Source organism: Zingiber officinale, chromosome 2A (assembly GCF_018446385.1).
Source record: "Zingiber officinale cultivar Zhangliang chromosome 2A, Zo_v1.1, whole genome shotgun sequence".
In the NCBI taxonomy this organism is placed as follows: Eukaryota; Viridiplantae; Streptophyta; class Magnoliopsida; order Zingiberales; family Zingiberaceae; genus Zingiber; species Zingiber officinale.
Genome location: NC_055988.1, coordinates 89,773,589 through 89,842,578, shown reverse-complemented (window position 1 = coordinate 89,842,578; position 68,990 = coordinate 89,773,589). Strand labels below are relative to the sequence as shown.

The 68,990-nt window shown below is 41.4% G+C and overlaps 8 protein-coding genes across 8 annotated transcripts; 1 reads left to right on the top strand and 7 right to left on the bottom strand.

The window, feature by feature from the left end:
* Positions 1-2,004: 2,004 nt before the first annotated feature.
* LOC122041493 (trans-resveratrol di-O-methyltransferase-like) lies at positions 2,005-3,971 on the bottom strand. The gene is made up of 3 exons (XM_042601191.1): positions 3,833-3,971; positions 2,558-3,376; positions 2,005-2,476 (listed from the first exon to the last, which is right to left on the bottom strand). Exons 2-3 carry the CDS (start codon positions 3,359-3,361, stop codon positions 2,159-2,161), a joined length of 1,122 nt encoding a protein of 373 aa, XP_042457125.1. The 5' UTR covers positions 3,362-3,376; positions 3,833-3,971; the 3' UTR covers positions 2,005-2,158.
* LOC122041494 (prostaglandin E synthase 2-like) lies at positions 3,677-6,999 on the bottom strand. Its single transcript, XM_042601192.1, has 6 exons — positions 6,534-6,999; positions 5,654-5,788; positions 5,445-5,520; positions 5,148-5,242; positions 4,104-4,271; positions 3,677-4,030 (listed from the first exon to the last, which is right to left on the bottom strand). Exons 1-6 carry the CDS (start codon positions 6,883-6,885, stop codon positions 3,870-3,872), a joined length of 987 nt encoding a protein of 328 aa, XP_042457126.1. The 5' UTR covers positions 6,886-6,999; the 3' UTR covers positions 3,677-3,869.
* A 5,012-nt stretch (positions 7,000-12,011) lies between these two features.
* LOC122041492 (probable aquaporin PIP2-6) lies at positions 12,012-13,426 on the top strand. Its single transcript, XM_042601190.1, has 4 exons — positions 12,012-12,415; positions 12,482-12,777; positions 12,877-13,017; positions 13,100-13,426. Exons 1-4 carry the CDS (start codon positions 12,118-12,120, stop codon positions 13,217-13,219), a joined length of 855 nt encoding a protein of 284 aa, XP_042457124.1. The 5' UTR covers positions 12,012-12,117; the 3' UTR covers positions 13,220-13,426.
* A 478-nt stretch (positions 13,427-13,904) lies between these two features.
* Positions 13,905-16,948, bottom strand: LOC122041490 (probable cinnamyl alcohol dehydrogenase 6). The gene is made up of 6 exons (XM_042601189.1): positions 16,774-16,948; positions 16,582-16,695; positions 15,002-15,229; positions 14,591-14,876; positions 14,368-14,521; positions 13,905-14,287 (listed from the first exon to the last, which is right to left on the bottom strand). Exons 1-6 carry the CDS (start codon positions 16,866-16,868, stop codon positions 14,088-14,090), a joined length of 1,077 nt encoding a protein of 358 aa, XP_042457123.1. The 5' UTR covers positions 16,869-16,948; the 3' UTR covers positions 13,905-14,087.
* A 17,163-nt stretch (positions 16,949-34,111) lies between these two features.
* LOC122041489 lies at positions 34,112-35,897 on the bottom strand. The gene is made up of 2 exons (XM_042601188.1): positions 35,493-35,897; positions 34,112-35,422 (listed from the first exon to the last, which is right to left on the bottom strand). The coding sequence occupies exons 1-2, from the start codon at positions 35,819-35,821 to the stop codon at positions 34,768-34,770; spliced, it is 984 nt and encodes a 327-aa protein (XP_042457122.1). The 5' UTR covers positions 35,822-35,897; the 3' UTR covers positions 34,112-34,767.
* A 525-nt stretch (positions 35,898-36,422) lies between these two features.
* LOC122041488 (CSC1-like protein At4g35870) lies at positions 36,423-39,604 on the bottom strand. The gene is made up of 2 exons (XM_042601187.1): positions 37,047-39,604; positions 36,423-36,618 (listed from the first exon to the last, which is right to left on the bottom strand). Exon 1 carries the CDS (start codon positions 39,466-39,468, stop codon positions 37,057-37,059), a length of 2,412 nt encoding a protein of 803 aa, XP_042457121.1. The 5' UTR covers positions 39,469-39,604; the 3' UTR covers positions 36,423-36,618; positions 37,047-37,056.
* Positions 39,605-44,294: 4,690 nt separating this feature from the next.
* On the bottom strand, positions 44,295-45,312 carry LOC122039781 (NEP1-interacting protein 2-like). Its single transcript, XM_042599227.1, has 3 exons — positions 45,171-45,312; positions 44,922-45,100; positions 44,295-44,832 (listed from the first exon to the last, which is right to left on the bottom strand). The coding sequence occupies exons 1-3, from the start codon at positions 45,310-45,312 to the stop codon at positions 44,452-44,454; spliced, it is 702 nt and encodes a 233-aa protein (XP_042455161.1). The 3' UTR covers positions 44,295-44,451.
* A 1,362-nt stretch (positions 45,313-46,674) lies between these two features.
* LOC122041487 (calcium-dependent protein kinase 12-like) lies at positions 46,675-49,139 on the bottom strand. Its single transcript, XM_042601186.1, has 7 exons — positions 48,115-49,139; positions 47,895-48,047; positions 47,702-47,817; positions 47,447-47,614; positions 47,222-47,349; positions 47,047-47,146; positions 46,675-46,947 (listed from the first exon to the last, which is right to left on the bottom strand). The coding sequence occupies exons 1-7, from the start codon at positions 48,890-48,892 to the stop codon at positions 46,891-46,893; spliced, it is 1,500 nt and encodes a 499-aa protein (XP_042457120.1). The 5' UTR covers positions 48,893-49,139; the 3' UTR covers positions 46,675-46,890.
* Between the last annotated feature and the right edge of the window lie 19,851 nt (positions 49,140-68,990).

The window sequence follows — 68,990 nt, the reverse complement described above, 5'->3', positions numbered from 1 at the left end:
TAGGTTTCGTGCAATAATCCATTAAGAAATCTTTTTTGTACCCTAGATGTACCTCTTTTGTCGTTTGTGACTCATATTCCTGATGAAGTATGCATAAGAACACGTCACTATAACTGAAGAAATTTCTAGAGAATATTTCTGGTCAAATTTGCCAAGTTGTCATGCACTTACTGTTGCTACTCACGGCTTTCTCTCTCTCTCTCCCTCTCTTATATATATATATATAGATATATATATATATATATATATATATATATATATATATATATATATATATATATATATATATATATATATATATATATATATATATATATACAGAGAGAGAGAGAGAGAGAATATCTTTATAAGCATGTTTCAATCGATCTTTATAATTGAATACCCTTACACTCGTTAAGCTTTACGATAAATCATTCAAGCAGGTTGCATATATAATGAGAATATCCTCTGTTAAGCATGTTCTGGCCGGTCATTCAAGTCGGTCGCATATATAATGAGAATATCCTCTGTTAAGCATGTTCTAGCCGGGAATGTACTATAAGCTTTATAAGACTAAGCACCTTTACGCTCTATCGAGCTTTGTCCGACCAAGCGCATATAAGCATATTGGTGCTCTCTCAGCTTTCACTTGGCCAGTAATATACTTAAAGTTGTATAAGGCTAAGTGCCTTTATGCTCGACCGGCCTTTGTCCGGCTGAGCACATGTAAGCACATTGGTATTCACTTGGTCTTCACTCGGTCGATAATATACTAAAAGCTTTGTAAGGCTAAGTGCCTTTATGCTCGGTTGGGCTTTGTCCAGCTGAGCACGTGTAAGCACATTGGTGCTCGCTCGGCCTTCACTCGGACGATAAATATAATAAAATCTTTGTAAGGCCAAGTGCCTTTATACTCAATCGGGTTTTGTCCGGCTGAGCACGTGTAAGCACATCGGTGCTCACTCGGCGTTCATTCGGTTGATAATATAATAAAAGTTTTGTAAGGCTAAGTTCATTTATGCTCAGTTAGAGTTAGTGCTCAACACTTATAGTTAGAGTCGATCTAGGATTTTAGATTTAGGGGGTGATGAAATAATTATTAAACGTATTATATAATAATTACTTTTCTAAATTTTTAAAATGCACAAGGTATATTTAGTTCGAATGTGAAAAATAAATGAGAAAAAAATTTGAAATTTAATCCTTGAAGATTCAAACTCAAACGGTGTGTTAAAAAAAATCAAAACTTAACATTAGACAAACTATATATATCCTTTTCACGAGGGGTCGAATGGTATATATACGAATAAATAAAATAATTTTTTATATAAAAATAATATTATTAAAAAATTTAGGGGTCATGGCCCCCTCAGGTCCTTTGGTAGATCCGCCCTTGCTCACAGTATTTAGAGGACCAAATTAATTGGTTTTACAGCATGGTATGCCATTGTTCTTTGTTTAAATGATTTAGTAAATTTTATCGATGTGGTGTTAGATAATTTTCTTCTTGGGTTATTATCATCTGAAATTATTTTAAATTAGAGGTCGAGTTTTTTCAATCTGGAGCGATTGATAGCAGAGGATCCAAAGAATTTTATTATTATTTTTAATAACTTTTATTTTTTTATTTTTTACAGTATTTTTGATATTTAGAGTACATTTTTGTTTTGTATTTTTATATTTTGAGTTTGTTTAGGAATTTTAGTATTATGAATATGTTATGACCTTTTTATATTTGCTAGGATTTATTTTCTTCGTTTACCAGTTAGAAATTTCTGGTCTATAACATATGTTTAAATGTTCAGGGAATTATCCATGATGTATTACATAATCAAATTTTCTTTGTTGTTTTTGGAAAACCTTGAGAACTCTGCTTTTCCTTTGTTTTCGGCAATTTCTCTGCATCTTGCCTTTTCTTCAAGAAGTCAGATTATCCTCCTTCTACCCAGCCTGCCGGATAACACTATCCTATCCATGTCCCTTTTACAGAGATTGTTCTACATATGATTTATTAATGAGCAAAGGAAGGAACACATGTAAATACGTATATAGGAAGGCACACATGCAGTAATAGGTACACATGAATTGGCACACATACATGTAGCTAGCTTCTTCATGCTATGTCCTTTAATCTCATCACACTACTAATTGTATATAGTAATCTTAATTAACAATATAATCAATAGAAGAGCTGGATGAGAGAACGCAATCCCAAGATTGGTGTGATGGTGTAGCTTGAGAAACCAGCAGCTATAAAAATACTCTTCCATTCTGCTTCACTCCTCTGCTTTCCTGGCACAGGCGTCATTATGTACACATCAAAAAGAAGCTGCGTCTCTGCGGTTTCATCATGAATACTTCCATCCTTCTCCTTCTCCAATTTCATCACCATTTCGATAATTATCACCTTCCCTCCTTCCTCTTTCGGAGGAATCGCCTTCTTGCAATTTCGTAGTATCCTCACGCAGTCTTCGTCGTTCCAGTCATGCAATACCCACTGCATTATATAGAAAATCGATGATTGATTATTAATTATAAGAAAATTAAATGGAAGAAGAAAATTAATTAATGATATTGCCTTGAGAATCACTGCGTCTGCAGGGGGGACAAACTCGAACATGTCGCCGGCGATGGCGGCCACCGTTGGGTTTCCCTGCAGCAAAGCCACCACGTGCGGGAGATCGAACACGGCGCACTTGGTCTGCGGGAAGGCGTCGGCGATGGCGGTGGCGAGCACGCCGCTCCCTCCTCCGACGTCCACCAGCGATTGCAGGCCTCGGAAGACGTCGCCGCCGCACTGTTCGAGGATCAATTTCGCCACGAAGCTGGAATCGGCGGCCAAAGCCCGGTTGAAACTTACGTTGAACTCGGGGTTGTTTCCGGTCAACTCGAACAATGACTTCCCGTGGAATAGGTCAAAGGCGGCAGGGGGTTCGTCGGCAGCGGTGAACCACCTGCTCAAGCAGTGCCAGGGGTCGACCATGACCGGGTCGAGCACGGCGAACACGAGCGGGGACATGTTCTCTGCTTTGCTGGTCACGAGAAAGGAGGCAGAGATGGGTGTGAGGGCGTAGGCCTCTTCTTCCTCGTCTCCGGCGGTCGAGCTCGTGAAGAGGCCGGAGTGTACGAGCAGGCGCATGAGGCGGCGGAAGGAGTCGGTTCTTGAGGGGAGAATAGAGAGCTCGGTGAGCAGAACAGAGAGAGGAAGAGGCTGGCCATGGCGGTAGATTACGTCGGCGATGCCGAGCTCTGCGGCGCACTTGAGGGCCATGGAGTTGACGTAGTTGAAGATGATGTTCCAGAGTTGGCCGTGGCCTCGCATTAGCTCAGCCTTGGCAACTTCATGATCCCCTGGAATACCATTCTTATTCATGGATTCCATTTCTCAACTATGGATCTGTAAATTTATGGATTATAGCAATCATGCTTCGTGATGTATAAATAATACTCAAACGCCTTTAGAAGATTAAACCATCAAATTGAAAATTAAATTAACAGGCAATTAAAGTGTTTATATAAACATAAACGATTTGCACGCAGGTATATTTAAAGCAGTCACAAGTTATGAGGAGGTGAAAACGATTTGAATAAACACGTGCGCATAAACATGAACGATTTGCACGCAGGTATTCAACTTATGTCCATAAACATAATCGATTTGCACGCAGGAACTATACTAAGTATGAACCGAAAACGATTTAAGGGAAAGAACAGGCAATTGAAATTGCCGAGTATGATTTTGTAAAATAAACGTCATACAAATAATTATTCCTTTTCAACAAGGACAAAAGATGAAAAATCATGTTGTATTGTTTGGTTATCCCTACGGATAAAATTTGAACAAAATGGGCACCTATTTCTTGAAGAAATAAGCTGGAAGTATTTGCAAGCTACATCGATATCCTTGATGATTCTCCGACTGCAGTTTCCATTCTCCTGTACCAGTCATTAATGTTAGTGTTCTCCACCATATCTTTGCCGGCGCTTAGGTACCGTATCGGTCTCAGAACACCAAAAACAGCAAGGTCAGCTAAGTTAGGCTTCGCGCCACCTAGTCAAAAGAAATCCACTTTAGCAGCAAGAAACCAAGAAAACTAAAGGAATCTAAACTGAGGAAGGGATACCAAGAAAATCTCTGCCCCCGAGAGCCGCTGTCCATGTTTGTGCAGCTTCATACAATGAAGCACGTTCATCAGTGATGTTGTATTTCTTCTTCAGTTTCTTGGACACCATGTACATGATTGCCGCTCCAGCGTACTTCACAGTCAATCTCTCTGTAAAACTAAAGTTCCCTGGCACAACATCAATTTTTTATATGAGGCTAAGGTCCAGCTTGAAATTGACGAACGACCCCAAAACAAGTTTCAGGCTACAGATTAATAGGCAGTCTGATACATGAGAAATGATTCAGAAAAACTACCAGTGACAAAAACAGTCATTCATCCAAAGTAGAATAGCCAAAATCATCAATATAAGATTAATTTAAAATCATGTCATTCTGACTGGAATGTCTGAGATTACTGTTCCCACTCTGGGAATGTAGCATATAGTCAAAATCAGTAAAATAGTCTTAAAAGAAAGGGTTAATATAAAAACCTCATGTCAGGCCCACAGGCTCAACCACCAAGATTTACTGTTCCACTCTCACAATAAGATGCAGAACAAAGGATTTCCTCATGTGGAGCAAGGGTTCTCCCTGCTCATGATATTTCCTCAACTCGAGACAATCACTAACCAAGAGACTCTCTACACAGGGATCCGACCTCAATCCTTGCTCTGTCCATCTTTCCACCAGATAAGTGAACCTGAAAGAGGAAACCTTCCCTCGATGCTCCAAGTCGCTCCCTCATCATTAACTATGCATCTATCCGCCTAATCTACCCCTCTCCGCTGCTTCAATGACCAATGGATGAACGCTGATGTTTATCTGACTGAGAATGATTGAGGCAGATAGACCAATACCCTGAGCTGGAATGAGACTTTAAAGCTTCCTTGAAAGAAAATTTCAACTATGTTTGTGCAGAAGTGATTCAACTAATATTGACACACTATTGTTACATATATAATGCTTCAAAACACTGTTGGTTTACAAGACAAACTTTTTAAGAAAGGTGAGAGCATTGCCCTAAGCATCATCTATGAACATTCACTAAATAAGATTAGCATACCATGCTTAGCTATGTAGTCAAAAGATTCCAGCGCTTCTGAAGTAGTTCTGTATATATTTGGTGACAACATATGGACAAGGTGATCATCAACCCACCTACAAAGAGAAAAGTGCTAATAAACAAATTATGGAAAAATAATAGACTACTAAATCAAGGCTATGAAATCCTGCATGGGTTCAGGTATCAGTATATAAAATAATTTTAAAATAATCTTCCACTTTTTCTGAACATGAGAAACCATAAAAATCAGAAATGTAATATATATACTTATGGCAAAAATTAATGGACAAACTATACCTAAGCCATTTGGCCTCTTCCTCATCAATGACAGCGTGCTCAGGATGCAACCTTTCATCTAAATTTTTTACAATATCTGCAAAAAAAAAAAAAAAGTTACATTGATTAACCTTGTAAAGATTTTTTGAACGCTAACCAACAACAAAGATACCCTCATATAACAAAATCAAGTTTTTGTTTGCAGAATTTAATAAGAAAATCAAATTAACCTGACGAATTAACCAGCTGCTCTCCATCCACAACCAGGATAGGAACCTTCTTATAATCAGACCACTTGATCTCCTTCTTACTTATAGGATTCACCTCCACGACTTTGTATGGTATGTCATGGTAATCCAAATATGCTGTAAATAGCAGCAAAGTGATATTTTAGAAGAAAAAAATATAGACACACTGCAATAGAAAGAACAATGTCATATCTAACTAAAGGTCTAGACCAGAAATCTAGGGTACAATTTAGAGTGCTTGATTAACTGAACCAAAAACAAGAAATTATGGTTGTGTGGATAAGGTTAAGATATCAGAACAATTTAGAATGATTTGCATTGTATAATACCATTTACTATTTCAGTAAATTGATCCATGGTGTTTATACTTGCATTGGAAAATAATTTACTAGAGTTATCTGAAACCAGTACATAGAATGACAGAAATATAAAGCTCATAGACAATACAGCGAATGGCAGGCTCATTCTAGACTCCACTTTAGATTAATATACTAATACCGACACAAGATCAGGCCATTTTCTCATTCTATTTACGAAAGGACTAAGACAGATTCTCACAATTTCAGTTGATTTAGAGTTCCATAAAAAACTGCGTGCCTTGCTAACAATGGCCAACTACTCGTTGAAATATTTTATGCGCAATACATGTCTAGGTGAAGCGCTCACCTTTGCCATCTCACTTATTATCCATACAAAACGACTATTGCCACGAGCAAACAACTGACTTTCCATCAAATCTACATAAACGGACACAGAAGTTGCATATGGCTCTACTGGGAATTTATAAGCAATAGACGATTTGCACCAGATCATCAGTAGATAAGTGTTGGAGAAAAATACGCAGAAAAAAAAAAGGAATTACCTTTGACCTTGTTGCAGAAAGGGCACGCCTCGTACTGGTAGAGGACGACATCCTTGGGGATCCGCTCTGGGGAGGGCGGCTCCTTGGCCTCCGCCACGGTGACTAGGGTCATCGAGAAAGACAACGCCCCTGCAAAGCCGACGGGGACGATCCTCGAGGAAATGGCAGGAGGAGGGGAAGGCCACCGTCTCGACCGGGGTAACGTCACGACATCAGAGGCAGTGGTGCCAAGGGCGGTGGTTGGCACGGTCCTCTGGGAGGCAGCGGCGGAGGATAGTGGAGTACGAGCGGCGGTGGAACGGAGGAGTGACTGAGAAACAAGGCGGTGAGCGGCCCTTCTCGTCGCCTGCATCTCGATCGATCGATCGATGAAAACTTCGAATCAATCACGAGCAGATCTCGCTTTGCTATGGCGACTGTATCGAGTATAGGAATTAGAAAGGGTTTCCGTTGCCCAGGGAGTAGCGCATACGGGGGCGCATGACAGCCAGGGGTCGCGATTGAGTTGGACTGGGCCGTTTCTATTGGACCGAGCCCCTAAGCTCAATTCTCTTTTTTTTTTTAAATTATTTGATTATTTTTTTTATCTCACTGATCCAATATAATTTAATTGTAACAATTTGGGCTTCCACGTCAAACTAATTTTTTTATTTATAGTAAGTAAAAAGGAAATAATTTTTAAAACATGTACTTTCTTTAAAAAAAATAAATAAAATTAAAATATTTTATATTAATAAATATCACTCCTTTTCAAAACTTTTTTTCATTATCATAAACCCCTTCAACAATTTTTTTTAATGACCTCATTATTAATGTACTTATTTTTATTTATATTTTTCACTTATTTTTATTTATATTTTCATTTACTATATATAATATTAATTAATATTTTAATTTAATATTTATAATTATATTAGCATTTTAAATTTTATACATTTATTTATGTAAAAATAAGAATTTGATAAAAATAAGAATTTCATACTGATATAGGAGTAATACATTATGTGAGCTAATGGATTGAGGGCATCAAATGGGCCAAGCAAATTGAGTGTGCCATTAAATAAGTTCAGTTAGGTTAGGTGAACCGATCAAACTAAACCAGATTAGTCGATAGACGATGAGATCATACAAGGCTAAAGACGTTTAATTTTATTTCCATTAAGTCCTTATCGATCATTTATAGCATCTCTATCCTTGATTTAGAAAACGTGTTCTTTCTTATTTCACCGTCTTAACTATTTTATTCCTATCATTTTCATTTTCAATTTTTTTTTCTTTTCCATTCTGCGGATCAAAATCGTCCGCGGTAGATTTGAACAAAAATGCCACTGTTGAGTGTTGACATCCCAACAAAAGAGACGGATAGAAAAACGAGGCTACGAATGGCTGCTACACTTCCATTGCTATCCTAATTATTCTCATATACTTTGTCTAGATAAATAAAACAAAAATTCTTGTTCACAAAAAAAAAAAAAAAACTCTAATCATAGTATCCGGAATTTCATGAAATAAGTTTATATACGTTCGTATCATTGTCCTGATTGTAATTATGTGCACATAAATATTTTTGATCAAATATATTGATTGTTGGAATTTTTTATCCTAATTTGACCTAATTTGATTTAAAAATTTGAATCACTCAAAATATTAATTCAAAATTATGGATGATGATATATTTATGATCAGGACAACAATACGAAAGCATAGAAATTTGCTTCATGAAATTCCGATGTCTCTATGTCCATATATAAGCCTTCCGTATTTTCTCCTTTTTTAAAAAATATTTTCAATTCTGGGACGAATCCATGATTCATCCCAGATTTGGGGACGAATCCTGGATTCGTCCCACAATTTGGGACAAATAGATGGATTCGTCCCAAAATTAAAAAAATAAATAAATAATCGGAAGGCTTATAAAAAATTTTTAAAAAAATTATAAAATCGAAATGCTTACATATGGACCTAAAGACATCGGAATTTCATGAAACAAGTTTCTATGTGTTCGTATCGTTGTCGTATTCATAATTATGTCCACATATTTTTTTTACCAAATATATTGATTGTTGAGGATTTTTAATCTGATCTTTACCTAATGCGAGTTAAAAAATTGAATCACTCAGAGTATTACTCCAAAATTATATATGGATGATGATATATTTACGATCAGAGCAACGACATGAATGTATAGAAACTTGTTTCATAAAATCCTGATGTCTCTAGATCCATATGTATGACTTTCAAATTTTTTTCTTTTATTTTAAAAATGAATTTAGCGATGAAATTTTTGTCTGTTGCGAAATTGAAACGAAATATTTTTGTTGCAGATTTCATTGATAATTTGGGTCGATATTTATTTTTGTCGTTAAATTTATTTCAATTTTGGGACAAATTCTTTTCGTTCCAGAATTTTATCCCTAAATTAATGTTCTTTGTAGTGATGGCTTGTAGTTTAAGAGCGATAGTTAAATTCTAAATCTTAAGGAAGCTTTTTTTTTTATGGAGAGATAGATTTTTACGTTTTTGACGTGACATCACTAAGAAAACGCCGCTAAGGAAGGAATATTCTATTGATATTCTAATGTTAATCAAATCTAATAATAAAATAATGATTGAATTTGAGACATCGTAAAAACATGGATCGTAGACAGATATTCCGATAGAATACAAATTCCGTAGGAATTTTCTGATTGAAGGTTATTTTTATAGAAGATTTTACCTAAGGAATTTAAATTTATAAGTAAAGTCATTATGAATAATATGGATAGAATCATGTATTCCGTTGGAATTGTATCTATTACCAAATTCTTAATCTTGAAGTTCTTCTATTTTGTTATTTTCCTTGATTCCATGATAATTTAAACATCAGAGGGGTTTGTCGAATGACATCCAACAAATCTTCTATTTTAAGGACGGATCCCAAAATTAAAAGTGCATTAGGCTTTAGATGTGGAAAGGGTGGGTTCAGCACCGAAATAAAATGAACACATCAATTCTCTTTAGCGCCAAATTATAAACTATAAATATCTATTTAAGTTTTTTATTGGATTAAAGTCTAGGATTTAGGGTTTAGCTATTGGACAACCCTATCTGATCCTCCTTTGCACTACTACTTCCAACAAATCTCTGAGAAAGTTTGGTCATTAATCTTCGATGTGGTATAGTAATAGATTTCCGGCACATCAAATATGACTCTTGATATCTTCTCCCTCCTTTTTCATTTTTGTTAGGCTTAAGAAACCAGAAACTAAAACTTTGAAAATGACTACAATTAATATTTTATCAGGCTTTCCAGTGTTAAATTCAAATTTGCATAATAATTAAAGCGCTGTACGTCTCTTAAACGATTCTGCTAATGCCAGCAAAGCACAATGAATGAACCAGAGAAATAAGAGCGCTTTGATTAACAGAATTGTTCATCATTACCGTTCATTTTTGGCATTTCAAACCTCACCCAACTTCTCAGAAATCTAATCGATTCACATCAAAGTGCAGCCGGATGCGTTTGTTCATCACCTAAAACGATACAACCCTCAGCAGATTTTCCTGTGGGCATGCACAGCTTGGTTTTTGTCGTAACTGAGCTTTCATTTTCATACACAAGGCATGATGCTGATATATGCTCCTGCTGTGCTCGGTAAATACTGCCTTCACTAATCTTCTTCCTTATTTTCAGAAATATGCTCGACCTGGATATATTCCAATTAAAAATACACCATAATAATAATTCATTTGGCTCTGCCGACCACATCTGAAATGCCTTTCTGTCTTCCAATGATTTTGATCAATGCCGCCAAACGCAAAACACATGCAGGAACTGCAGCAGCCATATGCACATTCATACTCCTCTCGTTGCATGACAGAATTAAGAACAAGAGAGGAAGAGTCTCGAGAGAAGTAGAGTCAGAATCAGAAGATATGTTCTTAGATTTGAGCCTGTATTTCAATCCTAGTACTGTTGCCAACGTGAAGATATCAGGGAGTGTAAGCCTTGGAATTGCTTGAAGCTTCTCGCAGCTGCATCAATGATTGTTCAGAGTAGTTTTTGTTTGATCAAACATTATTTACCACCCTTTGTTTTTCCTGAGCAAAATTAAGCAGGGAAAGAAAGGAAGGTAAGACAGATAGATGGACAGGACAGTGGTGCAGATAATTTCAGCTTATTTTCTGTTTTAAAAATCAAGGAAAAAAAAGAACGATTAATGGATCATTTAACTTAAGAAAAATAGGTTTAGGTTTGATTTTGTGAGGCGTAAATGATGGATTGGTAAGAAAACAATGTTTAATGATCTTCTATCGGCTTACATCGATTTCAATTCATTAATTATTCATAAATTTCGCATTTTTCTAATTAGTTCGTTTAATTTATCTTCGAAATCTTATCAATTAATTCATATAGATAAAATAGTATTATTGTTTACATATTTTCTTCTATTTTATTTCATGATATATTAAAAATAGTATACGGTATCTATCATGTAATAATTATATCATGATTTTTTTTATCTTGTTGCGTCGGAAAAATCTTATCCACAACGGTACACGTGGTATAAATTGATTGGTTGTTTCTCAAAATTTGTTTGGAAATGAACAGCGGCTGCTGTTGGCAGTTTCGTGCGGGATTGGATTCAGAAGATGGCGAGCTGCTGGCCGATCGGTGCTGGCACCCGCATATTGCATAGCTAACGGACAAAGCGAGGAAAACGCAGTGCATTATTCCTTTTGTCTTGATCGCATCGGTTGTTCTCATCGCGACAGCGTCGCACCGATGGAGGTTCCCCGAGGCGCCTATAGAATTTAAGGGGTGTGGGTCCCGCATCAGGATCGAAAGCTGTTGATTAAATTTAATGTTCTCTGTCCTCGACGCCGTAGCTTGATTGACGACCATGGCTGTCCGCTCCAACGGGTGGGTGGAAAGAGAGAGAGACGGGCCGGCCAACGAACGGAAGATAGACACGTGTCGAGACTGGCAGCGAACGTCTCGCTTATGTTCTGATGGTACGGCGACAGCGTGTTCGCTGTTGGGAGGCGACCAGCGCTTCACTTCGCTTCCTACGGTCTAAATCCTACAGGGCAGTCAAAACGGCGTCACCGTTCGATCGAATCTGGATGGCTCAAATGAGTTGGTAAAAAATACGGGGAAAAAAGTTTTTTTAAAAAAAAATAACAACGCATAAGAAATCTGAGCCGAACCGAATTAAGCTGGACCGGGTTTGATTTGAAAAGATAGGAAGAGGTCGGGAGCCGCCGGAGTAAAGAGACGAGGACGACGCATGCATGGTCTGGCTGTCCTTGGGACCCACCAGGACCACCGTGCAGCTTCGTCTCCATCCCACATATCCAATAGCGTTTTCTGGTTCGACTTGTAACGACAAGTAAAGGCAGAACCGTTCACGTGATTTTATTTTATTTTTTTGTATATTTTGAAAAATAATATATGCATATATATATTTATATATTTATTCCTTCACTGTCAAGTTGAACTTGAGCCAAACCACCATTTAAGAGCGCACTGCGCAGCCACAGACGCAGAGCAGCACAGCAACAGAGCAGAAGCAAAGAAGGTAGGAAGGGGAAGAGAGTAATCATGTCGAAGGAGGTTAGTGAGGAGGTGGAACATGAGCATGCGCATGCCAAGGACTACACGGACCCGCCGCCCGCGCCGTTGTTTGACCCTGGCGAGCTCCGCCTCTGGTCCTTCTACCGCGCCCTCATCGCTGAGTTCGTCGCCACCCTGCTTTTCCTCTACGTCACCATCGCCACCGTCATCGGCCACAAGGAACAGAACAGCGCCAACCAATGCGACGGCGTTGGCCTGCTCGGCATCGCTTGGGCCTTCGGCGGCATGATCTTCATCCTCGTCTACTGCACCGCCGGCATCTCGGGTTACTATTTGATTTCCTCGCTTTCAGGCTTTGAAACGAAGAATTGATGGCGGTTTAATTATGCAGGCGGCCACATAAACCCGGCGGTCACTTTCGGGTTGTTCCTGGCGCGGAAGGTGTCGCTGCTACGGGCGGTGTCGTACATGGTGGCGCAGTGCTTGGGCGCCATCGTCGGCGTGGGCATCGTGAAGGGAATCATGAAGCACCAGTACAACTCACTGGGCGGCGGGGCGAACGAGGTCAGCCACGGCTACTCCAGGGGCACCGCCCTCGGGGCCGAGATCATCGGCACCTTCGTCCTCGTCTACACCGTCTTCTCCGCCACCGACCCCAAGCGCAACGCCCGCGATTCCCACGTCCCCGTACGTCAAAATCCCATCTTTTCACCTCCACATCGACAAAACCCCATCCTTCTCGTCTCATCTCAAGAAATGAAAAATAAAAATCGATTTTGCTCGCAGGTGTTGGCGCCCCTCCCCATTGGGTTCGCCGTCTTCATGGTCCATCTCGCCACCATTCCCATCACCGGCACCGGAATCAACCCCGCTCGGAGCCTGGGCCCCGCCGTCATCTACAACCACGACAAGGCTTGGGATGACCAGGTACATAATTTCACCAGCTCAAACCATTTTCTCAACTAGATTTTCTTCGTGACCCTGTTTCATCTCTTCTTGGCGGACGCAGTGGATCTTCTGGGTAGGTCCATTCGTCGGAGCTCTGGCGGCAGCGATCTACCACCAGTTAATCCTCCGGGCGGCGGCCGTCAAGGCCCTGGGATCCTTCAGAAGCAACCCCACCAACTAAGTCTTCATTCCTCGTCTCATAATTTCCGCGTTTATGTTGTCGATGATGCTTGGTTGTATGTTCTACTCCTTCCTCCTGTCAAATTTGTGCGTCACTGTTTCATTGAACTTTGTGGTCGAGCTCATTATGATTGTCCCTGTTTAATTGAACTTGGTGGTCGAGCTCATTATGATTAATATAATTAAATCTTCCTTTTCTCCTCTTTAACAAAGTGATCATAAATCAAAAGACCCTTCTTCAATCTGAAGGGACCCTGGCATGGCCGGAGTTGTTTGGCAGCATTTTTCTCAGAAGGTCATAGCCTAAGGGACCATGCCATCCATCTCCATCTACGGCCACCATTAGTGACGATTATTATTTTTTCCAATAGAAATGATGCGATAATGTTGAATGTCTGTCCAATTCGCCCCTAGACATTAAAATTTGCATATATTATCTGATGCTGTTGCCAAATTCAATTGGATTTTTTATGGTTATAATATTTCGTTGTCCGTGGAATCCATTCATTCAACGGAATTATTGGCATCAAGGTAAAGCTACCGTTTGGTGAATTATTGGCGTGGTCCTGGACTTGGATTTTTCTTAGAACGGAACTTACGTGAACCAGCTAGTCTTGTGATGCTGCCCCACAAGAAGGAAAAGAAAAGAGCAAAAAGAAGGAATACAACTGCCTCTCAACATGAACTAGGAATTTATGCCCTCGGGCCATAATTAAAAATATATTTGAAACTAAGTCTTAAAAGACGGTTTGTCATTTCAATCCAGTAGGCCTTTCTGTCATGCTACTATGGGGGTACACAATGGTGAAATTGGTAGACAAGAAAGAGGCTGGAGAGCTTAATTTCAGTCAACTGATGGTGATCAACCATCAGAGTTTGGACTCGGAAGCAACATCAAGCACAAATCTGTAACGAACATCGTTCTTTGCAAGCCTGTCTAATGCCTTGTTGATATAGTCAGGTGTAACGAGTTCAATCTCGCAAGTGATGTTGTATTTTCCACATAGATCCAACATCTCCTGCGTCTCCTTGATACTTCCAATTATGCTTCCACTCACCGTCCTCTTACCTACAAAAACACAAGTATTAAAAGTTTAGTTTGTTTATCAGGAAGAATGGTAACATGCATTTACTACTTTTCTAACTCACCGAAGATTAGAGGGAAAGACGGAAGTTCCATTGGCTTGTCAGGAGCTCCGACAATGGCCAGAGTCCCCTTGATCTTGAGCAATTCAAGAATTGGACCGAGAGAATGCACGGCAGATACTGTGTCGATTATGTAATCTAAGCTTCTCACATTTGCCTAATGACAAGGTGTCAAATTAGGATCATTCAATGAAAATTTTGAGGAAGATCTTAAACTGAATTGTACCTTCATTTGTTTTGGGTCAGTGCTGACAATGAAATTGTCTGCACCAAGACGCTCCTTGGCTTCTTTCTCCTTGGAAGGAGATGTGCTAATTACTGTCATATGAAGCCCAAAGGCCTTCGCGAATTTGATTGCGATGTGGCCAAGCCCTCCCAAGCCGACAACGCCAAGCTTCTTACCTGCTTGCAGCATGTTGTGCTGCTTCATGGGCCCAAATACGGTGATCCCTGCACACAAGAGGGGAGCTGCCTTGTCCAAGGGGAGATTCTCCGGCACATGTACAACATACCTGAACATAATATATACACATGAAATTTATGATTGTTGAACATTAAGATCATACAGCATAAGGTTAAGTACTGGTGCTAATTCACTGAGATATTGACGTGGTCATGATACACGATGCTGTTTTACCTTTTGTCAGCGACGAGCATCTTGGAGTAGCCGCCATAGGTGATGCTGCCATCCCAGAAGATGCCATTGTAAGTGAACTGGAGCTGTTCACAGTAGTTCTCCTCTGAGTTCTTGCACAAATCACACTTGAGGCATGAGGCAGCTAGGCATCCCACTCCGACTCTATCACCAACCTTGAAGTTGCTTACGTTGCCTCCGACCTTGGTGATTATGCCAGTGATCTCATGCCTATATCATCCCAACTTTGTTTACTTTTCGATAAGCACAATTTTCTCAAGGAATGCAAGTAACAACACAATTTTTTGTTCAATAAGTGTAGAATGTGAATATATACAAGAACATACAGTAAGCCATCAAAAAATCTGAATCACGTCAGAGTTCACTGGATTTAGCAAGTGAATGAGATTAACTCTGTAAACTTCAAAGCCTTTGTTGCTGTGAACCAAACCCTATAAGTATTAAGCTATTCTAAGCATAGTTTAAGCTAAGTTTCAAGAAATAGACTGGGCATGTACAGATTGCTTGAGTTAAGAAGATAGTCGAGCCATATGTTTGTTCAATTTGACTAGAGTAAACATTCTGCTTATGACACGATTAACACCTACTTGCAAATAAGTATTAAACTCTACTGTGCCATTTAGTTATATATATTTTTAAGAGGTGGTCAGAAGTGAGGCAAACTATCTTCTAGGTTCATTGAATCTCAGCTTGAACCAGACCAAATTGATCTAATTCAAAAGGATATTTTCAGACAACAATAACTGAACATGAATCCTATGCAACTAACTCCATAAGATTTTTTATGGAGAGCCCCTTTTTAGCCGTTTGATCACGCCTCATTGGATCTCTGATCTAATATGCTCTGACCTCCATTCGAAATTCCAAAACAGCAGTTTGCAGTTGTGAGATAGTAGTTCCAAAAAAAAATAAGACATGCTTCTGAATCCACTTTACAAAAGGAGCTAATGATTGACTAAACATACTACAAATTGGATAGAAAAGAGGGATTTTTCTTTAGAAAGTAAAGGTGAAGTTCTTCATATTTGATGATGAGAGAACCTAGGGAAGGAGTGAGAGTGGACATCAATTTCTCCGTTTTCATTGTATTTTTTGCTTATCTATTATATAACGTTGAATTTCTTCTAGGCTACATTTCTCTTTTTATTTTCTGTGTTTGTGTCGATCTACCAGGGGACATGAAGATTTCACCATTGGGTATGTTATGGAGGTTATGTTGTACAACAAAGGCACTGGATTTGGATCAACGAGTACATAGTGGAGGATTCTACCACATGGAGTCGGAGCAATCTTCAAACCCTAGGAACTTATGAGTTATGCCTCCAACAAAGACCATGAAAAAGGAATCAATTTGGTCCACCTCAGCTAATCTTCAGAGATGCACAACACACTTATTATTCAGATCTCTTGGATCATAATGTTTTATGCATAACATTAACAAGGGGGCGGAATCGACTTCAAACTACTCTGTTTAATCTAATAGAGAATCATTTCTAAATCTTTGATAAAAGAATCAAAGAACTGTAATCAATAGAGAGAAGTGGAGAGAGATTGTTACATACCCAGGAACGACAGGGTAGATGGTGATGCCCCAATCGTTGCGGATGTAGTGGAGATCGGTATGGCACATGCCGCAGTAGAGCACCTTGATCGTCACGTCGTCCGCCCCATTCTCCCTGCGCTCACCAAACATCGATCATGAACACCGCGGCGACCTCGGCGAGTAAACACAAGAGAAAGTTGGTCATCATCACCTTCGCATGAAGACGAACGGCGTCACCTCGCCGGAGGAGTCCCTCGCCGCCCACCCGGACACACACTGCGTGTGATTCGGCGTCGTCTCCGCCATCTTCTCGCTCTCAAAGCACACTGAAGCAATTCCACAGACAACTGCTCTGCTTCGCCGGCCTCACTCTCTTAAATAGATCGAGGCCCACGCCATTGATTTAAAAGAAAAAGAAATGTGAAGGAAATTACTGCTCAATTTACTCAAATTTATTTTAAACGAATCTTCAAATTAATTTCTCTGAATCTTCATCTTCTTTATCGATTTTGAAAATAACGTGGACTTAAGAAATCAATGTTTTTAAAAGGATTTCATATTTGGGCGAGACATGTTACATCACATGTACGCGTGATTCACTCATCTACTTATTTTAATCTGAGAAATTATTAGGAAATTAGTGATCGGTACCATTAATTAAGTATAATAATGATGTGAGAAATTGTTAGACAATTAGACAATGTTATTGGCGATATTTCCAAGTAATTATAAATACACAATTGACTTGGTGGATTTCTTTTTCTTAGTCTTTTCGTGTGAGAACGAGCTTGGAGTGACTTTGAATTCAACATTAGTATGAACTGAACTGACTTTGAAAATCAACGGTGCTCAATGCGTTTCCTTTCCTAAAACGACTTGTTAATAGATGCAAAGTTTGGGAGAGTTGACAGATAATTCAAGTCTTTTATTCTTGTTTTTGTATGCTCAGTTGTTTACATGGAGGGATCAACCTTGTTTAAAAGTAAACAATTTTGCCAGAGGAAAGAGTTAATAATCAAGCTTCCTACTCTCTTTTTGAATCAGGAAGCTTGCAAATTAGGGGTTTCAGATATTAATTAATATATCTTATCTCGTATAGAGGGTTGTCAGATGTTACCTTATATATTCAGATGCTCGCTATTATTCTGATGTTTTTTAGTGGGGCGTACTAAAGATGCTGCCTTTAGCGCATTGCCACTGTCACTATCATGGATGCCTTGTCATGCCTATGGTGGTGAGGATCCACTTGAAGCCGGACAATCAGAGATTTCAAGATATAGATGGAGTCAGGTGAGCAAATAATACAAATTAGATGAATTGATGATTGAGCGAGACAACAAATACAATTACTTGTTGAAGGGTGAACCCATAGCCCTCTCCGTCATACAATACAGCTCGGTCTTACAGGACAGCTCGACGACTACAAGTCACGTACTATATTCATCTTATTTAGCCTCAACCTCATGATAATTCCTGACGATCACAGTCACCGTACACTACAGCACAACCGCCCCTATAAGATAATATGCACCAGAGGTTACTCTTGGCTAATGGCTCGACCATAGTAAGTGTATGGCTCTGTCATTGGCCCTTCTATCACCCTATTTAGAGGGTGTTTGGCTAAACTTATTAAAAATAACTTATAAGCTCGTACAACTTATAAGTTGTTTTACGAACTTATAAGTTGTTAGATCTTGATCTTTTTATTAATAAAATTATCAAAAAGGGTATAATACTACTAAAAGAGGATTTTGAGATTTTTATTAATAGAGGATTTTAGACGAATTTTTACACCGAGGGAGAGAAAATTAGAAAGAGACATTGGCCGAGAAGATGACACAGCGTTGGAAGAAAAGTCGGCGGAGATAAAAAGATATTAGGCTTATAAAAATTTATGGATAATAAGATGAGGATTTATGAAATTATATAAGGATACTTTAGAGAAAAAAATTATTAAAATAAGATATTTTTTAAAAAAAATAGGGTCTTCAATACTTTTTTAAAAATAGCTTATAAGCTCCAAAAGAACTTATTTTGACAGCTTATAAGTTGTTCGAAAAAAATTTTACCAAACAAATTTGAAGAGCTTATAAACTCCAAAACAGCTTATAAATTGTTTTAGAGAACTTATAAGCTCAGCCAAACACCCTCTTAATTATGCCTGGCCGACTTGTGTGGGGGCATACATAAACCTTTCCCCTCCGCAACTATATAAGACTGCGCAAAGGTAGATAAAAAATATGATGATTTTCTTATCACAAAAACAACTCTTCTGCACCACACAATAACTCTCTTTCTGTTAAACATTTTTCTTCTCTCCCACGATTCTATGAGTTTTTTTAACTCGGCGTTAACTTGAAAGTCAAAGGGGAGGGGTCGTGCCAACAACGTCGGCCCCCCACTAATGCACTTTGATTCGCAAGCAATGCTCTCAAAAGGACTAGGTGGTATACGGACGGTCACCCATTGCACAACGCCTAAACAAATTTTTTTCCCTATCAATTTATAGTGTTTAATCAATCAGCCAATCGTTCATGAAGACTTCCCTAAGAAAAAATATACATAATTTTATTTCAACATACAATAAAAATATTCCAAAATAGTAAAAATACACAAACTGACAATGAATAAAATATTAATCAAAATTTTAAATATTAATTTGTTCAATTTCATCATACAATAAAAATTCAAAATAGCAAAAGAACAATCTATAATCTTATATCTCTAATTCTTCTTCTAATTCATCTCCATATTTTTCAACACTTTCTATGTATCGAATTCAAACTCAAAATATTCTAAAATTGCAAAAAAACCTCAAACTGACAATGAGTAAAATATTAATTTGTTTAATTTCAACATACAATGAAAATTGAAAATAGCAAAAGGGCACTCATATAATCTTATATCCCTAATTATTCTTCTAATTCATCTCCATATTTCTCCAACACTTTCTATGTATCGAATTCAAACTCAAAATTCATGATATTTTCCTTTTCTCCTTCTTCACTCGATACAAATTTTTCTTCGTGAAGTTCTCTAACATCTCAATATTTGTCTCAACATTTTTATCTCCCCCATCAACAATCTATCCTTGTGCCATAATTGCTTTACTAGCAAGTAGCACATCAATTCATTTTTCTTCTTGTCTTCCCTTTTTATTGATGATCTTGACATTGAATTGAATATAAACTAAATTGTTCAATCTTCTAATATCTAGTCTATTTTTTTCTTTGTATGAATCTACATTAAAGAAAAATATTAATATTGAATACATATTTAGACATTTAGTAATTACTAATTAGAAGTAATATACAATAAGTAATTAAGTACTTACCCCCATAAAAGTACTTCAATTTTTCTCACAACCGGAAGAACTTGTAGTTAAAGAAAGGATCCTTTAGTTATCTTTTGCAATTTCAATATACCATTTCCAAAAAGATGTCACCATCTAACTAAGTAAATTGCTTTTCCCCCTCCCGATATGACACCGCACCCCTCTCCCCTCTCTCTCCCTGTCAAATGACAATTTTATCCTTTTTTTCTTTTTTTTTTAATTTTATTTAGTTTTATTTTTTAATTAATTTTATTTATTATTTTTTCATAATATTTATATATTTTTAGTTTTATTTAAATTTTATTTTTTAAATTAATTTAGTTTATTATTTTTTCATCAATATTTATATATTTTTAATATTATTTAAATTTTATTTTATTTTATTTAATTAATTTAGTTTATTATTTTTTCATCCATATTTATATATTTTTAATTTTATTTTATTTTTTTAATTTTTTTTTAATTTTATTTTTAATTAATTTTGATTACTTCTTTTAAATTTTATTTAATTTTATTTTTTAATCAATTTTGTTTATTATTTTTTTATTCTTTCAAAACACTCTCTCCCTTTAAATTACGCATCTTCAACTCTTGACACATGTCAGAACCTCCATTCTTTTTAAATTACCTCCTTCCAACTCTTGACACATGTCATTCTCTCATCCCTTTAAATTAGCCCCTTCCAACTCTTAACATATGTCAAAATCTATCATCCTTTTAAATTATCCCCCTTTCAACTCTTTACACATGTCAAAATCTTTCATCCCTTCAAATTACCCCACTTTCAACTCTTGACACATGTCATAACTTATCACTCTCTTTAAAGTACTCATGTCAAAATCTCTTATCCCTTTAAATTACCCCCTTCCAACGCTTAACACATATCAAAATCTTTCATCCCTTTAAATTATCTCACTTCCAACTTTTGACACATGTCAGAACTTCTCACTCTCTTTAAATTACACTCTCCAATCCTTAACACATGTCAAAACACTCCTCTCCTAAAATCTATAACTAAAAATAAAAAAAAGATTATAAATATATAATAAAAAATTATTAAAAAAATAAAATTAATAAATTTTTTTAAAAAAAAAACTGGTTAAAAAACAAAACTTTAAAAAAAAAGGGAAAACGAATAAGGGACACAAATAAAAAAAATAAAAGGAATAAAAGAAAAAGGATAGAAACGAAAGAAAATTAAAATGAGAGGTGGGGTCGGACGGAGGGATGTATCAGAAGGGGTGCGAAAAGTAACTCTCTCCAACTAAATAAAAATAAATCAAATAATAACAATAAACAAAATCATGAAAGAAACAATAAAAATATATAAAATAAAGTAAACAATTATTATTTAGTTCTTACCCGAATTATATTTCTCATCAATTTTTTCATCCAATTATATCCAATGCTCTTCTAAATCCCTTGCTTTGTTGATATACTTCAACAACTCTACATTTACTACCTGGCTATCAATATTATTTGGAAAAAACTGCTTCAACACAAGTAAAAAATCTATTTGTGACCACTTCTTCACTTCCTATGCTCTGGTCATTGAAGGAGTAATAAGGATTCAAAAGGTAGGCCGCCAAATGTAGTGAAGTATCAAATCGATTACGACTTTTCTCATTAATAATATCAACAATCAGATGATAATAAAGCTCTTGATTTTTTAATGTCACTTTAATCTCTTCTCTCGCTCTAAGTAATTCTCCATACACAAAACCCATAGATAGCTTTTTATCCCCATCAACAAGACGAAGCAACTTAACTAAAGGGGCAAACACCTTCAAGCAAAAACTTAACTCATTCCAGAAAGAGACACTTAGCGGTATTATATGTCATCTTCCCCTTTGCACTCTTTGAATGTTGGCAAGTATTCCATTCTTCACTAGCAATCATAGCTCTTAATTCACTTTTCTTCTCCATCAAGCTTTGCAAAGTTAGAAAAGCAGTTGCAAATAGTGTTACTCTCGGCCTCACTATGTCTCTTTTTTTTTGGTAAAGTTTCTCATCATTGACAATGTCTTGTGATGTGTATAAATAAAGATTATCAAGCTCTTTACCTTCTCAATCGTCCATTTGAACTTAGATTGGTTCCCAATTCCTTTAAGCATAAGATTCACAGTGTGAGTTGCACATGAAGTCCAAAATATATGTGATCTCTTCTCCAACAAATCTTTTGTAGTCATATTATTCGAAGCATTGTCCGTTACCACTTGAACTACATTTTAGGGTCCAACTTCTTCAATGCACTTGTTCACATATTCAAATATATAATTCCTGATGTGTGTTTCATTTGATGCTTCTCTAAAAGAAAGGAAAGTTGTTCCTTGTTTATAATTAACACACAAATTCATGAAACTTCTTTTTCGGTCGGTCCAAGCATCAGTCAAAATTAAGCTCGTTCTTCTTCTTGCTTCTTTAATAAACTTTTAGTCCTATTTACCTCTTCCTTCAATAAGAACTGTTAGTTAGAGCCTCAGAGCCAATCATTTGATGATTGTTGTATGACCTTATTTTATCATATTTCTTATGTATATAAAGACATTTGTTTATGGTTATTATACTTACTTGTATTGGTGCTAAATAACTAAGTATAATAGCATCCTTGAGTAGAAGGTTCTTACCTATATCAATCGATTGGTTGAATCGATAGTGAGATGATATAGGGAACACTACTCTTAATCATTCCTAGTCAAGTATTAACATTCAGGGACAATGTTAATGCGACGAGACTAGCATGTAGGTCAACTCGATGACTTGATCTCACAAGTCATGGATATAGAGATATCAAGTTGACACATGAGTATGCATTGGAGAATGTATACTGAATGACCTGCCATGAGAAAGTATCATGGATCGTTATATGAGTGTTATATATTTTCTCATGTGGCTATTAATATGACTATTAGTCCTTGGACCTGAAGTCACCATGGTTCCCTACATAATGAGTTGCATACTTTAGCTTCGTCAAACGTCACCCGTAACTGGGTGGGCTATAAAGGCGATTACTGGGTATGTAACAAATTATGCGAAGGGATGTGAGTGATGTAGATGGATCTATCCCTCCTATATGACAGGAGTAACATCATTATTCTTGATAGAGTGAGACCACTAAATGCATGGACATGCCCAAATGAGTCAATATGAGATGTTAAGCTCATTTGATTGAGTGAATCTACTTGGAGTTCAAGATTTGGATTGATTAGAGGATGACACGGTCTATGCCTCACATTGATCAATCTAGATGTCTAGGATAGAAGGACATTGTCACATATTGTGAAGAGTCACAATTAGTAGTCACAATGTGATGTTGGATCTCAACATTCTTGTAACTTGGGTAGTAATGATGTGTTGCTAGATAATGCTCATTACTTATACTTCTAAATGAGTTTAGAAACATTGCCAACGTTACAAGAACCTATAGGGTCACATACAAAGGGCAATTAGATGGAGATTAGGTTCATTTGATGAACCAAGAGGATTAGGTTCATGTGATGAAACAAATTGGATTAAGAGTAATCCAAAGTAAACTAATTGAGTTGGACTCAATTTAGTTCATGTGTTAAATGAGTCTAATTTGGACTTAGACTCATTGAGCCAATTTAATTCAATGAATAGAGATTCATTACATTAAAATTGACTTGAACCAATGGTTAGATTTGATCAACCATGGGAGAGAAGTGGTCAAGTTTGACTTGACTTGAGAGGAAGATGAAATGTCAAGTTTGACTTGACCATTGCCACCTCATTTGTGAGTTGACATTAAGTGGACTAATGATGATGTGCCACATCATCAAGGCTACCACATGTGTGTGTCACCTCATGAGGGAGATCAAGAGCCTTGACTCTTGATATCCCATGGAAGTTTAAAAGCTTTTGAAGTGGCCGGCCACTTTACTCTTGAGTGAGTTTCATTTTGGTTTTGTAACCTCCTTCTTCTTCCTCCTCTCATCTTCTTCTCCCTCTCCTCCACCTTGGCTGAACCTTCAAAGGTGCTAGCACATCTTTTGTTTGGTTTTTCTCCACCTAATCGTTCGTGTGGATACGTATAGAGGAGTGTCCACTTGAACACTCTCGAGATCCGGCAAACTTGGACGAGCGGGATAAGCGAAGGGCTTCGCATCAAGGGTAATCTCTCTACCATGTAGATCTAGAGTAGATCTAGGTTTAGAAAACATGTACACGAAAATTTTGTTTTTATAACTTCGCACGGATCCGGTGGCATGTGATTTCGAGGTTTCCGCAATGAAAAAAGCGATTTTTGCGGTTCGAAAATCCCAACAAGAACTCCCTTAATAGGTATTGAGTTGAAGGACGATAACCCGAGTCAAATTGACCAACCGCATCCGTACACCTCTTAAAAGGTAGATTCGCTACCTTAGCGATCCCCCTAGTACCGACCCCACGAATATGGAGGAAGGTATATGCAAGTACACAAGTCATAGGCACATATGGTAGGGCATGTTGGTGCAACCTTAGGTCAAGGTTGACCTGGTTGACCCGACTCGAGTTGTATTTTGATGTTTGACGAGAATAGAAAAGTTGTATCTTGATGTTTGACAAGAATACAAACTTGGGAGATTGTGGGTGCAACCTTCGGTCAAGGTTGACCTGGTTGACCCGACTTGAGTTGACTTAATTCGATAAAGTCCAAGTATGGAGACTTGGCACGGGAAAAGTCCAAGTATGGAGACTTGGCACGGAAAAGTCCAAGCAGGGAGCTTGGCACGGGGAAAAGTCCAAGTATGGAGACTTGGCACGGAAAAGTCCAAGCAGGGAGCTTGGCACGGGAAAAGTCCAAGTATGGAGACTTGGCACGGAAAAGTCCAAGCAGGGAGCTTAGCACGGGAGAAGTCCAAGTATGGAAGCTTGGCATGGGAAGTCGGAGAGGGCTCGGTAGCTCGTTCTCCGGACTAGGTCAGAGAGGGCTCGGTAGCTCGTTCTCTGGACCGGACGAAGTCGGAGAGGGCTCGGTAGCTCGTTCTCCGGACTAGGTCAGAGAGGGCTCGGTAGCTCGTTCTCTGGACCGGACGTGGAAGTCAGAGAGGGCTCGGTAGCTCGTTCTCCGGACTAGGTCAGAGAGGGCTCGGTAGCTCGTTCTCTGGACTGGATGGAGTCGGATAGAGCTCGGTAGCTCGTTCTCCGGACTAGGTCAGAGAGGGCTCGGTAGCTCGTTCTCTGGACCAGACGAAGTTGGAGAGGGCTCGGTAGCTCGTTCTCCGGACTAGGTCAGAGAGGGCTAGGTAGCTCGTTCTCTGGACAGGATGAGGAGGTCGGAGAGGCTGTGATTATCTGGATCGGTCTGATGACCGATCCAGCGATACCTTGGTTAACTGATCGGTCACCAGACCGATCAGTAACCGATCAGTAGTTCTTTGTGAGAATTACTGATCGGTTTGTAGACCGATCAGAAGGCAACCGGTTCCAGGAGAAAGGGTAGAGGATCGGTCTGTGGACCGATCCATCTATACCCTGATCGGTCCACAGACCGATCAGGGATCTCCTGGACCGATCAGGCCATAGCCTGATCGGTCCAGGCCTAGCCGTTGGGTCGCAACGGCTAGATTTCTGTGTCTTCTGTTTCTTCTTCGCAGGTGCAGTTTATAAGCCTCTACAGTAAAGGTGAAAACAACTTCTTGCTCTTCCTCACTCTTGCGATCTGAGCTTTGCTGAGCTCCCTATTCCTGAAGCTTCGTGTGAGCTTCCCTCGACTGGGTGATCAGCTGCTGTTGACATCGTGAAGTTGCTGTTTCATCGAACTCCAGTCGACGAGAAGGCAAGCAAAGTGTTTTTACATTTATATTGTTCTTGTTTTCTTTCTCTATTGGTTGTACTCCATTCTTGCTGTTGCAAGAGAGATTGTGGCGAGGTTTCTCCACCCAGAAGGAGTTCATATTAGCCGGTTATCCGGGGTCTCATCCACCGACGGATTGATAGGCTTCGTCCACTTTACGGACACGCCGAGGAGTAGGAGTATCATCTCCGAACCTCGTTACATCATCGTGTTTGAGGTTTGATCTTCTCCACTTTCGTTTCTACATTGTATTTCCACTGCGCTAACCTAAATTGTAGGAAGAAACGATAATTTGAGGTCGGCTATTCACACCCCCCTCTCTAACCGCATCCGAAGGTCCTAACAAGTTGTATCAGAGCGAGGTTGCTCTTCGACGGATTAACACCCGGGGGAGCACAAGCTAGAGAATGGATCTACTTGGAGAAGACATCACGATTCCACCCTTCTACGATCGCGACGACTTCGCGTATTGGAATGTAAGAATGAAGTATTTTCTTATGACTAACCTAGTGAATTGGAATTGTGTATGAGTAGATTTTACTCCTCCGGTGGATAAAAAGGGAGAACCTCTCGAGAAGAAGAAGAAGTGGACGAAGGAACAAATCCACCAATCCACAATCAACGGCGAGGTAACGAAAATCCTTGAACTTTCATTACCTAATGATTTCTTGTGTAAGATAGGTGGATACAACGATGCCAAGGAGTTGTGAAACAACTTGGCTAAGTTCCATGAGGAGAGCTCCAATTCAAGTCATGAAGAGGAGTCAAGTGAGCCAAGTAGCTCACATCATGGAGGTATTGAATTAGAAGTTGAGGGCTACTCAACATCTAAGGAAGAAGAGGAGAAGAGTTCTTCTTCAAGATTGGAGCAAGAAGAAGAAGTCTCTACCTCCGGAAGGGATGAAGAAGAGAGCTTATATCCATCCTCAACCCTAGGTAACTCAAGCAACTTAATTTCAAGTAAATTACATATAATGTGCTTTGAGTGTAGGGAATATGGGCATTACAAGAGTAAATGTCCAAAGAGGATTAGGAAGACTCCACCGGCGCCAAAGGTCAAGGAAGCCGGAGTCCCGATACGCAAGAGCAAGGAGCACGTGGTGTGCTTCCAATGCAAGCAAAGGGGACAACATTATAGGAGCCAATGTCCGAGGGGGAGGCAACCTCACAAGGACAAGAGTCCAAACACATCTATAGGGGGAGCTAAGGCAAACCCTAAGGTACCCTTTAAGGCACATTATTGCAATTCTAATAAGAAACATGCTAGTAGCTTTATTGCAATTGTCAATGATGATAAGCATGATAACCATAGAAACCGATACATGTGCTTAGGTGTCAAACATGTTAGTCTAGGTAAGGATAATACTAGAAATGCCAACCCTAGAATTAACTCATCTAAGGTTAAGGAAAACCTAGGTAGGAATCCCAAAACAACTAAACATATGCCTAGGAATACCTCAAAGAAAAATGGAAAATTAAAGCTTGAGGTATTAGAGAAAGAAAATCAAGTCTTGAGGTCAAGACTTGACACTTTAGAAAAGGCTCTTAAGAATTTGGAAAAGCCAACTCTAGGGTCTAAGGGTCAAAAATCAAAGCCCAAGGACATGAGAGGTTTGGGTCACAAACCTAAGTCTCAAGTGGTCAAGCCCACTTATCATAATGTTCCATTCGATCATGGAACAAGATCTAGGGCTAGGAAGACCATCACCAAGGTCACAAGGGGAGTCACCCCTAGAGTTGATCTTGATGAGTCCCAAATGACCAAGGCTTTAAAGCCTAGGAGGGTCATTAGGAGGGTTGCTAGGGAAGTCATCCCTAGTGAATATTTAGTGAACCCAATGAGCTCAAATAGGTATTGGGTTCCTAGGAGCGTGATTCCTTCACGCTAGATGGTTTAGGGTGTGGCAACCTTAATTGGATAGGTAGTTAACCTACTCATGGCAAAAGGTGGCATTTTAGGAATATTCAAGGTGTAATCAAGCCTTGAAAATGAAATTAAGAACTATTCCTAAGGTGATTAGGATGTGCCAACCACACTTGAGGAATTTTCTAGGATCAATCTAATTGGCACATAGTGATCTAAAAATCTTTAGTATATGATTTTAGATCTATTACACTTAAGAATATAGAATTTATGGCAAAATGATCAAAATTATCAAAAATAGCAACTAAAGCTAGAATTAGGTATTTTCTATACATTTATATGTTATTTGTCATATATTGTTTGTCATATGTCATGTCATGACATCATATCTAATTTACTATCATTTGAAATGTCATGATAATGCTTAGGTTAGTTATATGTCATGCCTTATTTAAGTTTCATACTTTATGCAATGACATCATGACATTGGCACATGTTTCCACTTATGATATTATTTTATGTCATGTCATCATCTCTTGTATGTATGATCAATTAAATTGATTTAAGGATAAAAAACACATTTTGATATGGAGATCAAATTGTTGTTTAGAAAATGCATGAGAACTTAGCTTAAGATGACCTAAACTCATATCTCACATCAAAATTGACTTGGATGTGTTTGATACACCTTAGATGTGTGTGAGATATTAGGATTATGAGTTAGGATCAAGGTGCATAGTTCTTGTACCTAGATGAGCCTAATTCGAAATTGAGGATCATAGGGAAAGCTTGTGTACAAGTCATGTACATTTAGCCCTAAGATTGTGATCCTAAATTGAATGGTTTAAAATCATTTCAAAATTGATTTGAAAAACCTTGATGAAGCTTTTCTAGTGATAGCATTCATCATTGAGCAAGTTGATACAAAGATGGATTAACCTTGAACTATTTCAAAGTCTTTCGAACTTTGTATCAAGATTTAAAAATGGAAGTTATTTTCATAGAAAACTATTTTTCCATGATAATATATGTTATGAGGAATGTATCCTCAAAATTTTACAATTTTTGGAATTTCCTGTGATTTTTTAGGGGTTTCTGAATTTCGGGAGAAAAATCAGAAATTCCTATCAGAGCTTTGTGGACCGATCAGAGGGGATGTTGATCGGTCCAGGGAAGTCTGGATCGGTCAATGGACCGATCCAGAGAAGTGTGGATCGGTCTGGTGACCGATCCAGTGAGGTTCTGATCGGTCTGGTAACCGATCAGAGCGTGCCAAAATGCTGATTTTCGATTGTTGTCTGAAATTTCAGCTTTGGAAGTTGGTGTTTTTTATTTCTAAAGTGTTGAAATCTCCAAGACATTGTTGGTGCAATGGTCAAGGGGGAGTTGACCTTTAGGGGGAGTTTTACCTATTGGTCAAAGGAGAGTTGACTTTTAGGGTGAGTTGTTACTCGATTTCTGAGGATGAGTAGTATGAGATTATTACTAAGTTGATTATTGTCTTTAGTATCAAGGGAGAAATTAAGGGTTTCAATGAGAGGTATAGGACTTTCATTAGGAAGAAACTCTTGACCTGATTCACTCTTTTTGATGTGTGTCAAAAAGGGGGAGAAATGTCTAGAGAATGTTCAAGGAAGAACATTGGAGTTTGGGGAGAATGTTCAAGGAAGAACATTGATTGGAGAACTATTGGAAAACCTAAGTTAGGTTATCGGGTTAACCTTACTTGATTATGGTTTTTGTCACTATTGGAAAACCTAAGTTAGGTTATCGGGTTAACCTAACTTGATTATAGTTTTTGTCAAACATCAAAAAAGGGGAGATTGTTGGTGCAACCTTAGGTCAAGGTTGACCTGGTTGACCCGACTCGAGTTGTATTTTGATGTTTGACGAGAATAGAAAAGTTGTATCTTGATGTTTGACAAGAATACAAACTTGGGAGATTATGGGTGCAACCTTCGGTCAAGGTTGACCTGGTTGACCCGACTTGAGTTGACTTGATTCGATAAAGTCCAAGTTTGGAGACTTGGCACGGGAAAAGTCCAAGTATGGAGACTTGGCACGGAAAAGTCCAAGCAGGGAGCTTGGCACGGGGAAAAGTCCAAGTATGGAGACTTGGCACGGAAAAGTCCAAGCAGGGAGCTTGGCACGGGAAAAGTCCAAGTATGGAGACTTGGCACGGAAAAGTCCAAGCAGGGAGCTTGGCACGGGAGAAGTCCAAGTATGGAAGCTTGGCATGGGAAGTCGGAGAGTGCTCGGTAGCTCGTTCTCCGGACTAGGTCAGAGAGGGCTCGGTAGCTCGTTCTCTGGACCGGACGAAGTCGGAGAGGGCTCGGTAGCTCGTTCTCCGGACTAGGTCAGAGAGGGCTCGGTAGCTCGTTCTCTGGACCGGACGTGGAAGTCAGAGAGGGCTCGGTAGCTCGTTCTCCGGACTAGGTCAGAGAGGGCTCGGTAGCTCGTTCTCTGGACTGGATGGAGTCGGAGAGGGCTCGGTAGCTCGTTCTCCGGACTAGGTCAGAGAGGGCTCGGTAGCTCGTTCTCTGGACCAGACGAAGTCGGAGAAGGCTCGGTAGCTCGTTCTCCGGACTAGGTCAGAGAGGGCTAGGTAGCTCGTTCTCTGGACCGGATGAGGAGGTCGGAGAGGCTGTGATTATCTGGATCGGTCTGATGACCGATCCAGCGATACCTTGGTTAACTGATTGGTCACCAGACCGATCAGTAGTTCTCTGTGAGAATTACTGATCGGTTTGTAGACCGATCAGAAGGCAACCGGTTCCAGGAGAAAGGGTAGAGGATCGGTCTGTGGACCGATCCATCTATACCCTGATCGGTCCACAGACCGATCAGGGATCTCCTGGACCGATCAGGCCATAGCCTGATCGGTCCAGGCCTAGCCGTTGGGTCGCAACGGCTAGATTTCTGTGTCTTCTATTTCTTTTTCGCAGGTGCAGTTTATAAGCCTCTACAGTAAAGGTGAAAACAACTTCTTGCTCTTCCTCACTCTTGCGATCTGAGCTTTGCTGAGCTCCATATTCCTGAAGCTTCGTGTGAGCTTCCCTCGACTGGGTGATCAGCTGCTGTTGACATCGTGAAGTTGCTGCTTCATCGAACTCCAGTCGACGAGAAGGCAAGCAAAGTGTTTTTACATTTATATTGTTCTTGTTTTCTTTCTCTATTGGTTGTACTCCATTCTTGCTGTTGCAAGAGAGATTGTGGCGAGGTTTCTCCACCCAGAAGGAGTTCATATTAGCCGGTTATCCGGGGTCTCATCCACCGACGGATTGATAGGCTTCGTCCACCTTACGGACACGCCGAGGAGTAGGAGTATCATCTCCGAACCTCGTTACATCATCGTGTTTGAGGTTTGATCTTCTCCACTTTCGTTTCTACATTGTATTTCCGCTGCGCTAACCTAAATTGTAGGAAGAAACGATAATTTGAGGTCGGCTATTCACACCCCCCTCTCTAGCCGCATCCGAAGGTCCTAACAGGGCAAACCCCAGGTCACCAGTTCCTGAAAATCGACCCCAAGTCATTATGTCAGAGATGCTATGCACCCACCATCTAGCATTGTCAATGGCACGAAAAGGAATACCTAACTTGTACACCCATCGAGCAAAATATTGGTGCACACCGTGTGTCCTTTACTTCCAAAGTGCATCAAAAATATTTTATTGTTGTTTTGTCTTATTACTTCCACTATATGAAGATTCGGAATTAATAACGGATGCAAATCAGTCTATAAGGCCAAGAGTAAGCAAGTTTCTTTTTGTTCCTAGACTCCCTTTATCTTCCTCATATTATTCAAAAACGACTTTTTCTTTAACCTCCATTTCATTCGTATTCTTTTGTTTCTTTTTTGTTTTTGCTTCTTCAATGGCATTCTTACACTTCACTTGATCCTCATTCGAAAACTTCTTACATGAAGCAACATTTCCTTTGATATTAGCAACATGTTGTTTGATCCTATAAATTCCACCACTAGTTAATTTTTCACACAATTTACATTTCAACTTATCCAAATTATTAGGATCCACGAAGTCCGTAAATTCACATCCAACATCATTCGAATCACACTTCAAAGGGGTATGAATCTCCGACATTGAATTAGATTCTTCAGAAGATATATGATACCCAACATTTTACTACACAAGTAAAAAATTATCAATATTGATCCAGTGGTAAGAATCGGGTGCCCACATAAGAAGGGGTCAACGACACGGGGGAGTCAAGGTCCCGGCTGAGTGGGGGGAGGTCACCTGGTCGACCGACCGGAGTAAATTCCGGGCCGGCGTAAAGATAGCTCGACCTCGACCTCAGGTCGAGCTTCCGACGCTCTCGAGCTCCCTTATAGAGGAACCGTCATTCCGAGCGACCAATCCGCTCGGCCAAACCACGAATCAACTAGCTCGTACTCCTGTCCGAGTATTTGACCGAGCGACCTTCTCGCCCGGTCCGATGCGAGCGCCCTGAAGGCCGAGCGTCCATCCCGTCCGACCCAGTAAGAGACAAGAGACTTAGAAGAGGACAAAAGGGGCAGCTAGTGATATCATTCTCGAGACACCTGCCGCTGACAAACAACATGGTCGGCGGTCGGGCCGTACCGAGGATAGTACGGTGGAAGTTTCCACTGTCGTGGCAGAGATATGCTTAGACAGTTGCGATATGGCGTCAGGCACGCTTTTCTGACACAACCATTCTGAGGTATGCTTTGAGAAGCGTGCACGTCTCGGAAAGCATGCACGCACCTCTCCGGGGTCCTATATAAAGACCTCCGGACTTCGACGGAGGTATGCTTTTCTCCTCTACTGTAGCCACAGTCTCGCAATTTTGCCTCTGTCTAATCTCGTCGTTGCCTGACTTGAGCGTCGGAGGGTCGTCGCCGGGAACCCCTTCCTAGCTCGGCTTTGTTGCAGATTCACCGGAGGTCCACGCCAGCGCGGAGATCACCCGAAGACAGTAGAGAGTGTCACGTCCCCAGCTTCCATCGACTCAGCACTTGGACAGAATCAAATATTAATTTGAAAAAAAAAACATTTGACTTAAGCAATGATTATCAAATATTAAAAAAATCAATTATCAATTATCAATTCAAGCCAAGAGAAGCAGTAACATACAAGATTTAATAACATGCAAATATACAATTAAATTTTATTAACCAACTTAAACCCAAGGATGTTACTAACCTGGCAGGAGAAAAGGCTACTAGGAAGAAAAGAATGAAGCTGTCGAAGGCTAGAAATGAGGGAACAAGGCACTGCGCTCTAGCCCAACAATTAAGGCTACTTTCCCTTCGTCGTTGGCAGCCTTGGCTAGCTACGACAAGCTCTAGCAGATGTTGTCAAGAACATGACAAGGTGTTGGTGGCTGTTGGCTGGGATAAAGGTAGCAGCTAGGGCCTAGGGCAGCAGCTAGGGTTGATGCTATGGCTGACTGGCTGTTGGAGAAGAAAATAACAACAAAAATACTGCTCTTTGATAAAGAACAAGAAGTGGAGGGAAAGGAGGAAGAGGCGGCGGCTGCTCGAAGAGGACGAGAAGAGGTGAAGAGGAAGAGGCACTACTGCTAACCTAACTTTAAAAGTTAAAATGATTCAAAAATCAAAATGTAAAGTATAAACCCGTTTCGTTACCGCTGATCGATTAGTAGAAACTTATCAATCGATTCACAAGGTTCAATCGATTAAATAATCAATTCGGCATTTCTCACAAAACTCTTGTCAAACTCAATCAATCAGTCAATCGATTCAGCATGCTTCTGTTTATCATGAAACTCATGTCAATCAATTAGATGTGTTCAATTGATTGGCCAATTAATTCAACAGACTTCTATTTCTCACAAAACTCCTACGAATCGATTGGCCAATCGATTAGAAGTATTCAATCGATTAACCAATCGATTCGGCATGCTTCTATTTGTTGTTTCTCACAAAACTCATGCAAATTGATTGGTCAATTGATTAGAAGTGTTCAATTGATCGACCAATTGATTCAGCAGGCTTCTTTTCTCACGAAACTCATTTGAATCGATTGGCTCAATCGATTAGAGATGTTTAATCGATCGGTCAATCGATTCAGCATGCTTTTAATTTTTTTTTTAAAAAATAGCATCTATGAGGCCACCGGGAGCATGTTGGAGGACGATTGAAGCTCCCGTGCCGATGGCGAAGGGAGAAGAGGAGCCCGAGCAAGCGAAAAACACCATCAAAGATAAAGTAGAATAGAAATTGTGTACATATGCACAAGGAAAGGAGACTCTTAACATATCAACTGTTTCTTTCCAAAAAACATATTGAATTCTAAGATCAATAAGAGTGAGTTATCATGATATTCTAGATTCAGAGTAAATGGCATTCGTGCGAACAAAGTTCACAAGAAGATTTAAGCCGCAAGGACATTAAACAGACTTTAAGTTGTGAATTTATTTTTGGTTAGGGGGAGATCTACACACCACTGAATACAAGTCAATGGCAACCATCATTTTCATTTGACATGTGATTGATTGACCCATTAACTTTGATTCCTCTGGTATTTGTACTGGCATCTGCACTAATCTAGTCAATGTTTTTTTGGGATAAAAAATTGTAACAAATGTTAGTAAATGTGCACATGCATCCACAACTTTTGCATATTCCACGGAATGTTTCATAAATAACTCTACCAAAACTCATATTTCAACAAGAACTAGACTCAGTAATAATGCAAAAGCATACTATTGCTCATGTACCACAATGGAAAGCAATGTATAAATTGAATAGGATCAAGGCACGGAGTGTAATTGTACCTGGGTGCCAAACTCCTCCCAGGCTCTTGAAGTTAAATGGGAGAAAAACACAGGCAATGCTTCATCTCTTAGCTCAAAGAGTAGTTCCACTAAAGTTATATTCACTTCGACTCTAACAAAGAAAGCTATATGCTGATGAGATAATGAGACGCTCAAAAGAGCAATTCTACTTATATCGACTCCAAAACTACTCTAAAAGATGTAAACTCGCAGTTGCGCACGTCCAACATCATTGAATTCCCAGTAGAAGGCAAAAATAAGAGACTGAACTGGTGAATTTTGCAGTAGTTGCAAAGAGAAGAAAGATGTAAGCCAGTTCATGTGGCTCCTACATGCTTTGCCGCCTTTGCCTTCCTCTGTATTCATAGCAAATGACTATACTGTCTGCCTGACAACCAATGCCATCAAATCCAGTAACCATGAACAATCAAGCTTTGGTCTTTCGGAACTCAAACCAGATCTCATAGTGGTTGAACAAGAAGCTATCATGTGTGCGCTTTCCAACATACTCCAATCCTAACCTCGTTAGTCTCTTGGTGCACTCTTCGCCCCCCAATCGCGAACAGAACTTGATGTTGTGCGACACAAAGATCCGACCTTTATGTGGCTTGAGCCGCTCTGACAATCTCTGCACCCCAGTCCAGACCAGCTCGTCGGGCATGTGGAGGAATACCGCACTGGCGTAGATGAGATCGTAGAGAATGTTGGTTCCGAAACGGTCAAACTCCATGTCCTCTCCGCGGAGAATGAGAGGCCGCTTGTGGAGGAGGCCCTGGGAAGGGAGCTCGTAGCGGAGAGCAGCCATGAGGGAAAGCTCGTCCCGCTCGAGGCAGTGGAATCTGTCCGCTTCGAGGTATCGGATGAAGTGGAGGCCGACCCGGAGCGTGCCGCAGCCGATCTCGAGCACTTGGTCGGAAGGCGCGAGCCCCGCGGCGGTCGCAAGGAATTCAAAGACGTCGCGTCCTCCGGCCCACGGTTCGCCGTAGTTGCTGTGATGCTCCTCCACCAGGAGCTCCCCAGGGCAGGGTAGGGCGGTATGGTTGTCGGCGTCGTCGCCCTCGTAGTGAGAGATGCCTTTGAACCTGCAGGATACTCACCTCAATTAGATCTGGAAAACAATGTGGATCAAGAAGGGGAAAGTTGGATCAGTACCGTCGCAGGTCTTCGAGTTGCTGGGCACGGGTCCGAGGGTTGATGCCCTTGCGGAGAGAGTGCCAGGCGGCGGGAGAGGTGGGAGGCTCTTGGATGGAGTTGAGGGCGAGTTGCGATTTGAGCCAGGCGACATCGGCGAGGGTAGGTGAGATCGGATCTGGAGGTCTAGGGGTCTCTGCGGCAGTGCCGGTAGGGCAAGAGAGGGAGACCGAGGAGGAGGAGGAAGGGGAGAAGGAGGGGAGGAGTAGGAAGAGGAAGAAGGCGATGGCGCCGAGGAGGAGGAGGAGCGAAGCCGGAACGGCGATGCCTTTGGTGGCTGAGATCGCCATCGTATCGAGCACCTTCCCTGTCCACGACAAAGGGCAGACACGCAAGAATGAAACTGGGGATGATAAAGCGGGTTTGGGTCTATGAAGTGCTGTTTTATTAAGCGGGTCGGATCCGATAAGTCCGTATCCAAAGGATTTGGCCAGTACCTACTCGATTTTGGATAGAGACTCCAAAATCAATCTCCTTCCATCTGAATTTTTTTTTAAATAATTCAAAATATCCGGACATTCAACTAGTCCCTAAGATGGACAGTCTAGCTGCTCCAGGTAATAATGCGATAGCTAGATCTTTAGAGGTAAGATTTGAATTTCAGTTACAGTAGGGTGTATTATAAAAAAAAAATCTTTCACTAAGAAATAGAAGTATGAATATTGACCATCTGGATCCAAAATTAATCAATTCACAAAAATTGAATGGTCGGTCCAATATATAAAAACACTGAGTGCAGCCCTCATCCAATAGCCAACTTCTCAAATGTCTATCTGATTTTTCACTCAAATAAGTAGATGAGAAAAATCTCATATTAAACTCGTAATTCTTTGCCTTTCTTCTCCTAGTCTCAACAAACATGAACATTGAACTTTTTTTTAAAAGGGAAAAAAACAAACGAAAGAAAGAAGAAAGAAAACCACAATGCATCCAGTGAACCGCCAAAAAACAAAATGCACAGATACAATGAACAAAGTAGGGAAAAGGCGCTAGAAACCAGCATGGACCAGATAAGACTTCATCTGTTCTTTAGCAATTAGAAATCTCCTCATTGCTCGAATGCTGTTGTCCTCTGATATTGCAAGCGCTGCGAATAAAACCACAAGCATTCATTACAGAAACTCCACATTGTCGGAAGCATTACAAATGAAACCACAAGCATCCATTACAGAAACTCCGCATTGTCTGAAGCATTACAAATGAAACCACAAACATAAAAACAACAGCAGAAACAGTGCATTACAAGAATAAAATTGATCTATGACAAATAGAGCATAAACCAAATATGGCTTCAATTCATCAGTTCTTTTACTATTAGAATCCACCATTATCTAAATGTTGTTGCAAACATTTTGCAAACGTATCAAATAATACCACAAAATTTAGAAAAACTCCAGGGCAACATATGCATGAGAGAACTACATACTCTGAAAAGAATGCTCAAGCTATAACCCTAGTTATATTAGAACCAAACACACGATATAAGCAACTGTACATTAAGAAAAATGAACTTACAACTCAAGTCCTATGACTGTGATTCATAAATATCCCAATTGAAGTCGGTGTTTGAGAAAACCTCATAATCAGTTGGGCCATCTACAAAGCTATCGACTGTCTGAATCCCTTCCAATAAAGATGGCCGGCCCGCATCACTTCTTGATGGGAGCATTTTGTAGACAAACAACAACCCTAGCGTAAGGATGGCTTGCAGCTTTGTAGAGTCACCACGGACGGAGAAGAAGAATAACATCGACAGAAGGAACAAGACCACACAAAAATGCATAATGCACAAGACCCTGTCCATTAGCTTTCCATCATTACCAGCAGGGAAGCCACGGGCTCTGTATACAAATAAGAAATTATACTTGTCCACCATGTACCGGTAGCCAAAGTAGATCGCACCTACAGGAACGACAAGCGGAGCGAACAAGGAATATATCATGGTGAGTGCAAAAATTGTGAGATTAAAAGCATAGTATTGTGCAAAATCAAATGTCTGCTTTGGCGTGTGGAAGCTCCTGTTTATTGGGTACTCAGAAAGATCATGAACCTCGAGATCATGCAAATCCAAACTACCTTCCCTCTCAGAAACAAGAGGCATCCGCAAATTACCCACTTCATCATTCTGCTCTACTGTGTTCTCCACAATTTGTTCCGGAACTAGTTGAACCATGTCATTCTTCCGAAACTTCTTAAGAATGTTCTTCATCCAAGGCACTGGAGCTAATAAATCAAAGGAAATTCCCAGGAAGGTACTTGTGATGAGAAATGCAAGGGTGTCGAGGCATGACCTCGAGAGAAATGAAGCACTTATATATTGTTCGATTTGTTTGCAATCTTCCCCATCCAAGTAACACCTTCCCATTCGAAGGATTGCATTCTCGAGTGAGGATTCCACCATAGCACGCAAGAGAATGAGATTTACCAAAAAGAAGCAAACCATCTTTAGCATTGCAGATCTCTGCTCCCCAGAGACAGTGAGGTGGCATTCAAACTTGGAAAGATATGAAAGTGCTGATGGAATTACTATATACAAACTTACAAATATGAGAACATTTGGCAAGAACTGAAGAATTAAAGCTCCAAACCAGCTCGACCCCTCCAGCCAAGTTAGCCATGTATGGGCATGATCGACAGCCTCTGCATTAATAATCCTCGCAGCGCTGCTCATTGCATTGATGACAGCAAGAGGTGAACTGAAAAAGAGAAGCATTAGGAGTAGGCAGGTATTCACAGCAACCTTCCTCAATCGCAATGAGAGTTTGCTCAAGCCCAAATGGTTCCAGTATATGTCAACAGCAGGAGGAGCCCTCTCAACTCTCCACCGGCTCTGCCCCAGCTGAAGCTCCATCACAGAGACAAACTGTCCAATGGATCTCCTCGACCGCTCCGATCTCAAGTCCCTCACAGCCTTATTGGCAGTGTACACGTCCTTAAAGACCACAAATGCAATCCCAGAGCCTTGTGCCCGCCCTTCCTTGTAATCCAAAAGTTTGTTCTGCAGAACCAACTTCAAATTATGCAGCTTTCTCAACCTCTCTTCCTCCGTGAAGCCCAATTTCACAGCTAGAGTTGCCCACATTTCTTTTGCCTTCCTCAACAACGGATGCTCGTAGATCTGGCTGCTTTCATGGTCATCATTATCTTCTTCGTTCAACATTGATTGGGAGTCCATGCGAGCTTCCAACCATGAAATCTCATTCTGGAGCTTGGTCCACCTTGATGTGAGGTACTCCAGGGTGCATAGATCAAAGGGCACAACCACACGGTACACCTTACCAGGATACCTGTGCTGAAGGTACTCTTCGAGAGGCGCTTTGTTGGAAGCTAGGGATCTGGGAATACCTTGCACCATCATGGTGAAGATTGCTATAGAGCTCGAATTGGGATCGCTCGGGTTGCCGTTGCCATCACGGAATCTGGTAATACGCAGGTCATCCTCCATCCGCGAGATGCCGAGGTGGGAAACGGCAACTATAATGGCGGCGAGGAGAAAGTGAAGCCATAGGATCGGAGACCCGTCGTGGATGTGGGAGATGGTCGTTCGCGCGAAAGGGTCGGCGAGCGGGACGGAGCCAGAGAGGTTGAGGGGAAAGGAAGCGAAGAGAGCGATAAGGGAGACGGCGAGGAGCACAAAGAAGCTGGCGCGCTCGACGATGAGGAACTGGGCGGCGTCGGCGCCGCAGTGGAGGGCGATTTGGGCTGGGGTGGCGTGGTATACGGCGAGCAACTTCGCGGCTAGGGCGGAGGGGCCAGGGAAGCGGCGGTGGTCGTATCGGAGCTTGACGAGGAGAAATAGAAGGACGCAGGAGGCGGCTCCGGCGGCGGAGATGTTGAGGAGGTACTGGATGTTGCCGTACCACGCCCGGAAGGGGAAGTCTGGATCCGGCGACGGAGATTGAGCGGCCATGGACGGAGGAATCGATAAGAGGCTCATCGGACGTTGTCCTTGCCTCTCATAGACGAGGAGGAGGAGGAGGAGGAGGAGGAGGAGGCCCAACGAACCCTAGTTCGAGAAAGACGAAGGAAGGGATTCGGAAGGGAATATTCCAAGTTTGCGTTTGCGGTGTTATTCTTTGAGAAATTTTGACTTGGGTCGTACTATTTCACAAAAAGAAAAAATATTTATATTTTTATCCTTCTCATTTCAAAATAAAACACTCTCGACTCAATTACCATTCTATTTATACAAATAATTAATTCACATGATAAAACCTACACATGATAAGGAGACGTTTGGTTCTTTCCTAGGAATAGGAATCGAAATGAGAATCATTGTATTATGGAATGAGAATGAGTATGAGCATGAATATCACTCTTAAAAGCAATATTTGGTTAGTTGTATATCTTCTATCGGAATAAATCAAAGTTTCCTTTTTTACCCTTAAAGAAAAATAAGAGAAAAAATTAGATATGAGAGAAAGATGAATGTGAGAGAAAAATATGATGAAAGAGAATGATGAGAGAGAAAGTATTATGAGAGAAAAAGTGTGATAAGAAACATGAAGAGAGAGAAAATGTGATGAGAGAAATGAAAAAAGAGTGTGATTGGAGCATGATGAGAGAGAAAGTATGATGAGAGATGATGATAAGAGAGAAAATATAATGAGAAAAAATGAGGAGAGAGAGTGTGATAAGAGAGATTGAGGAGAGAGAAAGTATAGTGAGAGAAAAAAGAGAACAGTGAATATGATGGGAGAGATTGAGAAGAGAGAAAGTATGATGAGATAGAAAGTGTATTGAGGAAAAAAGGAGGAAGTGTGATAAGAGAGAGTGAGGAGAGAGAAAGTGTAATGAGAAAGAAAGTGTGATGAGAAAAAAGAGAAAAGAAAGTGTGATGGGAGAGATTGAGGAGAGAGAAAGTGTGATGAAAGAGAAAGTGTGATGAGGGAAAAAAAGAAGGAAGAGAGTGCGATGGAAGAGATTGAGAAGAGAGAAAGTATGATGAGAAAGAAAGTGTAATGAGAAAAAAAGAGGAAAGAAAGTGTGATAGGAGAGATTAAGGAGAGAGAAAGTGTGTGATAAAATGACGAGAGATAAACTATGATGAGAGAGAACAAGGAGAGATAAGTGATATGAAAGAAAAAATAAATAAATATATTTTGATATTTGATATTAATGAAGAAAATTTTAGTTTTAAGTCAAGGGTATTTTTGGAATAAGGGAATATTTTGATTGATGAAAATAGGGTAATGGCTCATTGAAGGGGAGGTACATGGGAATGAGTTATTACCCAATTTCAAGGATTCATTCTCTTATTTGTATTCCTATTCCTATAATCCAAACATTAACAATGACAATCAATGATTCTCATTCTCATTCCCCACTCCTATTACCCTAAACCAAACACCTCCGTAATCTTTCAATTCCTTCTTAAACTACTTTAATCTCACCATAATCTTTTCTAAATTTACATTCTTATCTCTTCCTTCTTTTCTTATCGCATATTATCTTTAAATAAAGTAAAAAAAAATCACTTTGAAACAAAGTTACCCATTTTATTTTACTTACTTAATGTGATTATTTAAATTATTTTCAAATCTACTATTAGTTCACTATTAAAAAGAACTATTAATTTACATGGGAAAAAACAATCTTCAAATTAAAATTTTATATATATATATATATATATATATATATATATATATAACAATAAAAAAGCAAAAATAACAAAAATAATTGATAGAAGACTGGAAATTTTAAAAAAAATCACTTAGCTTTTAGATTTCCTAAAAATTATATTTATTTATTATTTTATTTCTCTCTTCTCATAGGCAAGGTCTTAATTTCAAAGAATAACACTACCATCGTGATGTTATATTTCAAAAATAAATGTTACTGTGGTGGTTGAAATCAATATTGATTCTGTCTAAAATCTAAGTTAGACGGAGATCGATGGAGATGGCGTTGGTGTTGATAGAGAGGTGACTTTGACACACCCAGTATATGCACGTCTGAAAAGCCAACCCCCACATGAAATTCCCTGATCTATAGTATAAGAACTAGTAGTACCTGAACTCTGCACACACTCAAATAAGCACCCGAAATGTTAGAGATCAGAAACCAGGGGAAAAATCCCGAGCGCAAACCCTCCGATACTCAAGTCAAGTCATTTTTCCCAGAAGAACAGTGTACGATGGAAAAAGAACTGTTGAAGACGAGTGTGTATGTGTGTGTACCTGGCTAATGAAGAGGACCTCCCTTTTTATATGAGCCTACCTGTTGTCAGAGAATGTCGGATGTCAAGGCCTGTCAGGTGAGAGAGGGTGTACAGTAACCTCTTATTGGTGGAAGGAAAGTTCCATTCGCAGGTGATAACAGACAACTGGAATATTCCTTGACGTATGACAGTTATTCTCTGACAGGAGGTTACGATTCCTTAATATTGTTGTCGCTTAGCGTTTTTTGTCCCGCTCGAGTTTAGCTACAGATAGCTCAGGATGGGCGTTCAAATGTACCACTTGACTCGAGTCTTGATGAGGAGGATGAGCTGTGGTGAGGGACCTGTCTTTCATGCCTTGATCACTAAAGGACCGACCGAGAGTTGTCTTAGTGAAAATACCAGGCCTGACTACATGGCTCGAGCTGAGGAAGTCCAATCAGTTGAGGGCAGGTCAGGAACTAATATAAGTTCCATCTTATGCCTCAGATATAGAGGACTTGCCCTAGCTGTGACCGTCCAAGAAATATGCGGCTGATAACGTAAGGCGGTCAAACTCCCTCTTTTTCCTGACTGTTGACTACCACATCTCATTGACTTTTGACTATCACATCTCCTTGACTTTTGACTGTCACATCCCCTTAACTATTGACTGTCATGTCACCTTGACCTTTGACTACCATATCTCTTTAACTATTAACTGTCACGTCCCCTTGACTTTTGACTATCTAACCTTATCAAGTCCTACCTTTATGCACCGTATTAAATATCATTATTGATTTTTAAAATATAATAAATCTAACATATTATGTTGTTTTTTTAATACGACACCATAGTGATTAATGGGTGGTGATGCGGATATGTTAGAGAGCCCAAAGGGAATTAAGGGAAAGAAAAGGGGCGTTTTGGTCTTTTGGTGTGGGTAGGTTTTGTTTAAAAAAGGCGCATTGTTCATCTTCGAGAGGAAGGGGGGGGGGGGGGATCGCCGGCATCCCGGCGGTTCATGTCCCTCCAGGTTGCTTCTGGCCGACACCACCGCTGCCATCATCCTCCGCCAGCGATAGTACCTCCCCTACACATCGTAGCCATCGCCGCTCCTCTCCTTTGCTAGCCATCGTACCTCCGGCGGGCGCCGCTACCAGTAGCTGCTGTCGCATCATCCTTTGCTAGCCGTCGCCGCTGCCCGGCCTAGCGCCCATCGCTGACGTTTCTAGTGGCCACTGTTGCCCTCCGATGCCATCTCCAACGGCCTTCGATGGCTCTACAACCAACCACAGCAGCTTTATAGCCGCTGGCTCTGTTATTTCCGACGCAAATCCCATCCACCACAATGTCTCCGGCGGCCATCTGCTGTGTATTTGGCCATCGAGTCGTTGTGCCTTGCCCTTCGTATCACCATTGGTATTGTGAGTTGTTGCTACTAACCGACTTATGAGCCGTGACTGGGTGGTGTATTCTGGCCTATGCGTCGTTGTCATATTCCGGCCTGCGTGCCGATATCAGAGGTCGACCGTGTCGCCGTTGTATTCCGATTGTGTGTCACCTCTCGGATCCATGCCGTATTCAGCTCTGTGTCGTCACCTCTAGACCCAGCTCCTCTTCGGTCGGTTCATATACGCCTACTCTTCCGGGTCACGACGACTCAATCAGCCTCACAACCAGCTCACCGATCCATCCGAGGGCGCCCCCCGGGGACAGGGTACGTCACTGTACTTATCTTGCATTTAGTTAGTTGTTCTATTATTATTCGACCACTCATATATCTGTGGGATCCGCCTCGAGCATCGAGGTACCAGAGATCAGGACGACCCGGTCGCTGGCTGCAAGTAGCGTTGACCGGAGGACTTCGGATGACTTGGTCAATGCAGAAGATAGCTCACCACCCGGGTCAGGGAGATGCGGGTAATATTCCAGATACGTCACACCGACAGATCCATCTTCTTAGCTTTTCGACAGGATCAAGTGGGATAAGAGTCAGTCGTGATAAGAACTCTCTTTACAAATGTGGTAAAAGAGAGTGTGTTGTTTACTTTTTCATATGGAGGAATAAAAGAATTATTGAGAGATTTTTTAATAGTGAAAAAATAAATAAAATTTCTATATTTTCTTTAACAAAAAAGGTAGATCCGCTATCTTAGTGGTCCCCCTAGTGCCGGCCCCACGGATATGGAGGGAGGTTCATGCAGGTACACAGGCCATAGGTGCATGGCGGGGTAAACCCCAGGTCGTCAGTTCCTGAGAATCGACTCCTGACCATTCCGCCAGAGATATCATGCACCCACTGCTATACTTTCTTTAACGTGACGATGGTGTGATGTTCTGAGAGCTCTGGTGGTTCACGATGTTCTAAAGTGAAAAATAAATATGTCCAACAATCTAAAAGTTAAATGCATATTTTACCAATTAGTGTGCATATTTGACCAATTATTGTAAAAAATAAATTACTCTGGTGGTTTTTATGCATTTAAACAGATTTATTATTATTATTATTATTATTATTAAAGCTTATTAAATTCTTCATCTAACTACGAGTTCACATTATTGCTACATTAACTATCACTTCAGCAGAACAACTATCATTAGATCATGTTGGCACTCAAGCAAGCAAGAATATCTAATTTATTCTATTAACAAATTCAAGACTACTGCTTCACACTTAATTACATTTCGCCATCCACAAGCAATTTCTTCTTCTTCTTCTACTTCTTCAATTTTTCAAGATCACAAGAACCTAAAAGAGAGATCGAAAATTGTTCATCTTCATATAATCTCAGTTCTGCACAAGGGACAGGAGGCCTGCCTTACGAGCCAACTATCAATGCATGGCAGATGAAACATGTGCTGACATATGGGCAATCTCCTCGCCATGTCGCCCACTTCCACCTCCTGAAGACACACTGCGCAGCTTATTCTCTCCCCTGACGCATCGACACTGTCTTTTGCAGTAGTTTCGCACTTGGGCAGCTTCTCCACCTCTTCCAATGGCAGGCGCCTCTTCGCGCCGCCAGTCTCGAACAAATCAAGACTCTCAATGAAAGGCAAATTGAGGGCACTCATCTGACTCTGGATTGCACTCTGCACTGCTGGACCAACCTTTTCCCTCACCAGTCTTCCACTCACAATGCTGGAAACTATGTCGAGCTGAAAACATGTACATACAGCTAAATTAATACATCTATCAGAAATTCAGAATTGAATGAAGGAAAAGAATAAGAATGCCTTATTGTTACCAGATAGAGAAGGCTCCAGATGCCTGACTCACTGGAGTTCCACAAATCGAGAGACGACTCCACCACTTCAATCGAGAAGACGGCGCCAGAAATAGCTCCGATTCCAGAGCCTCTCAGAAACCCACTCTCGGTGGCAATGCCTATCAGAGCACCTGCTATGGCACCTGCCATTGATCCCACTGCTCAAAAACGCACAGATTTAGATTAAGAAGAATTCAACCCCAAAGGTGGAGAAGAGGAGCTACTGACCAATAGTAATGGCACAAGTAAGAGTGACACAAATCACTCTTGCAAGCAGCTTCGAGACCATGCTTCTGTAACTAAAACTCTCTCTTCCAGAAGAAGAAGAAGAAGAAGAAGATGATGATGATGAAGAAGAAGGGAAATCCATGTCCGGTTGTTAAGTTAAGGACTGGGACAAAGAAGAATTCAATATATAGACAGAGAAGAAGATGCTTCAGTGTCAAGTATGCTGAAATTGTCTCATTATCATTATATTGTCCTTGATTTGTTGTAAACAGTGAATCTCCCTGTTAAGTGTTTATGGCGGGTGATATCATGAACTGTGGAGATCGATCGATGAGACGAGAGAAAGGAAAGACAAGCAGGGATGTGCTGTACAAATATGCATTATTTTGATGACCTGGTTTCCAAGTAGTCCACATAAACATGATTCCTGCTTCAAATTCTCTTCCACGTTTCTTACTGTCAATATTTTTTAGAGAGAAAAAAATTCAGAAATTTATGATGTTGTGCAGTGAATTGAATGGAGAGATGGGCAAAAATTTAATACGGCAATAATTTGGGACCATCGGGATGAAGATATATAATAACTGGAGATCAAATTTATGAATGGGATAGCTCATAGCCATGTAGGGAGTACTACTACAGTGTAATAATATAAACTAATTATACAGATAATGAAGGAATTAATACAATTCCAACAAACTATATACCAAAAATTCAGACAATAGAAAAGTTCTTCTCTTAAGAGGACTTTAAGATATTATAATTAACCATGTTTGGCGAAATATGGAATGGAAATGAGAAGAAAAACAGAGGGTTAAGCATTGAAGTTTGAGTGAAGTAGGAGATTGCTGACACCTTGAAGCTTGGTTTGGAGTAACAAAAGGAACATGGTTTTATAGTCATTTTATACGAGTTGGCTGTCTACTTTATTATCTATACATAAAAAAATGGTTAAAGAAAAACTATCCATGATCATTAAATTGATGTCCTATTTGGATTATCATAATTAAGTGCTCCAAAGATCTCATTCAAAATAGATTCTCAATTTAATTTATCATGTATAAAAAATGCGAGGAATAGAGAGAATTAGTAGAATTGATTACATAGTTATATACCTATTATTTTTTCATAATTAAATGCTAAAATTTATTGCTTCAGCGACCCCAAGCAACCAAAGGACTTCGACAATAATTAACCAACAGCCCTAATTGAATAAGAATACCTTAATTCGGTTCAGTCACTGTAGCTATCTTATATTTCAAGCCAGATCGACGTTTTAGTCTTTTGTGCCATGCTTTTGCAGTCTCTGGTATTCCTGTTCTCCATTCTTGTCCTTACTGAATTACAGTCACATAGTTTCTCGGTAGCAGAAATAACTGGTTCCTTCCTCTCTTTTCTATATGTTTTTTTAGATAAGCATTGGCCATGTTCTATTATTCAAATTGTTTTTTAGAAGATAAGATCTATAAAAATATTGAAACTTAAATCTGCATGCTTTCCCTGCTTGTGAACATTTCACTGGCATAACATTAAAAGCTCGAGTATTCTTTTCTTTTCAGTGCAAATGGCGAGCTGAAATTTATACAATTATACTTGAAACTGAAAAGATCATCATTATTTAGCTTAACAGATACACACGTCAAGATGCTTCATTTATTGTGATGGACCCTCTATATGCATGTTGGATATCTCTAACTTAATTTCTCTGCAGAAATCAGAATCATGTATGCCCTTTTGTCATCATTGCTTTAAATTCTTCATAATTGATTCTACCATCCTGTTCAAAAGGGGAAAGAAAAACGTTTTTGAAATTGTATATAATAATATACAAACATAAATGCAAGTAAATAAAGTACCCACGGAAGAGAAAACTTACTCTATCAGTATCGACTTCATCAAGTACTTCATTGATAGTGGCTTCATCACCCAATCCATACACTGCCATGGCCTGTTTCAGTTCTTGTCTCGTGATGTACCTAGCGAGGAAGATGAGGTCGATCGATGAGTATGATCATGAAATTGTTAAAAAGAGATGCTTGCTAAATGCTTACCCATTGCCATCTATGTCGAAGTGTTCAAAGGCCTTCAACAAGTTCACTTCGTTATCTAGCTTATGTCGATGAAGAGTAGCAGCGACGAACTCATGATAGTCGATCGTCCCACTCTTATCCACATCGGCCTTATCAACAACAAATTAGAGTGGAAAAAAGTTGAAATTTTTTAGCTTCGATTTAGCTCATTTGATCGTTAAAAGAAGCTATGAATGTATATCATACTGAATCCATAAGTTGCTTGATTTCAGCTTCAGACAATTTCGATCCGAGCTTTTTCAGTCCGACCTTGAGTTCTTCCATCGTGATTGTGCCACTCCGATCAGTATCGATGTTGTTAAACATCTGTTTCAATCCTACGATATCCTCTTCCTCGAGATTCTCCGCGATAACCTTGATCACTCAAGCAAAACTAGTATAATTATTTCAGAAATTTGTTCATGTAAAATTCTTCCGAAATTAATGTATGACACAAGAAACCTTCAAGGCCAGTTTCTTGAGTTTGTTCATTGCTCTGAACTGCTTCATTCTGAGTAGAACCGCACTGTCGATGGGTTTATCAGATGCTTCTCCACCTTCTTTTAGCCACGAATGCTCTGCGATGATAAAAAAATAGATGCAAATATCGATTCAAAATTCCCTAAAAAGAAAGATGATGAGCAGAGGGAATCACCGAGAGCTTGGGCTGCGGTGATTCGCTTCTTGGGGTCCCTCGTCAACATCCTTCTGATGAGTTGCTTGGCACCTTCGGATATGTTAGGCCATGGCTGACTTGTGAAGTCGATGTATCCTTCTAAAATCGCATCGAAAATACCTTTTTCCGTTTCTGCAAGTTTATTTGATCTTAAATCAATATCAGGAATCTTCATCGATCCATAAACTGTGGGTGTTACCTGCCCAAAATGGAGGAACTCCGGATAAGAGGATGTACAGTATGACTCCGGCGCTCCACACGTCGATCTCCTTCCCGTAGTTCTTTTCCAGCACCTCCGGCGCGACGTAGTAGGCGCTGCCGACGATGTCCTTGTACACTCTCTTCTCCTCGATGAAGACGGAGAGGCCGAAGTCGGTGGCCTTGAGCGGCGAGTCCTCCTTCTTGCTCACCAGCAGGAAGTTCTCCGGCTTGAGGTCCCGGTGCATGACGCCCATGAAGTGGCACGCGTTCACCACGTTAACAATGTCCCTGAACACTGCGGCGGCCTCGCGCTCCGAGTAGCTCCCCTTGGCGGTGATCCGGTCGAAGAGCTCGCCGCCGGAGCAGAGCTCCATCACGAGGTGCACGCTGCCCTTGTCCTCGTAGGCGCCCTTGAATTCCACGATGTTGGGCTGCCCGGAGAGGTGCTGCAGGATCATCACCTCGCGCCGCATGTCCTCGATGTCTTGCCGGGTCACCAGCTTGCGCTTCGACACCGACTTGCACGCGTACTTGAGCCCGGTCGACCGCTCGGTGCACAGGTAGGTGATCCCGAACTGGCCGCGGCCCAGCTCCCTGTCCATGGCGTACAGGGTCGTCACGTCCACCATCGGCTTCTCCAGCACCGGCCCTATCGGCGCCGCCGTCGCGGACGACGGCGTTCGCTTCGAGGACGGCTTTTTGGCGGCCGACGGGGGCGCCTTCACGGGGCCGGCGGTGATGGGGATTTCGTACGTCTTGGTGAAGCAATTCCCCATTGCGCGAGATCGATTTGCGAATTGGCGGCATCGATTTTCTTGGGTTTAAATAGGATTTCCAAATGATCCTTTCCTTTCCTTTCCTTTCCTTTCCACTTGGTGCTTTAATTTCTTTACGCTGTTGCGATGGCATCTAACTTTTCTTCTTTTTCAGCCGCGGCAAGGACAGATTCAAAGTGTGATTGCTGCTAAAGAACGCCGAAGGAATGGATATTCTCCACAAGACTTGGACGGAGAGGGAGGGAGATCACCATCTCGGATGAACTGCCTTATTATGATCACTCATTTTGATTTTCAATTTTTTTTTTGGGCTAGTCTAGGTATAGAGCTACTGTGATCCGGTTCCCAATTTCGCTAGTGATTCGAATTCTGTGGGTGATTCGGTTAGTAATGGAGGGGCCCATGAGGAAAGGATTAGAAAAGTCAAGGCCATATGGCGGTCAAAAGTCAAGAGGACGTGGTGGTCAATAGTCAAGGTGATGCGGCAGTCAATGAACAGGCTGACGGGGCGGTTAAAGGCAAGCAGGAGTGATAGTCAGAGGTCAGGCAGGCTGGTCGATCAAGGGGGCAAAGCAGTCGGAAGACGAGGGAAGACGTCAAGCGAAACACAAGTCACGGGTCAGCATCGGCAGGGCTGTCCCGAGGAAGTCCTAGCTACAAGCCTGTGATTCAAAGAACTGGAAGTATAGGCCAAGGGGTCGGAAGCGGCAGAGCTGATCAGAAGCAGCCCGAGCTACAGACCTGCGGTTGAGGGCCGGGAAGTACAAAGCGCAGGATGCAAGTCGGGATCAGCAGTATAGGCCAAGGGGTCGGAAGCGGCAGAGCTGATCAGAAGCAGCCCGAGCTACAGACCTACGGTTGAGGGCCGGGAAGTACAAAGCGCAGGATGCAAGTCGGGATCGACAGAGCTAAGCAGAGGCAAAGAACTGGAAGTATAGGCCAAGGGGTTGGAAGCGGCAGAGCTGATCAGAAGCAGCCCGTGCTACAGACCTGCGATTGAGGGCCAGGAAATACAAAGCGCAGGAGGCAGGTTGAAGATCAGCGTAGCTGTGTCTAGACAGCTAGGGCTGCAGGTCTGCGAGTTGGAGGCCCGGAAATGCGAACCACGGGTGCAGGCAGGTGCAGGGACACAATGGATCGGAGGAGCTAAGTAATACGGGTGCGGAGAATCTCAACGGTCTGTCGAGGAGATTCATTACATATCAACAATGCGGGCAAAAGCGGAGGTTCCGAAAACGAAAAGATGCCCTCCTAACCAGTAGTAGCCTGCCAGCTGTCTCCCACTACAAGACAAAACCCATGTGCGAAGGCGGAGGTTCCTAAACAGAAAGATGCTTGCACGACAAATAGGAGCACGACAGGTGTCCGGAGCGAGGGGACAAAGCCCAGTGTCTAACGTTTTCTGACAGGATGGCAGGTTCCAAAAAAGGGAGGCATAAAAGGCGAGAAATCCCTCGTATGCAGGTATGAGCAGACACTCTCTCGTCACTTTGGTTTTCCACAACTGTTTTTCCTTCTTCTTCTCTCTGTTCTTTCTGGGGAAAAAGGACCTGACTTGAGTGTCGGAGGGCCTGATCCGGGGAATTTTTCCCTGGGTTTCGGTCTCTAACGTGGAGGGGGAGATTGTCTGATTGTGTGCAGGGTCCTGTAGCAGCGTCAGCCACCCGTGGAAGCCGAATCATCTCCTACGACCTTCCGTCAACCATCGGGACACCTCGACCAGCCTCCGTCCGACTCAGCCTCCGGACGGGATCAAATTTGGCGCCGTCTATGGGAAACACAACAGCCTGATCCGGAGCGTGAAGATGGAAGACTCTGGTCGAAGTTCCAGCAGGAGGATTAACGTCGCCATGACCGCGGGGGAGTACGAGCTCTTCAAGGAGGTCAGGAAGCAGGCCGCCTCTGAAAAACAAGGAACGATTTCACGACCTCGCTTGGCGCCCGAAGCATCTAGAGAGCCAGCTCCTGCCTCCGACAGGGGCTCAAAGAGGAAGCAGCAGGAAGAACTCCCTCGTACTTCATTTCGGGAGCCTCGCCGCAACTATTATCGAGCCGAACCCCGTGAGCACAGTCCAAAGAAAGAGGAGCCACCGGCGTCGGTGGCGGAGAGCTCTCTACATCCACCTCGGGATTCAGGAAAGGGAAAAGCTATAATGTAGGACCGTTAGATTCGATAGAGGGGGGGGGTGGGTGAATATCGATTCGAAAATACAGAGTATAAGCACAGCGGAAAAAGTAAAATAGACACAATGGTTTTACTTCGTTCGGAGCCTGTGACGACTCCTACTCGAAGGCCCGTACTCCTTGAGTACTTTCGTTGGGCAATTCACTAGCAATTCGGATAATTACAATTTAAGTACAAAAAGATGCTAATGAAAACTGAAAACAAATACCGACAAAAGGGAAAAGAACGGAGCGTAGTGTCGGAACTTTGTTGGCGTCGCACTGAACGTTGAGCAGCAAGACCAGCAGTAGAAGAGTTCTCAGTGAAAATTGATTCTGAAGCTCCTGTCTGGGGCTTCTTTTATATGCTGTTCCGGGCGCCTGGATCCCTTCCGGGCGCCTAGAGTGTGACGTAACTGCTCAAATCAAGATGCTCCACGTAGCGATGAGGTGTTTGGATAAAATTCGCCTTCCGGGCGCCCGGATCCCTTCCGGGCGCCCGGACCACCTTGTTCCAGAAAGACTCCTTTTTCCTGCAAAACAAGGTTAGTCCGAGGCAAATATATATCCTGTAAAACAAATGGTTAGCACAGTTAAAGTTCAACAGATAGATAAAGAGAGTATGACTTAGATTCCGTCTTTCCGAGACCGGAATCTAGTCACGATCTCGACTTAGATATCCCAAATGGATCTAAGTCAGATCGACGCCTAATGTTCCCTTCCCGGGAACGCGTCCTCACAGTCACTCCCTTCTAGTGACTTACCTTGCTTACCTGCCAGACGTCCGGTCAGCCCGTCGACCCATCTGGACTTCTCGCCAAGCGTCCGGTCAGCCCGTCGACCCGCTTGGACTTCTTGCCAGCTATCCGGTCAGCCCGTCGACCTAGCTGGACTTCTCGCCAAGCGTCCGGTCAGCCCGTCGACCCGCTTGGACTTCTCGCCAGCTATCCGGTCAGCCCGTCGACCTAGCTGGACTTTTCCTGCACACTTGATCAAAGTGTCAGACAACAACACAACTAACTTAACCTATTTGTCATTCATCAAAACCTGGGTTAGACCGTTAGTGCTACCCGCACCAACATATAATCCCTGCCAGAGATCTGCCTGAAGATCCGGATGACAAGGTACCTTTCTCGGCTCAGATCCTGAGGGAATGCCTACCCAAGGGATATCGAGCCCCGAACATTGGAGAATACGATGGGAGCAAGGACCCGGAAGAGCACCTGAGGAAGTTCAAAAACGCGGCCATCTTGTACCAATACAGCGATGCTGTCAAATGCCGAGTATTCCTACACACCCTGTCCGGGTCGGCGCAGAAGTGGTTCGACGGATTGCCCCCGGAGTCCATCAATTGCTTCATGGATTTCAAAACGGCCTTCCTACGCCGTTTCGCCAGTAGTCGTAAGTATCAAAAAATCGACCACTGCCTTTTTGCTCTCAAGCAGGATTCGACCGAGCCCTTGCGGAGCTACATCAATCGGTTCAGTCAGGTGGCCAATGACGTCCCCTCCGCCACCTCAGAAATATTGATGAGTGCCTTCTCCCAAAATTGCGAGAAGGGGAATTCTTCAGAGACCTCATCAAAAACCCCGCCCGGAGTTTTGATGACATGGTGAAAAAAGCTTCTTGCTACATCAAGGTGGAAGAAGCGCAGGCCGCTAGGAGGAAAGCCGAAAAGACGGTGGCCCCAGGCAACCGACCTGAAAGGAGAATACCGCAGCCAGCTCATCCCTTCCAGCGAGGTCAACCCAGGCCTGCCCCTCAGCCTGCCCAGGGAATTAGACCAGCGCCGCGAGTTGCCGCCGTACACGCGCCCAGGCCTGGACCAAGGGGAGCGCCGTATAGCACATATCATCGGTCCAGGACGTACGATCTCAGTAACTGCTCCCAATTCACTCGTGACTCCAGGCGAGCTGCAGAGCAGGGCTTGCCTCCCCCGGCGTTGGCGCCCCAAATACAGAGGATGGACGAAGAACGGGCTGCAGCTGGGCACGCTCGGCAGACCCGGCCCGACCTAGCCGGCCCATCAAACCAAGCTGGCCTCAGGGAAGATCGAGGAGATGCCGGAGAACTGGAGAACCGGGGCAATGCTGCCGTGCGAGAGATCGGTATGATCTCAGGAGGACCCACTGACGGAGACTCAGGCCGAGCCCGTAAGTCACACGTTCGGCGGCTGTATGTGGGAGCCGTGGGATGCAGACACGAGCAGGCCTCCGGCCCTGTTATTAGCTTTAGGCCTCAAGACCTGGAGGGTCTGGAACTGCCCCACGACGATGCCCTCATAATCAAAGCCGTTATTGCTAATAGCCGAGTGGCTCGGGTCTTTGTGGATACCGGGAGCTCGGTCAACATTTTATTCAAAGAGGCGTTCGAGGAGATGCAGATCGACGCCGCTGAGCTCCAACCTGTAACCACTTCCTTGTATGGGTTCACAGGTAACGAAGTTAAACTCATGGGTCAGATCAAGTTGGCCATCTCCATGGGCACTGAGCCATTGGTGCGCACCCGGAGGAGCACCTTCATCGTGGTGGATTCCCCTTTCTCCTATAACGTCATCCTGGGAAGGCTAGCCCTGCATGAATTCCGAGCTGCTGTCTCCACCTATCATCAAAAGATCAAATTCCCGGTTGACGAGCAGGTCGGAGAAGTAAGGGGAGAGCAGAGGGTGTCTCGAAGCTGCTACATCGATATGGTCCGGGTGGAGGCGCGCAAGAGCCGGCGGACTCAGGATGGCGGTGTACATGCCATCCAGGAGGAGCCTCTGCCTATTGCTGAGGAGCCTGTCTCCTGCGAAGATATTCAGTTGTATCCTGACAGAGCTGAGAGCGTCACTCGCATTGCTAGTGACCTGTCGCCGGAGCTGAAGTCGGAGCTGATACAATGCCTGATCCGCAACAGAGACGTCTTCGCTTGGTCCCCGGAAGAACTGCCCGGGGTCAAACCAGAAGTAGCTGAGCACAAGCTGCATACTATACCCGAGGCCAAGCCAGTCTAGCAGAAGAAGAGAAACTTCTCCGCCGACCAAAATAAGATTATCCGGGCTGAAGTGGATCAGCTCAGGAAGACAGGACATGTTCGAGAGGTGCAATTTCCGTCCTGGCTTTCCAACGTCGTATTGGTGAAGAAGCCCAACAACAAGTGGAGGGTGTGCATAGACTTTCGCGACCTCAACAAAGCCACCCCCAAAGATTGTTACCCACTCCCGCGGATCGATCAGGTGGTGGATTCAACTGCTGGCTGTGAAAGGATATGCATGATGGACGCTTATCAGGGATACCATCAGATACCCCTGGCTAAGGAGGATCAGGAGAAGGTTAGTTTCATAACAGCTGATGGTACTTTCTGCTATACTGTCATGCCGTTTGGGCTCAGGAACGCTGGAGCTACCTACCAAAGGATGATGGATAAGGTTTTTCGGAGTCAGATCGGGCGGAACGTAGAAGTCTATGTTGATGAGATCCTGATCAAGTCCCCTCTGGCGTCCAGTCTGATAAAAGATGTAGAAGAAACCTGTGGGACTCTGAGGCAATATGGGGTAAAGCTGAATCCCCTGAAATGTCTGTTCGGGGCCAGAGGAGGGAAGTTTCTGGGCTACTTGGTGACTGAACGAGGGATAGAAGCCAATCCTGAAAAGGTTCAAGCACTTCGTGACATGCAGACCCCTCAGAATCTGAAGGAAACACAGAAGCTGGTCGGCCGGATAACAGCATTATCCCGATTTATCTCCAGATCTGCAGATCGAGCGGCGCCCTTCTTCAAAGTGCTCAGGAAGGCAGCCAAGTTCCAGTGGACGGAGGAGTGCACACAGGCCTTGGAGGAGCTAAAGCAATACCTGGAATCCTTACCGTCGCTGTTTAAGCCTGTTGTGGGAGAGCCTCTTTGGGTCTACTTGTCAGCTACCCCTGAGGCCGTGGGGGCTGTGCTGGTTAAGGAGCAGGACAATGTACAACGGCCAATGTATTTTTTCAGTCATCTATTGAAGGGGGCTGAGTCTCGGTATACGGCCCTGGAAAAGTTGGTTTACGGACTTGTTCTAATGGCTTGGTGCCTCCGACCATATTTTCTGGCGCATCCCATCACCGTCCTGACAAACAGTACTATGGGCCGAGCTCTCACCAAGGTGGAGGTAGCGGGTCGGCTTATCAAATGGGCTACCGAGCTAGGGGAATATGATATACAGTATCAGCCCCGAACCGCGATCAAAGCACAGGCTCTGGCGGATTTCTTGACAGAAGTTTATCAAGCAGACTCGGAGGAGGTCTGGAAGATTTATGTAGATGGGTCAGCTACCCACCGGGGAAGTGGTGTAGGCGCGCTTCTGATATCTCCGCAGGGAGATATTATGCAGCTGGCTGTGCGGCTAAATTTTAGAGCTACTAACAATGAAGCAGAGTATGAAGCCCTATTGGCGGGTCTGCAAGCAGCTCGGCATGTGGGGACAAGCAAAGTCGTAATATACTCAGATTCACAGCTAGTAACTCAGCAGGTGGTCGGGCATTTCGAAGCAAACAATGAAAAGATGCAAGTTTACAAGGAAGCCTATGAAAAGATGAGAAAAGATTTTAAAGAGGTCACAGTCACCAAGATTCCCAGGGCTGAAAACGAAAGAGCGGATGAGCTAGCTAAAATGGCCAACTCCCTGACTACTTGGGTACTGGACAGATCTATAGCGCAGACCTTCCTTATAGCTCAGATTGATCTGCAGAATAATCTGGGAGGAGTAATTGATTGGAGGGCACCCATAATAAGTTTCCTCCAGCATGGAATCATACCCGCCGACCTAGAAGAGGCACGTATGCTCAGGAGACAGGCCTATTCTTATATTATGATTGGAGAACAACTGTATAAAAGGTCTTTCTCCAGACCTCTGCTCAAGTGCCTGAACATGGAAGATGCAGACCAGGCCCTGCGGGAGATACACTTGGGATGCTGTGGCAATCATGCGGGCGGAAGAACGTTAGCTCGGAAAGTACTATTGGCTGGGTATTTCTGGCCTACCTTGCAGAGGGATTCGCAGAAGCTGGTGAATACTTGTTTGTCGTGCCAAAGGTACCAGAACCTAACACACCGACCTACAGAGCTGCTGAGAACTTCTACAGTGTCTTGTCCGTTTGACCAGTGGGGTATGGACTGTTGGTGCGGTTAGCACTAACGATTTAACCCAGGTTTTGATGAATGACAAATCAGGTTAAGTTAGTTTGTTTTTGTCTGACACTTTGATCGAGTGTGCAGGAGAAGTCCAGACAGGTCGACGGGCTGACCGGATGTCTGGCACGAAGTCCAGCTAGGTCGACGGGCTGACCGGATAGCTGGCGAGAAGTCCAAGCGGGTCGACGGGCTGACCGGACGCTTGGCGAGAAGTCCAGCTAGGTCGACGGGCTGACCGGATAGCTGGCGAGAAGTCCAAGCGGGTCGACGGGCTGACCGGACGCTTGGCGAGAAGGGTCGACGGGCTGACCGGACGTCTGGCAGGTAAGTGAGGTAAGTCACTGGAGGGGAGTGACTGCGAGGACGCGTTCCCGGGAAGGGAACATTAGGCGTCGATCCGGCTTAGATCCATTTCGGATATCTAAGTCGAGATCGTGACTAGATTCCGGTCTCGGAAAGACGGAATCTAAGTCATACTTTACTTATCTATGCTATGCTAACAATCTTTGCTGCAGGGTAAATTTGCCTCCGGACTAACGTTTGTCTTGCAGGACGGATTTTGCGGGAAAACAGGGTCCGGGTGCCCGGAAGGAATCCGGGCGCCCGGGAGGGAAATTTCATCCTGATCGCGCGTCGCCACGTGGAGCTCGCTGGTTGGACTTGCCACGTCTCACCAGGGCGCCCGGAAGGCATCCAGGGTGCCCCGAGCCTCATATAAAAGAAGGGTCAGAGGAGAGCTTCAGAACAACAACGAAAAAAAAAAGTCTTCCACTGCTCTGCACTTCTGCGACGCGAACAAAGCTCCGACACTACGCTCCTTTCTTGTCTTTATTGTCGGTATTTGCTTTTCATTTTCATTAGCATTCATTATACCGTTTTTTGTAATCATTATTTCGAACTGTTAGTGAATTGCCCAACGAAAGTACTCACGGAGTACGGGCCTTCGAGTAGGAGTCGTCACAGGCTCCGAACGAAGTAAAAAAACACCGTGTCTACTTTACTTTTCCGCTGCGCTTATACTCGATATTTTCGAATCGATATTCACCCCCCCCTCTATCGAATCTAACGGTCCTACAAGTGGTATCAGAGCAGGTACCGCTCTGATTTGGTGCAACCACCAATCAGGCAAGGGGGGACTTTTTGAAAGAAAAATTAGATATCGTTTGTCTTTAAAATTTGGTGCAACCACCAACCACCAATCAGGTACGCCTTTCGTTTTTTTCCCTCCAAAACTATTTTTGAAAAATACATCGTCATCTCTTCACCATTGCTTAGTATTGACAAGATATTACATTTTCAAAAATTTGAAATAATATTTTTTATTAATATTTTAATAATATTTTATTATTTTTTTTCGAAAATAGTGAAATATTATTTTTTTCGGCACTGCTAATCCAAGACCAAGTCTTGGGATCTTTTGTTTGTTTCTCTGTGTGCAAGAAATTATGACTCTTCTAGAAGGACGGAACCCCTGCGAACCGCCACCATACGATCATGAAGACTTCAACTACTGGAAGCGATTAATGGAATGCTTCTTAGGAAGCGTAGACATCGATTATATGCTAATTTTGAGGAAACCTTCTCAAAACTCGGAACTGAACAAAAAGGTAAGTAACATTATTTGTAATATTTTACCTAACAATATTTTATGCAGATTAGAAAAGTACAAGAATGCATATGAGCTGTGGACCCAGTTGATCAAGCTTCACGAGATGCCGATGGAGCTAGAAGATCAAGTTAAAGTCGAATCCGGACTCGAGTCAGATCCAACGGAGAAGCCTGCTGAATTAGGGGTTGCGCTCAAGGTTAGTAATATTTACCAAAACACCCTTGCTAGTAGTAGTTTAAAATATGTGCATGTTAATTTGGATATGTCTGAAAGTATATGTGAAAATAGTGTACATGACAATACTTGCGAAAATACCTCTAGGATATTTTCTGATAAAACAAATATAATTAATTTAGAAAATACAGAAAATCTGAAAATAATTAATAAATCTAAAAATTTGAATTTAAACCTAAACAAATTTGAAAATTCAAACAAAAAAGATGACAAGGTCAATATTGATCTAGATAAAATTAATAAATTATTTAATCTAGACAATATTAATCTAGAAAATTCTATCCAAAACCAAGATAATTTAATTAATAAGAAATTAAACTTTAAAGATAAAACTAATCTAATAAATTCAATTAACCATATCAATTTAAAAGGCAAAGAAAATATAAGGATAAAATCAAACACTTTGATAAAATCAAAACGGAATTTAACAAACTTAAAATTAAATATTAAAGATAACATATTAAACAAAAATAATCTAGAAATTTCAAAATTAACAATTAATAAAAAGCTAAAAGATAAACCATTAAGAAAATATAATTCAAACAGTTTAGTTAATTCAAATTTAAAAATAAATAAAAACTTAAACTTTAAAAATAAGCTATTAAAGAAAGATAATTCAATTAACCCAATAAAATTGAAATTGAAAGAACATTCAAATATTAAATACACTCTCTTAAAGAAAGATAATTTGACCAATTTAATTAATTCAAAATTAAAAACTTAAATTTAAATTACAAATTAAACATTACAACTTAACTAAAACCAACTCTAATTATACAAAAATCTTAAATTAAAGACCAATGATTTAGGGGAGGCTCCAGAATAGCTGGCACCTCCAAAACTAACTTACCCGACAGGGTAACCCAAACAAACTAACCCGGCAGGGTAATTAGGATTAGTTAAAAAGAGACCAAGTTTAACTTGAATCATGGTACTGGTGAAGTTTTTGGATGATAGTACGTTAGAGAAGCTTGGGCATCGCATGTCTAGAAAGATATGGCTTCGATCTGGTGCATTTGGCCAAGTGGAACTGACCGAAGCTACCCTTAAATGGATCCTAACTAGTTAGACCAAGGTTTAATACTAAGCTCCGTGGATAGGACTATTCGGAAAACCTCGAAAGGTTGGCTACTTCTAATGACGTCCAAGTGACTCACCAAGCTTAGAAGTTTATCCGAAGAATGTCTATTTGTTGAGACCAAAGCTAAACCTGAATCTAACAAAAGTTAAACCAAACTCTGTAATTAAATCTAATTCATCTCACAAAATTATAGGATTCCCTGATTGATAATCTAGATCGGGTGAGATGAATAAGGATTAAATTAATTAATTTTCAAATCAAATTAAAATTAATTAAAATTAAATTTCGAATTTCAAATTAAATTTCAAATTAAAATTAAATTTCAAATTAATTAAAAATTAAATTTCGAAATAAAACTAAATTATTTTTTGAAAATTAAATTAACTTTCAAAATTATTTTAAAAATGAAATTAACTACAAAAATTATTTTCAAAATTCTTTTAAAAATTATTTTAAAACATTTTTAAAATTATTTTAAAAAACTCTTTTAAAGATCATTTTAAAAACTTTTAAAAAAAATTTTTAAAACCTTTTAAAAATTGTTTTAAAAACTCTTCTAAAAATCAATTTAAAAACTTTAAAAATTCCTTTAAAAATTATTTTTTTTTTTAAAAAAAAAACATTTTAAAAATCATTTTAAAAACTCTCTTAAAAAGCATTTTAAAAATTCTGTTAAAAATTCTTTTAAAACATTTTAAAAAATTATTTAAAAGTCATTTTCAAAATTTTAAAAATTCTTTTAAAAATTCTTTTAAAACATTTTAAAAAATTATTTAAAAGTCATTTTCAAAATTTTAAAAATTCTTTTAAAAATTCTTTTAAAACATTTTAAAAAAATTATTTAAAAGTCATTTTCAAAATTTTAAAAATTCTTTTAAAAATTCTTTTAAAACATTTTTAAAAAAAATATTTAAAAGTCATTTTCAAAATTTTAAAAATTCTTTTAAAAATTCTTTTAAAAATTCTTTTGAAAACATTTTAAAAATTATTTAAAAGTGATTTTCAAATCTTTTAAAAATTCTTTTAAAACATTTTAAAAATTATTTTTTAAAAAAAAACTCTTTTAAAAGTCATTTTCAAAACTTTAAAAATTATTTTAAAAATTCTTTTAAAACATTTTAAAAATTATTTTAAAATCTCTTTTAAAAGTCATTTTCAAAATTTTAAAAATTCTTTTAAAATTTTTTTAAAACATTTTAAAAATTATTTTAAAAATTATTTAAAAGTCATCTTCAAAACTTTAAAATTTTTTTTAAAACATTTTAAAAATTATTTTAAAAACTCTTTTAAAAGTCATTTTCAAAATTTTAAAAATTCTTTTAAAACATTTTAAAAATTATTTTAAAAACTCTTTTAAAAGTCAGTTTCAAAACTTTAAAAATTCTTTTAAAAATTATTTTTAAAAACTCTTTTAAAAATCATTTTCAAAAACTTTAAAAATTATTTTAAAACCTTTTAAAAATTTGTTATTTTAAAAATTATTTTAACATAAAAATTATTTTAACTTAAAATTATTTTAATATAAAAATTATATTTTTAAATTATTTTAACTTAAAAATTATTTCAAAAATTATTTTAAAAACTTTTAAAAATCATTTAAAAACTATTTTAAAAATTATGTATCATTTTGAAAAATTCTTCTTATTTTTTCACTATAATAGTAATAATAATAAATTATTTCTATAGACTATTTTCACTTTAAAAATTATTATTTTGACTTTAAACTCATTTTTAATCTTAAACATCATTTTAACCTTAAAATTATTTTTTAATTTAACTTAACTGAAAATTAGATCTTAAATTAAAACTCATTAAAACTTAATTTAAACATTACTTTTCAACTTAATTTAACCTAACTGAAAATTAAAACTTAAAAATTTAACTTAAACTTAAAACTTAAAGCTAAATTAATCACTGATATTAATTTTAATCTAAAATCAAAACTGAATTGAACGTATATTAATTGTCATTAAATTCCTGTTAGAAATCCCTTAAAAATAATAATTATTATAATTCTTTTAAATTCATTTAAAACTTAGACACCTAACTTAAAAACTTAAATTCCGTTAACTTCAACTTTAAACTTAATTATGTAATTAATAAGTAGAACTTAACTATTTAAGTTTAACTTTATTTGAGAACTAAGCTTGATTTGATCAGAACCTAGGTTTAACCTTAGTAAAAATATTAAAATTACTCTAAGTCATTTTTCTTAATCAACCTTTAAAATATTAATTATTTTTATTAAAACATAATTAAAGTTTGACTTAAATTGAACCTTACTTAACCTTGTTTAATAACGAGTTTAACTTCAAATTACCACCAACTTTAAACTAAGTCAATCCAACTTAAAAGGAAGTAAATGAAAAGTTAAATTATAACTAACACCTTCATCAATTAATACAAAATTTAGATTATAGCAAAATTTAATCAATAAATTATTAATATTGATCAATTATTGAATTAATAACAACTTATCTTACTTAACATTACACTAAAGGTTAATTTATTTCAACTTAATCTAACATTAATTACGGTTAGTCAAATTTAAATAAACAATTTTATAAAGATAATTATACAATCGTCTAAAACACTTAGGTACAAAAATATGTTACGGTTGTAAAATTTTATATTAAGGGGAAGTAATAAATAAGGAGGATTAATAAATTGAAGGAGTATCAAATAAAGGGGGAGGTTTATTTTTTAATTATCTCCTGAAGTGTTATTTTTTAATCTTCTCTTTAAAATCTCTCTAGAAAATTCTACCTCAATTTAAAAAATAAATATATATCTACTTTGAATATTTTTAGCAAATATTTTCAAATTTTATGTCAGGTTCAGGGGAGGAATTAATTAAAAATTTCCCTTTATATAAAATATTTTAAATTTTGTTTGAAAAATGTTTTCTTAAAAATTTCTTAAACCTACTTTTGAAAACTAACTCTTATAAAACTAAGTTGTTTTTAAGAATTGGGTTTTACTTTTTATTGAAAATTGATTTTGAAAATTAGATTTAACTTAGTTTTGAAAATTGTGGAAATTAGATTTTTCAAAACTTAAGTTTACAAACTAAGCTTCTCAAAATCATTTTCCTTAATTTTGAAAATCAAAGTTTAAAAATCAATTTTCAAAATCAACTTGCTTAAAATTGTGAAAATTTTTTAAATCAACTCAAAATTGTTTGTTTTAAATCACAAACTTTTTATCCTTTTTACTTAGTCTTTGAAAACTCAACTTTTCAAGTATTTTAAACCATGGTTTTGAAACTAGTACTTTTGAACTTTAAAATTTTGATTTTTGAAAATTAGATTTAATTATTTTACTTTATCAAAATTAGTTCTACCAAACTCCTTTGAAAACTAAAAGTAAAGTTCAAAATCAATATTTGCAAACTGAAATTTGATTTGCAAAAACTCAGTGTTGAAAATTATGAAAGTTAGATTTTTCAAACTTAAATCATTGTCAAAACTTAAGTTTTAAATTAAATCATTTACAAACTTAGTGTTGAAAAATAAATCAGTTTTTGGAAAAATAAATTTTTCAAACTTAGTTTTGGAATTTTGGTTTTTGAAAACTTATGTTTGAAAATGAAACTATCTAAACTTAGCTAGCTTTCTAAAAGCTAAAAGCTAATGCTTTAAACAAATTTTCAAAAGCTTAAACTCCCCCAGATTAACTTGACATTTTTTTACTTTGTCTGAAGTCTATAATTACTTAATCCATGCTTATTTTTGATGAATGCCAAAGGGGAGGGTTAGGTGGTTAAGTTAGGTTAAGTTAGCTGAACCAAACTGAAAATTCAAACTAACTTAAAAACCACATAAATGCATGGTTCTTGCATATGTTTTCACTAACTTAACCAAGTTGTCATTCCATCAAAAAGGGGGAGATTGTTGGTGCGGTTAGCACTAACGATTTAACCCAGGTTTTGATGAATGACAAATCAGGTTAAGTTAGTTTGTTGTTGTCTGACACTTTGATCGAGTGTGCAGGAGAAGTCCAGACAGGTCGACGGGCTGACCGGATGTCTGGCACGAAGTCCAGCTAGGTCGACGGGCTGACCGGATAGCTGGCGAGAAGTCCAAGCGGGTCGACGGGCTGACCGGACGCTTGGCGAGAAGTCCAGCTAGGTCGACGGGCTGACCGGATAGCTGGCGAGAAGTCCAAGCGGGTCGACGGGCTGACCGGACGCTTGGCGAGAAGTCCAGACGGGTCGACGGGCTGACCGGACGTCTGGCAGGTAAGTGAGGTAAGTCACTGGAGGGGAGTGACTGCGAGGACGCGTTCCCGGGAAGGGAACATTAGGCGTCGATCCGGCTTAGATCCATTTCGGATATCTAAGTCGAGATCGTGACTAGATTCCGATCTCGGAAAGACGGAATCTAAGTCATACTTGCTTATCTATAAACAATCTTTTTTGCAGGGTAAATTTGCCTCCGGACTAACGCTTGTCTTGCAGGACTGATTCATGGAAAACAGGTCCGCGCCCGGAGGGAAATTTCATCCCGATCGCTGCCGCCATGTGGAGCTCGTGGTTGGACTTGCCACGTCTCACTGTGGCGCCGGAAGGCATCCAGGCGCCCGAGCCTCATATAAAAGAAGGGTCAGAGGAGAGCTTCAGAACAACAACGAAAAGAAAAGTCTTCCACTGCTCTGCACTTCTGCGACGCGAACAAAGCTCCGACACTACGCTCCTTTCTTGTCTTTATTGTCGGTATTTGCTTTTCATTTTCATTAGCATTCATTGTACTATTTTTTGTAATCATTATTTCGAACTGCTAGTGAATTGCCCAACGAAAGTACTCACGGAGTACGGGCCTTCGAGTAGAAGTCGTCACAGGCTCCGAACGAAGTAAAAAAACACCGTGTCTACTTTACTTTTCCGCTGCGCTTATACTCGATATTTTCGAATCGATATTCACCCCCCCTCTATCGAATCTAACGGTCCTACATGGACATCGTAGGACCGTTCCCGATGGCTATGGGGCAAAGACGTTTCTTGCTGGTGGCAGTAGATTACTTCTCTAAGTGGGTGGAAGCGGAAGCTCTGACCAGAATCACCGAAGATGCGGTGATCCAGTTCTTATGGAAAAATATCTTTTGCAGGTTCGGCCTGCCTCACAAATTGGTGTCAGACAATGGCAGACAATTTCAAGGGCGCAAAATACAAAAGTGGTGCAAGGGGTTCAGAATAACTCAGGCCTTCACTTCGGTGGCTCATTCGCAAAGCAATGGTCAGACGGAGGTAGTCAATCGAGAAATAGTGCGGGGCTCAAAGTCAAGCTGGATCACACGGGAGGCAGTTGGGTGGACGAGCTGCCATGCATTTTGTGGGCCTATCGTACGACACCCCGAGAAAGTACAGGTCTGACACCTTTCCATTTAGTATATGGCAATGAAGCAGTGGTACCTCTGGAGGTCGGGATACCGTCTGTGAGAAGAATGATGTATGATGAAGGGAACGCAGAGCGATGACTGGCTGAGCTAGATTTCATCAGCGAAATTCGTGAACAAACAGCGGCCAGGTTGGAGGCCTATAGACAGAGAATGAGGCAAAGCTATAATAGAAGGGTGATCCCTCGTTTCTTCGGAGAAGGAGACCTAGTCTGGAAGTAGGTGAAGCCCTTGGGGGAAGTGACGAAGCTAGCACCACAATGGGACGGACCATACAAAGTCATCAAGAAGCTGGCATCAGGGGCCTATTATTTGCAAGACGCTCAGGGAAGGAGGCTAGAGCGACCTTGGAGTGCTAACTACCTACGGCCCTATCGGGTGTGAGGGATACCGACCCCGTTGCTGTAAGCCAGGGCAGCCGAGGGGGCTAGAGATAGCATGGTAGTCAAGCCAAAACTCGAAGATACGCATGTACATGTAAAAATTTCATCGGATTAAGAAGTTGATACAGATCATTTGAAAGGAGCAAAAATATCATCTGGAAAGCCTTGAATGATTTGATGGCGATCCAAAAAGTCTGCGGGAGGGATGGAGCTCAAGAAGCCCTGCGCGTGCAACTGACGGATAACCCCGGCCGCTGTGTATGGTATGGTCGCAGAGAAGCGTGCCCCAGTCTGGGACAAAAATTCGGGGGAGGTCAGGTAGGACATTCGACTTCGTAGGCAACGGACCTCCTCTCCTTCTTGATAGACGGTCAAGGCGGTGGATACTCCCGACAGAGCCGCTCGAGACTGAGATAGTTCTGCCTTCAGAGCCCTCAGTTCAGCTGCCTGAGTCTCCAGTTGGGCTGCCTGCACCTCCAATCTCTCGCCCCTCTCCTGCAGAAGAGTATCCTTGGACTGTAGTTCCTGAGCCTGATAGGCTAGTTGTTGCTGATACCCTGCCTCAGATGCAGCTCTCTCCTCTCTCATGGTCGGTCTGATTAGTTAAAGCTTGGATTTCTGCTTGCAAAGCATAGCTGGCTTGGGCAGGGTCGTTCAGCTGTAGCTCTAATTCGGAGACTCTCTCCCGGAGCTCTTTGCTCTCATGATGGAGGGTGTGGAAGGATTGGTTCAGCACCAAAGATTCTGCATGAGTCTGGATGGAAGACATAACCCTCAGTTAAGATAAGCCAATACCCAGTATAAGGTGAAGAGTACTTACTTTAGCCCAGGACTTCGAAAACCTGTCCATCTGGGCTAATGGAGGCGAGTCACCCATTTGATCCATACTCTCCACCCACAAACTTCCGAGGCAGCCTTTCATCATCAAAAGACTCGTGGGGGCGTCAGGCCGCCGAGCTAGAGCAGCTTCAGAAGGGATGGTGGTCCTGTAACGATGGCGGGCGGAGGAGGAAGGTTGAGAAGGGCCGGCGTCAGCACCAGGAGGAGCAGGAGGTTGTTCGGGAACGGGCTCTGTTGGCGCAGGGTTTTGATGATCGCCTGGGCTGTATTCCTCTGCAGTGCTAGGGGCAGAGCGGAACGCAGCAGGTCGTCCCCTGTAGGGGTTGGGAGAGGCTGCCAGATGAAGGAAGCAAAAATGAAGAGGGAAGTGATGTCATAGCCAGTCACGACGGCAGCAAGGGGCAATGCGGTAGTATAAGGAATAGAATCAAGCGTTGATGAAGTCGGACCTGGTCTTCGGCGCCGTCTGTAAGGCAGGGGCTGGTTATCAGAGTCAGAATCATCAGAGGGAGGCCGGCCCTGTGAAGAGGCTGCTGCAGCCCTGTCTGTGGCGCCCCGGCTGGAGGAACTTAGACCTGCGCGATGAAGAGCTGCACGACCACGCCCGGAGGCCTGGGGGGCTCCTCGGAAGACGCGCCTGGCCGGATAGCCGGTTGTAGCACTACCCCGACCTCACCTCGAAGCGGCAGGCGGAGGAGAAGCGGTGTGTGGGGCAGGGCTGGGAATAGGCTGAGTCGCTGCCCCGACTGAGGCAGATCCAAGGTGAGGGAGTAGCCTCCTGTACAGGATTGCCCGACCGCGCCGCATTATTTCCAGGTCATCGAGGGGCAGAGGCAGAACCTCTGACGCACGACGCAAGACCTCAGCTGAAGGCGCCGCCACGAGAAGTCATCCTTATAGGGAAAGTAATCAAAAAGAAGGCACTCAACACGAGCTTACCTAAGGAGCGCTGTGTGTCGGAGGTAGAGTGGCTCAGCCTGATAAAAGAAAGTAGGTCTTCAGACAGCAATCTCGTCAGATTCAAACGCCAATCCTCCATTCGAGTAGCAGCCGTGGCATAGGAGAGATCCATGTGGAATTCATCCAGCGTCGGAGTCAGAGGCAGCTCAGGTTGCCAATGCATGGGCCAGTATGTTTCCTCTGGAAACCGGAGAAAAAAGAACTTTTTCTTCCAGTTAGCACTGGGAGGAGGAAGAGAAGAAAAGAAACCGGTTTGGCTGCGGGCTTGGAAATCAAAAAGACCATCGGCGCGCCGAGCGAGAGCGAAGAAGCAATGAAAAAGGGGAGCTGACCAGGAAACCTCACAAACTTCGCAGAGTATCACGAAGCCACATAGAATCTTTATGGAATTGGGACTTAGCTGACCTAAGGGAATCCTAAAATAGCGACACACCCCAGACAAAAAAGGATGAGGGGGCAAACGAAGGCCAGATACAAATTGTTCCGTAAAGAAAGTACATGAACCGGGCGGAGGGTCGAAGTACAAGTTCACACCAGTAGGAATGATGGGGCGAAAGCTGGTAGGGAGTTCGTAAGTGTACCGTAGGTCATCCCAATCCAACTCAGCGAAAGTTGAAGCGCCTGGGAAGTGTTCCGCCAACAAGGAAATCCAAGAGGGAGAGGCCATCGCAAGGGAGATTCTCTCAGGAGGTAGAAGGAACAAATGAAGAGAGGGGGCTGGAGAAAAAAGGAGGAGTGCGGCGTGATCTCGGAGAAAGTCAGTCGGCGGCGGCGGCGTTTGAATACTCCGCGGAGATGGCGAAGCATAACAGGAGGGAAGGAAGGAGAGGATACTTATAGGTATGGTGGAGGAAGGATATTTTCGTACGTCAACAACGGATGGTGGATACAAGGGCGGAAATAGACAAGGAGCGCTTTGCGATGGGCCTCGGGAGTATAACCAGGGGGCATTATGGGAAAGGCGAGGGCTCGAAGCACGAAGCGTCACCTAAAGGAGTCGCTCCACCAAGACAAAAGTATACGGAAGTGCCAGCAGGGAGACAGGTAGTGCAGGTCAGCAGGCTTCAGGGACATGCGAGGCAAGAGTTGGCCCCGGCCGGGCTAGGTACAAAGGCAGCTATTGGAGGAAGAGCTACGTGGCCGAACAAAGCGAGCAAAATGAGCAAGGGCGAGCAGGTTAGCATAGATCTACTAAAACCCCGGACGACCTACTAAGGAAAGAAACAAGTTAAGGATGCATGAAGGGGAAGCGAGACAATTATCCGAAATTCAATACGACCATACGATCAAGTACAATCATGGAAGGTTCAACATCAACACCCAAAAGGTGAACATTACAACACATCGCTCGTCATACAACATCCGGGGGAGAATGCGCAGAATCAACGGAAGCCGAAGGAAGGAGCCCGGGGTCGGCTGGCGCTATATCGGAAGACGCAGGATCAGCGGACGCATCAGATGCAGCAGCAGGAGGGGCCTGGGCAGGAATATCCCCGAGAGCTAGATCGGCCGTAGGGGGAGGAGCCTCCAAGAGGAAAAGTCCCTCATCCGCTTCAAAAGAAGGGAAGGTGTCCTGCGGCAATTCTCTGGTCAGGCGAGCTGTGTCCAAGAACGTGGCGGGAGGTGCCGAGCGTAGGAAACCCTGCTCAAAGGCTTGTCTGACCCCACCAGCGGCCCCATGACAGAGCAACAAGACCATCCAGCGTCCCAGCTTATAGAGAGAGAAGGAAGAGCTAACGTAGGCCACTCTGTACGCCTTTAGCCACTCTGATTCGCCAGCCCGGTACACCTCCAAACTGTTCCGATTCCCCTCAGCTTCGACGCGGGCCAAGGACAAATCGCTCTGGCCCTGAGACACCGCTTCCTGGGCCTTCGATAACTCTGCTTGTAGGGATTGGAGGGTGGCTTGGCACGCTTCCCATTGAGTTCGCATGGTTGTTTCCCGGCCAGCGGCAGCACTAGCCAAGGCCTGGGCATCGGCCAAACCCATCTGCAAGAGCTCTTGACCTTGCCGTAGCAGCGTCAGCTCCTCCAATTGGGAGAGCAGCTCTGCGTCTTTGGCTTTCAGTTCAGAAATTGTCGCTTGATGCCGAGCCGCTTCAGAAGCCCAGGAAGACTCACTCGTCTTCAAAGCCGCCTCCAACTGTCGAAGTTTATCGAAGGCAGCATGGGAAATAGCCCGAGCAGAGGCCGCCGACTCCCCGGCGGCGCGCAGATAAGCATCCAAGCTTCCCAGAGAAGGCTCGGGAGGAGCGGAGGAGGTCGCAGGGTGCTCCAGTTTCTGAA

What these genes read in the sequence shown, in the direction of transcription:
- LOC122041488 (XM_042601187.1), bottom strand. Translation starts at nt 39,468, where the DNA reads ATGAGCCTCTTATCGATTCCTCCGTCCATGGCCGCTCAATCTCCGTCG.
- LOC122041492 (XM_042601190.1), top strand. Translation starts at nt 12,118, where the DNA reads ATGTCGAAGGAGGTTAGTGAGGAGGTGGAACATGAGCATGCGCATGCC. An exon ending in CCCGCGATTCCCACGTCCCC is followed by an intron (nt 12,778 to 12,876) that starts GTACGTCAAAAT and finishes TTTTGCTCGCAG; the next exon opens with GTGTTGGCGCCCCTCCCCAT. An exon ending in ACAAGGCTTGGGATGACCAG is followed by an intron (nt 13,018 to 13,099) that starts GTACATAATTTC and finishes TGGCGGACGCAG; the next exon opens with TGGATCTTCTGGGTAGGTCC.
- LOC122039781 (XM_042599227.1), bottom strand. Translation starts at nt 45,312, where the DNA reads ATGGATTTCCCTTCTTCTTCATCATCATCATCTTCTTCTTCTTCTTCT. An exon ending in TACTTGTGCCATTACTATTG is followed by an intron (nt 45,101 to 45,170) that starts GTCAGTAGCTCC and finishes GTTTTTGAGCAG; the next exon opens with TGGGATCAATGGCAGGTGCC. An exon ending in TCTGGAGCCTTCTCTATCTG is followed by an intron (nt 44,833 to 44,921) that starts GTAACAATAAGG and finishes ACATGTTTTCAG; the next exon opens with CTCGACATAGTTTCCAGCAT.
- LOC122041489 (XM_042601188.1), bottom strand. Translation starts at nt 35,821, where the DNA reads ATGGCGATCTCAGCCACCAAAGGCATCGCCGTTCCGGCTTCGCTCCTC. An exon ending in CAACTCGAAGACCTGCGACG is followed by an intron (nt 35,423 to 35,492) that starts GTACTGATCCAA and finishes AGTATCCTGCAG; the next exon opens with GTTCAAAGGCATCTCTCACT.
- LOC122041494 (XM_042601192.1), bottom strand. Translation starts at nt 6,885, where the DNA reads ATGCAGGCGACGAGAAGGGCCGCTCACCGCCTTGTTTCTCAGTCACTC. An exon ending in GCAGCTGGTTAATTCGTCAG is followed by an intron (nt 5,521 to 5,653) that starts GTTAATTTGATT and finishes TTTTTTTTGCAG; the next exon opens with ATATTGTAAAAAATTTAGAT. An exon ending in TGACTACATAGCTAAGCATG is followed by an intron (nt 4,272 to 5,147) that starts GTATGCTAATCT and finishes ATGTTGTGCCAG; the next exon opens with GGAACTTTAGTTTTACAGAG.
- LOC122041493 (XM_042601191.1), bottom strand. Translation starts at nt 3,361, where the DNA reads ATGGAATCCATGAATAAGAATGGTATTCCAGGGGATCATGAAGTTGCC. An exon ending in CAGACGCAGTGATTCTCAAG is followed by an intron (nt 2,477 to 2,557) that starts GCAATATCATTA and finishes TATATAATGCAG; the next exon opens with TGGGTATTGCATGACTGGAA.
- LOC122041487 (XM_042601186.1), bottom strand. Translation starts at nt 48,892, where the DNA reads ATGGGGAATTGCTTCACCAAGACGTACGAAATCCCCATCACCGCCGGC. An exon ending in AGTTCCTCCATTTTGGGCAG is followed by an intron (nt 48,048 to 48,114) that starts GTAACACCCACA and finishes ATAAACTTGCAG; the next exon opens with AAACGGAAAAAGGTATTTTC. An exon ending in TCAAGCAACTTATGGATTCA is followed by an intron (nt 47,350 to 47,446) that starts GTATGATATACA and finishes GTTGTTGATAAG; the next exon opens with GCCGATGTGGATAAGAGTGG.
- LOC122041490 (XM_042601189.1), bottom strand. Translation starts at nt 16,868, where the DNA reads ATGGCGGAGACGACGCCGAATCACACGCAGTGTGTGTCCGGGTGGGCG. An exon ending in CCGTTCGTCTTCATGCGAAG is followed by an intron (nt 16,696 to 16,773) that starts GTGATGATGACC and finishes TGGTGAGCGCAG; the next exon opens with GGAGAATGGGGCGGACGACG. An exon ending in GTCTTTCCCTCTAATCTTCG is followed by an intron (nt 14,288 to 14,367) that starts GTGAGTTAGAAA and finishes GTGTTTTTGTAG; the next exon opens with GTAAGAGGACGGTGAGTGGA.